General features: G+C 41.9%; 3 protein-coding genes and 1 long non-coding RNA gene across 4 annotated transcripts; 2 read left to right on the top strand and 2 right to left on the bottom strand.

The window, feature by feature from the left end:
• The first annotated feature begins 6916 nt into the window (after positions 1-6916).
• Positions 6917-11929, top strand: LOC118564442. Its single transcript, XR_004931850.1, has 3 exons — positions 6917-6970; positions 7443-7444; positions 11767-11929. It is a non-coding gene; the product is annotated as an uncharacterized LOC118564442 (long non-coding RNA).
• A 7422-nt stretch (positions 11930-19351) lies between these two features.
• On the bottom strand, positions 19352-20815 carry LOC118564441 (olfactory receptor 146-like). Its single transcript, XM_036142608.1, has one exon. The coding sequence runs from the start codon at positions 20504-20506 to the stop codon at positions 19565-19567; it is 942 nt and encodes a 313-aa protein (XP_035998501.1). The 5' UTR covers positions 20507-20815; the 3' UTR covers positions 19352-19564.
• Positions 20816-30573: 9758 nt separating this feature from the next.
• On the bottom strand, positions 30574-33512 carry LOC105921140 (olfactory receptor 146-like). Its single transcript, XM_036142607.1, has one exon. It carries the CDS (start codon positions 33194-33196, stop codon positions 32255-32257), a length of 942 nt encoding a protein of 313 aa, XP_035998500.1. The 5' UTR covers positions 33197-33512; the 3' UTR covers positions 30574-32254.
• A 15280-nt stretch (positions 33513-48792) lies between these two features.
• On the top strand, positions 48793-50053 carry LOC105921139 (olfactory receptor 146-like). Its single transcript, XM_012856837.3, has 2 exons — positions 48793-48819; positions 49104-50053. Exon 2 carries the CDS (start codon positions 49105-49107, stop codon positions 50050-50052), a length of 948 nt encoding a protein of 315 aa, XP_012712291.2. The 5' UTR covers positions 48793-48819; position 49104; the 3' UTR covers position 50053.
• The last annotated feature ends 4963 nt before the right edge of the window (positions 50054-55016 follow it).

Below are 55016 nucleotides of genomic sequence, written 5' to 3'. Positions count from 1 at the left end.
CCTGACTCCAGTTTGTACAGCGTCAGGTGACCTTTCTGGGTGACCACATCTCTTTGGAGGGCAGGACTTCCAAAGGTCCAAAACTTCCCAGACCCCGTTACAAAAAAGCTCATGTCTTTTTTGGGAATGACATATTACTGCAGAAACTTAATTCCAAACTATTAATGCATGGAGGTGCTGCCTAGTACTCATTCATGTAAAAGGTCTTCAGTCCACTGATGAGCTCACCTGGACACCTGAAGCTGAGTCTGCTTTTACTCAGCTTAGATTAACTTTACAGCGGACCGCTACTTTAGCGCTTCCTGATCCTAAAAAACCTTTTTTTTCAAGCTATTGATGAAAAACATGGATGTATGACAGAGGTCAGGCATCCATTGTCCATCAGTGATGTGATTTTCCTTCCAGTCCTTCTGTCTCCTACCTGCTCTGGGTCCAGAGGGCGTCCCATGACAGAACCGGTCCTCCTAATGAGTTTATCCAGCCGCTTCTTCTCAGCTGCAGATCAGCTGCTGCTCCAACAGACCATAGAAGATGGCTGATGCCACCACAGAGTTAAAGAAGGCCTTCAGGAGCGCCCCCTGCTGTCCAAAAGACCTTGACCTGTAACATCACCTACTGTGAATAAGGGGTTGGTAACATGGATGGATGAATTATCCATGAAGCGCAGTTACAAGCAGGAGACCTTCAGTTGGAAATGAGAGTAGACGAACTTTACCGTAAACATATATGGTTAATTTACATAGTCAAATGTATATGAAAATAATTTGCATGTAGGAATCTAAAACAGCCTTTTCTAAATTAGTTGAACCCAAAATTGTAGATAAATGCTAAAACTATGATGTGTGATGAAACTGATTTGTGAAGCATCCATGTTGATTATTGTTAAATGTTCCTGCAGGGACCTTTTAAGTGATGAAGAAATTTGTTTGTGGTTATAGATTGGCCACATAGACACGCCCGCCGACAGGGGGAAGACAGACAGGTCAGTTGTCCCGGGCCCAGGACAGAGGGGGGGGGACAAAAATGGTCAGAGGGTCAGTCAGCGACGCCAGCCAATCAGCTCGCAGGCTCAGCCTGGCCCGCCCACTAAGCTCTCACACAAACAACCGCGCTGCGTGCTGCTGCTCAGAGACTTGGACAGGGAGAGACACCACAGCAGAAAAACTTGAAGAGGGAAAGAAGCGCCGTTTGGCTCTATTTTAATACCGTAAATAAAATCAAGCTGTATGTTTTGTAAAACTCCGGTTAAATTAAGTGGAAACACAACAATTTTATATAAGCACCTTGCTCAAAACCTTGAGCAAGAAAACATTGAACCACAGAAATGGAGAGAGGAGACGAAACTTCTCTGATTGCCCCGACAGACCCACAGACTGACGTCTCTGACTGAGGCGTTTCAGTCCTCCAGAGAACATCCAGGTAGATCAGAGAGGTCATCTTCAGCAGCAGTTCATGTTAACTTTCAAAGTAGATATTATCTATCATATGTTACTGGAGCCCACACAGAAAATGTAATTAAGACCTTGAAAGGGGGGGGGGGGGGCAAAAAGACTGTGTTGTCCCGGGCCCTGGCAAAGCTGTCAGCTGGCCTGCACATAGATAAAGTATTATCTTTGTGGCCAAAGGAGTGGAATGTCGAGGAAAATAATTCTTGTCCTAATGCCTTAGGTTCAAAAAGGCCCATCACCTCTGATCCCCTCTGAGCACCTGCAGATGAGAGGGAAAGGAGACCAGGCTCAATATTCCCCTGGTCCACACGGCCATACCAGCTTATTTCCTGGTGTCTGACAATTAATGCTTGGGTTATGTGCTATTATTGGTTTACGGTCTGACATAGCAAGATGTAAGGTGCTGTGGTGAGCAGAACAGAGCTGGGAGGGTCATAGAATCTTCTCTTCTTGTCTAAAATTCTTGAGAAAGTAGTTGCTAATCAACTTTGTGAACATTTACAAAGTAATGACCTACTTGAGGAGTTTCAGTCAGGCTTTAGAGCTCATCATAGCACTTAAACAGCTCTGGTGAAGGTCACTAATGACATTCTCATGGCCTCAGATAATGGACTTGTGTCTATACTTGTCCTGTTAGATCTCAGTGCTGCATTTGATACAGTTGATCACAATATTCTCCTACAAAAACTTGAGCATACTGTAGTGATTAAGTGATTAAACAGATCATATGATAGATAATATCTATCCATATTAAATAGGTTTCCAGAGTTTCCTTTTTTAACCTTAGGAATATCGCCAAAATTAGAAACATTCTGTCCAGGAGTGATGCTGAAAAACTGGTCCATGCATTTGTTACTTCAAGGCTGGACTATTGTAATTCTTTACTATCAGGAAGTCCACAAAATGCAGTTCAAATACTTTAGCTGATCCAAAATGCTGCAGCAAGAGTTCTGATGAAAATCAACAAGAGGGATCATATTTCTCCAATTTTAGCTTCCCTTCATTGGCTTCCTGTTAAATCAAGAATAGAATTTAAAATTCTTCTTCTAACGTATAAAGCCCTTAATAATCAAACTCCATCATATATCAGAGCTCTGATTACCCCGTATGTTCCTAACAGAGCACTTCGCTCTCAGACTGCAGGTCTGCTGGTGGTTCCTAGAGTCTCTAAAAGTAGAATGGGAGGCAGATCCTTTAGCTATCAGGCTCCTCTCCTGTGGAACCAACTCCCAGTTTTGGTCCGTGAGGCAGACACCCTGTCTACTTTTAAGACTAGGCTCATGTTACTTTCAGCTATCTTTATAGTTTTACTGCTATAGGCTTAGGCTACTGAAGTATATCAGGATCTAATTTTCTCACTCTATTGAGTTCTACTGTTCTTCAATTACGCATTATGTGTTGTCATTTCTGCTTTAACTTTCTGTTCTCTCTCTTTTCTTTTCATAGTAGGTAAACCTGGTCTGGCGTTCTGTTAACTGTGACATCATCCAGAGAAGACGGCTCACCCGCTACTACCATCTAATGTAGAACAGATTACTAGATCAATGTGTGCTTCTGTGCTTTTTTGTCTCTCTTGTTGTGTCTCTGTTCTGTCTTCTGTAACCCCAGTCGGTCGAGGCAGATGACCGTTCATACTGAGCTCAGTTCTGCTGGAGGTTTTTCCTTCCCGTTAATGGGTGGTTTTTCTTCCCACTGTCGCTTCATGCTTGCTCAGTATGAGGGATTGCAGCAAAGCCATGTACAATGCAGATGACTCTTCCTGTGGCTCTACGGTTCCCCAGGAGTGAATGCTGCTTGTCGGGACTTTGATGCAACCAACTGGTTTCCTTATATAGGACATTTTTGACCAATCTGTATAATCTGACCCAATCTGTATAATATGATTGAACTTGACTTTGTAAAGTGCCTTGAGATGACATGTTTCATGATTTGGCGCTATATAAATAAAATTGAATTGAATTGAAATTGAAATGAAGGGAAAAGCATTAGGCTGGTTTAAATCTTATCTGTCGGACAGATTCCAGTTTGTTCATGTTAATAATAAATCTTCTTCAAACTCTAGGGTCACCTGTGGAGTACCACAGGGTTCAGTCCTTGGACCAATTCTATTTACTATATATATGCTTCCGATTGGCAAAATTATCAGACAGCATGGGATTAATTTCCACTGTTATGCTGATGACACTCGGCTATATTTATCCATAAATCCTGATGAATCCAATCAGTTACTTCGACTGCAGTCATGTCTTGATGACATCAAAAGCTGGATGACTTTAAATTTCCTGCATTTAAATTCTGACAAGACAGAAGTTGTAATCTTTGGGCCAGAGTCTTCAAAAAATAAAGTTCTCAATCAATCACTTAATCTGGGTGGCATTAACTTGGCCTCTGGTAATAAAGTAAAAAACCTTGGTGTTATTTTTGAACAAGACATGTCATTTAAATCCCATATTAAACAGGTTTCCAGAGTTTCCTTTTTTCACCTTAGGAATATCGCCAAAATTAGAAACATTCTGTCCAGGAGTGATGCTGAAAAACTAGTCCATGCATTTGTTACTTCAAGGCTGGACTATTGTAATTCTTTACTATCAGGAAGTCCACAAAATGCAGTTCAAAGCCTTCAGCTGATCCAAAATGCTGCAGCAAGAGTTCTGATGAAAATCAACAAGAGGGATCATATTTCTCCTGTTTTAGCTTCCCTTCATTGGCTTCCTGTTAAATCAAGAATAGAATTTAAAATTCTTCTTCTAACGTATAAAGCCCTTCATAATCAAACTCCATCATATATCAGAGCTCTGATTAACCCGTATGTTCCTAACAGAGCACTTCGCTCTCAGGCTGCAGGTCTGCTGGTGGTTCCTAGAGTCTCTAAAAGTAGAATGAGAGGCAGATCCTTTAGCTATCAGGCTCCTCTCCTGTGGAACCAACTCCCAGTTTTGGTCCGTGAGGCAGACACCCTATCTATTTTTAAGACTAATCTTAAAACTTTCCTTTTTGACAAAGCTTATAGTTAGAGTGGCTCATGTTACCCTGAGCTATCTCTATAGTTGTGCTTTGATAGGCCTAGGCTGCTGGAGGACATCAGGGTCTATTTCTCTCTCTCTGCTGATTTCTACTGTTCTCCGGTTTTGCATTGTATTACATTGAAATGACTGTCGTCATTTCAGCTTTTAACTTTTTGCTCTCTCTCTTTTTCTTCATAGTAGGTACACCTGGTCTGACGTTCTGTTAACTGTGACATCATCCAGAGAAGACGGCTCACCCGCTACTACCATCTAATGTAGAACAGATTACTAGATCAATGTGTGCTTCTGTGCTTTTTTGTTTCTCTTGTTGTGTCTCTGTTCTGTCTTCTGTAACCCCAGTCGGTCGAGGCAGATGACCGTTCATACTGAGCCCGGTTCTGCCGGAGGTTTTCCTTCCCGTTAATGGGGAGTTTTTCTTCCCATTGTCGCTTCATGCTTGCTCAGTATGAGGGATTGCAGCAAAGCCATGTACAATGCAGACGACTTTCCCTGTGGTTCTACGGTTCCCCAGGAGTGAATGCTGCTTGTCGGGACTTTGATGCAATCAACTGGTTTCCTTATATAGGACATTTTTGACCAATCTGTATAATCTGACCCAATCTGTATAATATGATTGAACTTGATTTTGTAAAGTGCCTTGAGATGACATGTTTCATGATTTGGCGCTATATAAATAAAATTGAATTGAATTGAATTGGCTGCAGCTGAAGGTGTGCTTACTGTTGTGACTCCAAAGAAAACCAGCCTAGTCGCTTCAGAGTGAAAGGAAGGGTCCTGTTTGTCTGACACGCTGCCGTCACTTGAGAAAGGAAGCGCACTGAATCCGGGATTATATCTTGGATTACTTACTAAGCAGCGGCTTTCAACATTGATTACATTCAGTTGGAAACATATCTGTATGGTGTTACATGATCTGTTATTTACCGAAGCAAGGCAAAACGGTCAACAAAAATGACAGCTACCCCGCTACCCTCTCTCCTGTCAAAACCCGGTACAGGTAAGCCTCTTTTCGTAGCAGCTAGCCCCCTTCACCAAATATGTCACATGACAAACAATCACCACAGCAACCATACACCGTGTGACAAAGAAACAAAATACATTTATGGCTCCTACATTTACATTTGCCCTGTTTCTCAATAAAGTGCTGGAACGTGATCAAATCACTGATTCCTTTTATTAGTGTGAATACCGTAGGCATTTAGCCATTGTTTTCCTCTTTTTCTGCCGCTCCAGCTTTTTGATTCACTTCTTCTTCTACAATTATTGTGCTATTTTGTAACGCTAATTGAGGCTAGGCGCCTGACTACAGCCAGTTTTGTTAGTATGGCAATCAGAAAGGTTCGGCCGAGGAGCCCGTGTGTGAATAAACACCATGACAAAAAGTAAAGTTGAGTTATTGTATTTTAATGTATATTTATATATATATTTAGGAAAGTATTGAATAATAATAATAATAATAATATTTTCTTATAAATATAAACAATAAACACAACAAGGAACCAACAATAACAGACAAACAAATAAACCCGGATGAGACACAAGAGGTTTTCTTTCTCTCATTCAAGTCCGTGTTTTTCTCTTTTTTTCTTTTAAGGTGATTTATGAGTCACCAACAATAGTCCAACTGGTGTTAGTCCGTGATCCAAGGGGAAAGAAAAAAATAATTAAAGGTCCGGGAAGAAAAAAACAAAGTTGGTTCTAGTACATGCTACCGCAAAGCTGCGGTGATCCGGTGGTAGCTCGCCATCCTGACTTGAAACCGTGGGGGGGAAAAAACCTGACCTAAACGAGGTCATAGATAAAATAACAATTAGCATTTAACCAGGGTTAAACTGCTATTCAAAAACATACATAACTAACCAAATAATATTAGTCAGGAATCATTTAAGTAAGTTTCCAAGTTAATCGCGTTAATATTACAGATCAAATAAAGTCAGACAAGATATCAAAATAATGTCAGACAAGGTATCAAAGTGAAGTCAGATAAGGTATCAAAGTGAAGTCAGACAAGGTATCAAAGTTAAGTCAGACAAGGTATCAAAGTAAAGTCAGATAAGGTATCAAAGTAAAGTGCACTTTTAAATTCTATGCAATTTTAATTGACAATATCAATTAAAATTAATTCACTTAAATACTGCTTCAATAAGCATCTAATTGGTCTCTAGTTTTGTTGCGCAACTTCAGAAACCAACCAGTACAAAGTTCCATTGGCCGTTCACAAATCAAATGAAAAATAACAAAAAGTGTCCCTAAAGGACGAAATCAAAAGGCTTATATAACATTTTAACAGTATATGGTTCAATCGGCCACATAATTAACAAAAGAAAATGTTTTTTTTAGACCACAAAACCATTTAAAACGCCAATACACAACTCATAAGTGGGCGTGTCGCCATGAGGTTTCTACTTTTCCAAAAAAAAAGAAATGACAGGGAATTAGCAACTCACCGTCAAGTAGTGGTCACAACACGCTCAAAGTAATCCTTCGGCTACTTTAGTTTTATTATCTGCCTCTCGGCCTGTTCGGACGCTTTTTTCTCTGCTCTCTGCTTGCTTGCATTTTCCTGCCTTTTACTTTTTATCTCCTTTTTATCTCCTAACCTAAACCACAGAAAGTTGGATTTAGTTTTTATTTATTTATTTTCTTTTTATTTTCTTTTACTTATTTTTTGATTTGGATTTTGAAAAGATGCCCTCCTTCAACACAATGGACTTTGACAAGCTTTTACAGAAGATAGCTGTTATGGAACTGAAAATCTGTCGACTTGAAGTGAATTATGATGTAAACGCCGCGAATGGAAATGATACGACCCTGCCCGTGATTCCGAGCGGTGACCACCAGCCCAGCGACTCAGCGAACAAACAGTTCCCTGAGGAAAATGAGAATCCCTGGACCACTCTGGGTGCAAGACCAAAGGACCAACGAACCCCACGCCTAGACAAAGAAAACTGGCCGAGACTACAGAGAGATGTCCCAGGACAAGTAAAACAACAGCGGGCTGTTCCCACAACAAATGATAGGAGTAAACCTGCTGGAAATGCTGGAATTCCTTTACGAAACAGATTCGCTCTGCTCCAAAATGTGACCCAGGAGGACAAAAACCAGAGGTATGTCAACGATTTTCGTTCTAAGACATCAGAGAAAAGACATGCCACAGGGCCAAGGACCCTGATATTATGCAATGGTTCTGTAAGGGGGATTAAACATTTCTGTAACAAGAAAAATACAGAGGTGTTGATTTATAACGACGGGAACTGTGGCCTGGTGTCTGATTTAACAGACATCCTTCAGACAGACCTTCCAAGGATCTTGAGAAAACGTCCGACCTTGGAAAACCTCATAATACAAGCTGAAGCCCTGACGGACGTCAACAGGATAAGAAAATCAGAAGTATTAAAAGAGGATTACATTCGTTTGTTGAAACTTGTTGATGGCCTGAATGTCAAGGTTCTTCTTAGCGGGCCTCACTCACCCGCTAACTGCGGAGACGAGATTTTTTCCAGAATTCTGATGCTAAACAAATGGCTGGAAAAAACATGCAAAGAAACAACTGTAACCTTCATAGACAACTTTAACATATTTTGGGAAAGAAGACATCTGTTCAACAGAGATTGTTTCTCTCTAAATAGGTCAGGTGCAAAACGGCTGATTTCAAACATCTTCTATTCTGTGAACCATGCGTCATCAGCTTTGTCCCAAAACAAGGAACATCCAGTGCCAAAACAAATGATAAGCCCAGTGCAGCCCGAACAAGCCAAGATAAAGATGGCCAGAAAGATGACGCAGAATGAGGCGTTGTCAGAGCTACAGGACGATTCATCCCAGATCTCAGCAGGACAACGAAAGGACCAAGAACCTCCATCTTCACAAACACCGGTCCAGACTGGACCCGCCTCCCCTTCTTCTCCACAAAGCCCAGAAGTTCCTTTTCTGGAATTTTCTCATAACATGAACAAAGTATTTAAGATTGGCCTACAGATGACATCCTCTCCACATAGCCATTCTGCTGTGAATAAACCAGGATTCTCCAAAGGCCTCAGAGCCTCAGATCCTCCTCCTCCACGTATCACAGAACACTCTGGTACTGAGGAACTCCAAATTACTTCGCTGTGATACAGATTGGGCCCTGGCCACACGTTTATCAGACATGAGAGTTCCCAGCATCAGCCGGGGCCTTTCGCCGGAGATTATGGAATATCTGTGATAATACGTGGCAGAAATAAGAAAAACAAAAGGATAAACAGGAACAAATACTTAAAAATCATAAACTGTCAGATGCAACCTGTCACAGAGACATCATCAACCACCAAGTCATATAAACTGGGTTTATTAAATATTAGATCTCTGTCAGGAAAATCCCTTTTAATTAATGACTTCATTATTGACAATGATCTTGATGTAATGTTTTTAACAGAAACATGGCTGCATGAATTTAGTGAAGCAGCTATACTGATGGAGTCGACTCCTCCAAACTACAGTTTTCTTTGTGAGAGCAGACAGCAAAGGAAAGGTGGAGGAGTAGCAACATTGTTTAATGATTCACTAAAGTGTAAAAAGGTGTTTTTAGGAAAATTTGACTCTTTTGAACATTTGGCTCTCCAGGTAAAGGGCCCGGTACGAACTATGTTTCTGAATGTGTACAGGCCTCCTAAGTCCACATCAAACTTTTTTAATGATTTTAGTGACCTGCTGTCTGTGATATGTGTTGATTATGACTGTTTAATTATTGTTGGAGACTTCAACTTTCACGTTGACAACCCTGAAGACAGAAGTGCAAAAGAACTGTGTGACACACTTAGAAACTTTGGTTTAAGTCAACACGTTAAACAGCCAACACACAAACAGGGACATATTTTAGACTTGATCATCACTAAAGGTCTAAAGATTTCACAGGTCAATGTAACTGATGTTGCCTTATCCGATCACTTTTCTGTTACCTTTGAAAGCATAATTACCAGCGACTCATTTAGCCAAAGGGACATCGTAAGAAAACGCACCTTTAAGGACAATGCCGCGGAAACTTTTATTCAAGCTTACTCTGCTACTTCAACCTTGGGCTGCAACTCAGTAGATGAGCTAGTAGATAACTTTCAGTCTAAAGTCTCAGACATCATTAACTGCATTGCTCCAGTCAAAGTGAAGTTTTTTCCCGGGAAGAAAAAATCTCCTTGGAGAAATGCTCCATCAGTTAGAAGTGAAAAAAGGGAATGTCGAAAAGCTGAACGCAGGTGGAGAAAGAATAGACTCCTAGTTCACTACGACATCTATAAAGAGAGACTTTACAGATATAACTTACAACTGAAAAATGCAAGAGAATCTTTCTTCTCTGAGATCATCAAGAAAAACATTAATAATACTCATGTCTTATTTTCCACAGTTGACAGGCTAACAAATCCTCCTGTGTCCGTGACTTCCGAACTCCACTCCACCAGGGCCTGCAACGAATTTGCTAACTTCTTTACTGAAAAAATCCTAAAAATTAGAGGATCACTTTGTACTACCATATCAACACCAGAACCAATGCTTTATTCAGCTGGAACTATTTCTGACAAAATGTCCCATTTCAGCGAAATAAACCACAAAAGCTTAGAGCAGATCATTCAGCAGTTAAGTTCCTCCTCCAGCTGCCTTGATGTTCTACCCACAGCTTTCTTTAAAAAAGTTTTACCTGTAATAGCGTCTGATTTGACTCAGATAATAAACGCGTCCCTTCTGTCAGGTGTTTTCCCCCAGTCCCTAAAAACAGCAATTATCAAACCACTGCTGAAAAAGAACAATTTAGACAAACTTCTACTCCAGAACTACAGGCCCATCTCAAACCTCCCCTTTATCAGTAAGATTATTGAAAAAGTTGTATTTCAACAATTAAACACCTTCTTAACAACGACCAGCCGCTTTGATGGTTTCCAGTCAGGTTTCCGTGCTCACCACAGTACAGAGACCGCCCTTATCAAGGTTTTTAATGACATCCATATAAATACAGACTGTGGAAGAACCACCGTGCTGGTACTATTGGACCTCAGTGCAGCATTTGATACTGTTGATCACTCCATTCTGTTAGAGCGCCTGGAGAACTGGGTCGGCCTTTCTGGTACAGCTCTCCACTGGTTTAAATCTTACTTAAAGGACAGGGACTTTTTTGTATCAGTAGGTAACTTTACATCGAAGATTACAAAAATCACATGTGGGGTTCCCCAAGGGTCCATCCTGGGTCCCCTCCTCTTCAATATCTACATGCTCCCTCTAGCCCAGATAATAAAAAATAACAACATCAGCTACCATAACTATGCAGACGACACACAGCTCTACATCACCATGTCACCAGGTGACTATGAACCAATTCAAGCACTGAGTAAATGCCTAGAAGAAATCAATGCATGGATGTGTCAAAATTTTCTTCAGTTGAACAAAAACAAAACAGAAGTAATAATATTTGGACCAATAGAGGAGAGATCAAAAGTTAGCACACAGCTTCAGTCGCTTCAGCTAAAAACCACTGATCAGGCCCGAAATCTGGGAGTAGTGATGGACTCAGACCTGAACCTCCAAAAGCATCTAAAGACAATTACAAGGTCAGCTTTCTACCACCTGAAGAACATTTCTAGGATTAAAGGACTGATGTCTCAGCAGGATCTGGAAAAACTAATCCATGCGTTTATTTTTAGTAGAATTGATTACTGCAACGGTGTTTTTACAGGTCTGCCTAAAAAGTGGATCAGACAGCTGCAGCTGATCCAGAACGCTGCTGCCCGCGTTCTCACTAAGACTAAGAAAGTAGAGCACATAACCCCCGTTCTAAAGTCCTTACACTGGCTCCCTGTATCTCAGAGAATAGACTTTAAAATACTTCTGTTAGTCTATAAATCTCTAAATGGCTTAGCACCTAAATACATCACAGACTTGTTATCAGCGTATAAACCCTCCAGACCACTCAGGTCTTCTGGCTCCAGCCTACTCTGCATACCTAGAACCAGAACTAAACAAGGAGAAGCAGCATTTAGTTCCTATGCTCCACTTATCTGGAACAAACTTCCAGAAAACTGTAAAAGTGCAGAAAGCCTGAGTTCCTTTAAATCAAGATTAAAAACACATTTGTTTAGAATTGCCTTTGAATGTTCAAGTTAAAATGTTTTACTGTTTTCAAATGTTCTTTTTTTTGTTTCTACACTATCCCTACTTGCTTTTATTCTGTTTTATTTTCCAATATTTTAATCATGTAAAGCACTTTGCATTGTCTCTGTACTGAATTGTGCTATATAAATAAATTTGCCTTGCCTTGCCTTGCCTTTAAGTTGAGTTGATGCTGCAATATGATTCAGCGATTTAGGGAAACGCCAACAGAAGCAGCTAGCCACAGTAACAGCAGCAACAGCAATGGAGGGACCAGAGCTCACCTTCAACCCAGAACTTAAAGGGTGGCTTCCCCTTTGACCCGCCAAAATAAAATACGGGTAATTATTTTATGCGGGTTACACTTTCAACCGTTTAACATTTCACAGCTTACTACTTCCACATACAATCAACTAGAAACGCCATTCAACATTTAAAATATTCACAAAGTCTTCTGCTATTTTACACTTCAGCTATTTCATATCTTGTACCATTTTTATATTGTAGCTCCTTAAAATAATAGTGCTTTTTCATAAAATTCAGCAAAATACATGCATTGTTATGGTTGATAGGGGGTTCTGCTAGAGCAGGGATGTGAATATATCAATAATAATTTAATAATAAAAAAAATGTAATTGTACTTTTTACCGATAGAGGCGCACCATGCCCAAACAATAGCGGGCACGGGCCGCTTTGCAACAGCGAGAAAGAATCAGGAGCCATGGCAACGAGCAGCGGCATCAAGAGAAAACTTGACGAGAAAATCGCATTTTTCAGAGAAAATGGGAAGAAGAGTACCTTTTCACCGAATTCAAAGGAAAGCCAATGTGTCTAGTTTGCTTGGAGACATTATCAGCCCTGAAAGATTACAATTTAGGCCTACATTACAACACCTTGCATAAAGTTAAATTTGAGAAATACACTGGAGCTGCCAGAACCGCTGTAGTAGCTGACCTCAAAGCAAAAGTATGTAAACAGCAGCACTTTTTCACAATAGCTACGACGTGTCAGGAGTCAGCCATCACAGCGTCTTATGATGTGGCACTCGAACTTGCCAGGGCAAAGAAGCCACTGTCGGATGGAGAAGTTGTTAAGAGGTGCGCAATGAAAATGGCCAAAGCATTTGGTGACAACAACATAGCTAAAAAACTTTGAAGCTGTGTCCTTGTCCCGACGCACATTAACACGCAGGATTTTTGACATCCACGATCACGTCGATGTAAAAATGAAACAAGTCATGCAGGACAGCAAATACTTCTTCTCATTAGCTTTAGATGAGAGTACAGATGTGACGGATGTCAGCCAACTGCTGGTTTTTGCGAGAACGATTGACAATTCATTTGATGTGCACGAGGAGTTACTGAAATTTGCATCTCTGCACGACACTACTAAAGGCAGCGATATATTCAACGCCGTTACCAGTGCTGTGGGTGAATACGGTGGCTTCGAAAAGCTGTCAGCTGTTGTTACGGATGGCGCACCTGCGATGCAGGGAAGACACCGAGGTTTCGCCGGGCTACTCAGGCAGAGCGGAGTAAACTGCCCTATACTGCACTGCATCATCCATCAGGTGAGTAGCATCATATTTTTTTCTAATCTTTCCAGGAAGCCCTTTGCGCAAAGACATTAAACTTTGGCCACGTCATGGATTTGGTGACAAAAGTCACTAATATCATCAGAGGAGGAAACAGATCGCTCTGTCACCGGAGGTTCATCACCTTTCTGGATGAAGTGGATGCCGAGTATGGGGGCTTACAACTTCATACGGATATCAGGTGGATGAGTCGAGGAAAGTGTCTGGAGCGTTTTTTGCGCTGCGCTCGGAAATACCAGTGTTCTTGGAGAACAGCATTAGTGGCGATGCAAGTGCTTACTGCGGGAAGTTCAAAGATACAAAGTTTCTTTATGACATGGCCTTTCTGACAGACATCAGCGCGCACCTCAATCACCTCAACACACTCTTACAGGGGAGAGATCAAACAGTGTGTGATCTCATTTCTCACATGACCGCATTTCAGCGCAAGCTCGTGCTCTTCATTGATGGCTTTTCTTCCCCTCCTGCAAATCTGGCACATTTTCCCGCTTGCGCTGAGATTTGCAAAGAGAGCCCTCAGTGCGAAATACAAATCCAGAAATACAGAGCAGACCTCGAAAAATTACAGGAGCAATTCAACAATCGTTTCCAAGATTTTCACGAGATGCAACCACGAATTGCGCTAATCATGGACCCACTTTCTGCTGCGGTCAGCGCACAACCATCGGAGCTGCAGGTCGAACTCTGCGAGCTGCAGGCAGACCCGTTTTTTCAAGCAAAGCGCAACGAGAGGGGGATTTCATTTTGGAGACTTCTTCCTGAGGCCCGTTTTCCACGTCTCCGAGATTTTGCCCTCTCAATGGCCAGTATGTTTGGGAGCACTTACATTTGCGAGAGCAGTTTTTCCACCATGAAGCACATAAAATCCAAAGAGAGAAACAGACTCACAGATGAAACACTGCTTAATTTGATGCGCATTGGGACCACAAAAATTGACATTGACATCCAATCCATTGTGAGCCAGCAGGCAAAACCACAGGTCTCTCATTAGCCTTTATTAATGTTGGGCCTCTGTGGTCTAGTTTTCTGCTATTATTGAATGTGAGCTATTTGCAATCTGTTTTTTTAAACTTTTTTGTTCCTTGTTATTAATGAGTTCAGTTTTGCACTTTTTAAAGAAAATGTTTTGTCTTTGTTTCTTCTGATGGACATGTTAAAATGCATTTATTTTATACACAAACTATTTGTAATCAGTTTTTCAAGCAAACTTTTTTGTTCTTTGTTATAAATGAGTTCAGTTTTGCACTTTTTAAAGCAAATGTTTTGTCTTTGTTTCTTATGGACATGTTAAAATGCATTTATTTTATACACAAACTATTTGTAATCAGTTTTTTAAGCAAACTTTTTGTTCTTTGATATTAAAGAGTTCAAATTCCTTTTTGCACTTTTTTTTAAAGCAAATGGTTTGACTTTTGCTTAAGGACATATTAAAATGCATTTATATGCAGAATATAGTTGTATGTTGGTGCAATAAAAATACTGATATAAATTCGTACAAAATTTGTTCTTATTGAGAATCATTTGTAGTGTCTTTCATATCCAATTATTTGAAGTGCGTGGTCATGTGGCCCTCCAATGGTCATGCTGAAAAAAATTTGGCCCTCTTTATCATGGAAGTTGCCCATGCCTGTGCTAGAGTGTACCTTCTAGCTTTTTTGATAAATTCTTCCATCCATCCATTTTCCGAACCGCTTAATCCCTCATGGGGTCGCGGGGGTTGCTGGTGCCTATCTCCAGCGTTCACTGGGCGAGAGGCGGGGTTCACCCTGAACAGGTCTTCTTCTCGGAAAATACTTGTTCTCATGCGCCCAATTTTTATTCTACCCACATAAAGTTTACAATGTAGGTATTTTTGTCTGCATTCAGAAAATGTAACCCTCGTTGTTGTGAGATTTATAGATTCTTCGCAAATCGCTCCAGAGTGCTGAAAAGTCCACCCGCCCTCAATATAATTACTATGGGGGACCTTCCAAAAGTCAGACTTAAAAATCCAAAAGACACCTAATAAAAAAGTTTTCAAATTATTGCCTCTCCTTAACCGTTGGCTGTACAGACATGAGCCTTGCACCGATTCATCTTCAGACCCATGTGGCAGTCACAAAAAAGGAAAATTTTGGATAACTTTTACCTTTCTGCTGCAGGAACAATTTGTTCGGGAGTAGCAAATCTGCAAATCGCTGAAACAGCTTCAGACTAAAATCCTTCAAAATGACCCACTTTTTTTTACTCCATCACCACGCCTACACAGATTTTTATACAAACATGAAAATAACCATGACTGTTCTCCAAAGCCATGTGATCAGAATCAGAATCAGAAATACTTTAATAATCCCAGAGGGAAATTGTTGTTTCAGTACAATCGCCATAACATAAACAAACATTTTAGGGGAGACGATTTACTGAGGCCTTGCTGCCAAGGAACCACCTTACGCGGTGCCCACATGGTGCTGCCATTACTCTGTGGAAAGATAGAGGCCACAAAAAAAAGGAAGGTGGGAGGGAAAAACATATCTCAAACTGTATCCTATAACAGGATACAGTTTGAGATATCAAAAATCTCTTGCACAAAAAGCACAAATAAGACGAAACAAATATAGCAGAAGGTAAACATGTGAGACTAGTCGCGTGTACGTAAGTTCATCAGTTTATATGAGCATCAGTTATGTGTGTCTGTTTGGGTGAAAGTGTTTATATCTCCGTGAACGCTCTCCAGAGGCCATAGTCCTTGATGTTATCAGCTGGCCAATATTTCAGAAAGCATCCACAGGTGTCAGCGGGGGAGGAGGAGGGAGCGGGGGGAGAGTTCTGAGCATTCTCCGCCATAACAATCCAGGAGTAGAGATAGGGAGGGCATACCAATATGTTATTTGTTATGAACAAGCTGCTATGACTTTCCTGTCAGCTTTAAGTCTTTGCTGGCACCAAATGGTAAATCCAATTTTCCAAATTGTTGGGCTTTTCTGCGCTTCACTTCCAGATTTTATCCCATCTCCCCTTGAGTTCAACCACCAAAGCCAGTCTGCGTTCCAGCACATCCAGCTTTTCGGCTTCGCTCCTCCACCTTCTAGAACTGTCCGTTCACCGCCTTAGTGAGCGCGTCATGCAGCCGGCAGCCTGATCAAGGCCAAATGGCTACCGACATCCGCTGTATTTGCTGATACATCAAAAATCCACCAGATCCAATACGTAGAAATCCCAGTATCCTGAATCCAAACATGCAAACGTTTCAAACAGGAATGACAAAGTCGAAAGACACACCGTTTTCCATCCAAGAATTTAGGGTGTATCCCACAAAATAAGTCAAATCGGGACCGGACGGGTCCCCCTTTCGTTGCCTACCCGTCGAAAAAATTTGATCAATAGCATTGAGAGACCAGCTTACCAGATCCATGATTTTCAGAGTTTGGTTGATATGAAGAAGGTGCTCAGAAAGACAAGACAGCAGCAGAAGCAGGAGAGTAGGAGGGGGGGGTAAAAGCTGCAGAGGAGAGAAAAGACATGACCGACCTCGAAAACAGACAGAACAGAACACTGATACACTGTGATACTCACAGTAAAGGAATTATTTAGCTATCTCTTATACTTTAGAGCAAGTTGTTTGAGACCAAATTTTGGAGATCTTTGCTTTTCCTGAAATTTTCCCCTTTATTTTATGATTTTTTTATGCATTTATTACAATATTTACAACAAAAACAGAGTGAAATTATTGTTCCTCTCTGTTCTGAAAAAACAAAACAAAAAAACGATCCAACAATGATATCGATAGGTCTCCGTTGCAGAGATATTTGTGTTTGTTCGGGGTAAAGTTTCTTCACTGTTTAAAAAGGGAATAGGAGTGCGAGAAAGAGGGGTAGACCCGGCTGCTGCAGCTGCATGTCAATGAGCAACGGTACACCTGTCTAATTTTGAATGAATAAATGGAATAATGGATGGATGTTTATGTTTAACCCAGTCTGTAGCCTATGTATTAGAGTTCCTTTAAATCGAGATTAAAAACACATTTGTTTAAAATTGCCTTTGAATGTTCAAGTTAAAATGTTTTACTGTTTTCAAATGTTCTTTTTTGTTTCTACACTTTTCCTACTTGCTTTTATTTCCTATATTTTAATCATGTAAAGCACTTTGCATTGTCTCTGTACTAAATTGTGCTATATAAATAAATTTGCCTTGCCTTGCCTTGTATTAGACACACACACACACACTCGCTAGCCCCCCCCCCCCTCTCTCCATTTTGAGGGCAATTTCACATATTTTCAAACTTCTTGATCTTGAATTTGTATTGCAGTTTGGGCCCCAACATAACCCAGAAGGATGTCCAGAAGCAACCCATTTGGGCTCCATTGTGCCTCCAACCTATAGGAAATGGCACTACACCACTTTTTGGTCAAATGTTGAATTTTGGCCTCAGATTTGGTGAGACTGTGTTGCTGAAGGACGCCTGTTTCAAAATGACCTTTCTTGACATTGAATATTTTCCCCCTTTTTAGCCACTTCCTAGTGGAGGATATGAACCAATCTAAAAGAGCACCAACTCCTGATAATATTCAACACAACCCTGTTAGTCGCTAATGGCAAGCATATTGCTAACTGGAAGTAGTCCTAGGAAGGTCCTACAGAGTTCTGCTTTTCTCAGGTTTGTACAGTCTTTAAAGACAAAGTGCCACACAAAATATGGGCCAGGTCGTAAAAAGTGTCTCTGAGTTATTAGGTGTCAAAAAAAACAATTTTTCCATCTCTCTCTCTCTCTCTCTCTCTCTCTCTCTCTCTCTCTCTCTCTCTCTCTCTCTCTCTCTCTCTCTCTCTCTCTCTCTCTCTCTCTCTCTCTCTCTCTCTCTCTCTCTCTCTCTCTCTCTCTCTCTCTCTCTCTCCCTCTCTCTCTCTTTCTCTCTCTCTCTCCATTTGAAGGGCTATTTCACACATTTTCTCACTACGTAATCAGCTCTAATTTAAAAACCACACTACAAACCTGGACTTAATTATTCTACATTAACAGCACACAATTTTAAACAGTTTGTGATCTGTGCAACATTTATATAGTATGTGGACATTCTTTGAAGGCTAAAATCAGTACTTTTTTGCATCAGCTGGTCAAGCTCAAACACAAACCCAACTTCTGTTCTGCACCAAGATCTTGTATATTTCAATATAAGGTGACATTTCTGCTTATTTTTGGACGTTTCAGCTGACAGTAAGGGGCTATTTAAGTGATTAGTCTGCTTTTGCAACAACTTCTTTCAACTTTCGCTTCTTCAGTCCTTTTCAGCAAAAAGTACAGCTTCCTCAGCATGTCAGCTTCAGCCTCTGCCTTGCTTTTATACAATTCCTTCTATTTTTAGAAACCTGCAATAGGTTTTGCAGCCTTCAGATCCAGTTCCGCCATTTAAGCTAAGAGTTGTTTTGCTTCTTCAGCCCTTTTCAGCAAAACGTAGTGCTTCCACAGTATTTAAGATGCAAACTAGCTTACAGTTTTTCCTGTTTTCAACTGAATGTTTAATTGTTTATGCTCATTCTTTTCTGATGTTTGTACTAGTTCATCATTTTCTGTTCTTCAGCAATTTTCAGCAGACATTTATGCTCTCACAGTATTTCAACTGTAACTTATGCCTGGCTTTTATGCATTTTGCTCTGTGTCTTTTAACCTTCAGCAGAAGCTTATGAGGTTATGCAAACTTCGACTTTAATGCAATTTAGCAGTTTTTCTGTTTAATCTTGTTCTTTCAGCTATTCTGCTCATTCAGCTTACTGCATTTTTGCAGGAAATGCAATTTTTTTCTAGTTTAATAAGTAAGTCAGTAATCAGTTAAAATTTCCGCCAACAATATGTCGGAGTTAGTCCTCCATATACATGTGCTGTATAACACAAAGTGTTAATTGAATGGAAAATGGTATTGCCAATTAAATGCAGACACTAATAGTTACAAAGATATAAGGCAAACAGGAATAAAATACCAAATGGGAAAAACTGAACTGTGATTGATTATATTTAAAAAAAATAATAATTGATTAAATGAACAAACTTTGTGAAGAAAAAAATATATTTTATTGACTTAACACACTACAGAACTCATCTTTAAATGCTTTTTAATATTTTTAAATAAATCTGGCAGCAAAGCTTGTTACAATTATAAATATATGGACCCTATATAAACCCACCGTACATTTTCAAATTTATACACAGGCAGTCATAGTTATTAAGTGCTTCTAACAAAAAGATTCACACTCATTAAAGTTTTACAAGGTTTATAAGGTTATACATTTAATTATCAGCAGGGATTGCTTTTAAATGAATTTGTCATTTCAGAAATTGAAAAATTATATCAAATATAACAAAGACAATCCAACAAAACTGTTTTTAACACATAAGCATAAGAAAATCTAATATATCGTTATGATGACAGAACCTTTCTGGAGCAGAACAGCTTCGACAGAAACCTTTTCATCTCTTTGGACTGAACTCCATAAATGATGGGGTTCAGGCTGCCAGGAATGATATGAAACAGAACCACACACATTTTTCTGTAGTCTGAGTACTCAGGGAAGCGGTGCAACACAATGTTCACTTTCCCAAAAACAAACATGATCATGTAGACAAAGAGGTGGGTGCTGCAGGTCTTCAGGGCTTTGCTGTTCAGAGACTTGTTCCTGCTGGTTAGACAGACAACAGTGATCTTAGTGTAGGTGAGGACGATGCTTCCTATAGAGGCTGTTAACAGAACCACGGTGAAGGTCAGGCCGTAGATGTTATTAATGACCACGCTCTCACAGGACAGCTTGAACAGTGAGGCGTTGTCACAGAAAGGATTCGTGATCAGACTCCTACATCTATTCAGCCGTACGGTCAGACCCAGCAGAATCCCGACCAGAACAAAGGCCACCCCCCAGGCAGAGACGGTCAGCTTCAGCACCATTCTGTTGGTCATTATTGCAGAATAACGCAGAGGATTACAGATGGCCACGTATCGGTCAAAGGCCATGATCATGAGCACGGTGTGGGAAGCGGTGCCAAAAATGTGTGAAAAGAAAGCCTGAACAACGCATTCATAGTAACTGATGAGACGCTCAGAGGGAAGCTGAAGAATATCCATCAGCACACGAGGCAACATGACACAGTTTCCAAGAATATCATTAAAAGGCAGGTTGCAAAACAGCAAATACATGGGCTGATGGAGGCTTCTATCGATGATGATGAGAACCACAATCCCAATGTTGGCTATCATAATATACAGATAGGAGAAAAGTAATAAGAAGAATACAGGGAACACAGAAGTCTCTTCAACATTTAACCCTTCAATCTGCAGCATGAAGCTGTTCAAACTGTAGTTCTCCATCAAGCTGTAAAATAACGTTAAAAGAGCCCTTTTACAAAACAGTGATAGGCAGCAATAAATGCTCCTGTTTAAAAAATGTATGAATGGATCTTCACCAGAAAACTGCACACCTGCTCAAAGTTAATGAGAAACGTAATATTTCAATGTCTTCAGAAAATATCTGTCTATAATTCCTAACTTGTTACATTTCAGCTGTCTGACATTGTTGTGATTTGCTATATCTTTCTTGTTTTTATAGAGGCATGGGTTCAAGTGATGGGGCAAAGGGGAGGTCCTAACATCGAGGTGTCCATGGACCTGCCCAGAACATTAAAACTCCACCATTAGACCAACAATTATTACAAGTTCTGATGACTATGAGATCCCACCTATTCTATCTATTATTGATATTATTATTGGTTGTTTTAGTTAAATTTCACTTCCCCAGTAGAGACGATTTGCTGATTGAAATATATTGTTAATTCACGTAAACAACATTATATAACGGTGTTCATTGAATGAGCATTTATTTCTATTGATAAGTTCTTATACTTGAAGAGAAGTCAATGATTCCATATATCAAAGCCAAATTGGGTGATATTAACCAGACAATCCCTAACAGACCAAGGGTTATTTATTTAACACATGTTTTTAAGTTATTTTATGTTTATCGAATAACTCTCGGTCTTCAAGTATAAGAATTTATTATCCTCTCTACTAGGCTAGTGAAACTTAACTAAAACTGCTAAGCAAAATCAAAATAAAAGAAACCAAGGAACAATGTGCACACAAAAGAACAAAAGGACAAATAGAGATAGTTTAAAACCCTTATCAGAATGGTTCAGTGAAACTGGTTCACTGAAGATCTTAGTTATAGAAATGAAGTTCATCTTAAAGAATATGAAATGAGGATAAATTGGCTTCACTATTTTGGTCATCATTTGATTTCTGTTCAACCCTTTCACAATGCAACTCTGAGTTAGATAAACCATTATTAGAGAAAATATAATTTTAAATAATTATTTGTATATTATGCCATTGTACATATCTGTAAAACTCTATTTATAGTACTATCCACCTGTATATTATATTCGGTACATATCCAGCTGTAAATTTAGTTCACAATACTAATTTCTCTATACATACATATCTGTACATATCTGTAAAACTCTATTTATAGTAATATCCACCTGTATATTATATTCGGTACATATCCAGCTGTAAATTTAGTTCACAATACTAGTTACCTATATATTATATTCATAGGACAAATCTATCAGTAAAATTTTGTTTATAATAGTATTCATCTCTATATTTATTCAGTACATAGCGATGTCCTGTACTTATGGAACCATTGTTTATCCTGCACTTGCTGCTATTGCACTTCTGGTCAGACCTAAACTGCATTTTGTTGCCTTGTACTTGTGTAATGACAATAAAGTTGAATCTAATCTAATCTAATTTGCTAAATAAAAATCAATAATCTCTTGGACACTTGATTTTATTAATGTAATTTTTTCCAGAAATAATTAAGTTCTGAATTGGTAACTTAATAATGTAGAGGGTGCTGTAAGACGACAATGACCGGGAGCTGTGTTGGGGCACATAGGGGTCATGTGGCCATTAGCTTGATAGCTTGTTGGTGAGTTGCACAAAATGCAATTAAATCGACATTAATATTCCCTATTAATGCTATACAGACGCTTGTAGCACTATAAGATGATGGCAGAGTAAAACGAAAACAAGTGTTATGTTTAAACAAACCGTAACTATGTTTAACTTCTTAGTAGTGTTAAAGATTGGGTTTACCGGGCTGCTGTTACATGTCTATTGAACACCCATCTTATCCCGGTTCCAGATTTGGCCGCAAGTGAGAAAACATTAATCAACAGGTAGAACAGTTTAATATGCATATTCAATTTATAGAAATTAAATATGGAGACAGAGTTTACATTACCAATCAAGATGATTTCACCGCGCGGTTGCAAAGTCTGTCTGAAGTCAGTTTTACCAAGACATTCCTTTTTTATCAACTTTATAACTCCTCCTGCTCGCTCAGGGGAGGATGACTGACCCCCTCTCCTTCTGACCACCCCCCCGGGGGCAATAAAACTCCATGTTTATCTTACGCTGGAGCAGGGAGAGACAGACACCACTATGCTTGACTAAGATATTTTCTTAACAATTTCCCTCTGTTTTGACCTCACAGATCAAACTAATAACTAGGCTAAACTAAGTCCATGTCTAAAAACCCTTAAACAAAGTGCAAATGGTAAGATGCAATATTGTAACCCACTGTACCCTCTGTTGGCGACTTATGAAATCAAATTAAGTTCAAATTTACCCCTTTAATGTAAAATAACCCAAGTATAAGCTAATAAGCTACTAAACCCCAAACCTACTAGAATTAAGAAAAGTAAGCACCTTTATCAGAGAGGTTCAAGGCTAAGATAACTTTGCAACTACCAGAAACTGTTAGATTATCTAAATATGACTTTAAGAGTCCTAACCTAGATTAACAAGATGTCTTTTTAGAAATTAATATAACCTGTGAAAGCACTACACTCAGATCAAACCACAGAATAAAAAAAACAGATTATCATGCAATGCAAAATCAAGATTCTAACAGTACTAGCATTTAACATCTAAGGAATATGTAACTCATATTAGAGAAAAGGGGCCCCCAAAAGCGCATTGCTTTAGGGGCCCCTTTGGGAGTCCGGGGTTACGGGTCCCCTGACTCCTGCCTCTGTGCTCGGGGAAGGTGGGTCTTCGGTTCTCCACAATCACTATCGAACTATTTCCTTCTGGATAATTTTCACCTAAACTAGTGCACTCTCACAAACTCCCACAGGTGCTGGGTCCCAGGTATTAAATGTTCACTTATATATAGAAAGGCTATAATCTATTTATTTTCTTTTACTTTCTTTTTTAGGTATCACATTACACATGTCAGCTTAAATAATAATACGTATGATTTAGCAATGGTATCAAGGTGTTACACGAGTGTATCTGTTGCTTTATGTCTGTTGGTTGTGCTGTTCTTTTTGTGTCTCTTTCCAGGTGATGGAGCAGAGGACGTTTTATCATTCTCTTCCCTTTATCTCTTCTTTCTTTCACCTCTTCTTTCTTTTTTTTTCTCTTCTTGTTTTTCTTTTACTCTCCTACTTTCCCATTGTAGTGTCCATATAATTTGAAATTCTCCCTGCAGGAATCACAATAAAGCTATTTACACGCACAAATCAAGCGGAGCATTATGGCGAAAGCTGTTTGCTCCACTTGTGAAAGTAAAATCTGTCGAGCTCTATTTGGCATTAAGACATCAATTCTTATTGCCACATTGCTAGACAGGACACTGGAGAAAAAAAAGGAATATGTAACCATAAGAGAAATACAATGATTACAAAATTCTTTTGATTTCTTTTTTTTAGTAGGCAACAGTTATTTGTATAATAGAAAAATCTCAATACTCGTGAGCTATTAAGAAATAACCTAACAGATCCGTTTAACCTATGTTGTTTAAATCAGTTACATAGCGAAAGGTTTAATAGATATTAATATATTTTTCAAAACCGCAAACCTGTGCCCTGGGATACGCTCAATTCGGCTGCCTTAAGAAATGTTTTACCAACTCCTGATTCATTTGCATGGTGCTCAAAACATGGAGAGAAAGAAAAATATGAGAACACAGGCCATCCAGATCACATTCCATTAAATTTGTTCAGTGGTATATGACTAGAAATAACTGTCTGTGTTTTACCTTAAAGATGTTTGATACCAGTCCATGGCTCCTGAGATGGACTCGGACCGACATGCAACAGACCAGACAAACATGAGATCGGAGTCATATTCAAGGCTTTCATGTGTGACACTCCACATTTCTTCCCCAGTGTTGCAGGAGCTGATCACTGTAATGTCTCTGCGAGCACCTCAGTGACAAAGTCCCCTTTTCACAACTCAGAGTCTGATGAAACAGGTGGCTCCAATGTGCACAAAAAATTCATAGTCACTTCCCTTGACCCCCTGACAGCTTGAGATCTGCGCTGTTCATGAGCGTTGGCCACTTTTCCAGGGTGCGGAAATATTGTTCATGGGAGCGTTATCCCCTTGCTGGGGTACTGACCTTCTGGAGGTGAGGTCGTATTGGGACTTCATGCCAGGATTTGGTGACTCAATGCCAGGCTGGCTTGCTGATGCGAAACAGTCCCTGGCCCAGTGTCCAGAGTGACCACAGTTAAAGCAGATGTCTGTAGATGTTTGAAAAGTTCTGATATGTCCACCTCGTCTATTCGGTCCTCTGCTCCTTCCCCCATGTCTGCGCTGACCGCTACACTGCCATCCGGGTCCATGCGCAGGAACAACAAATCTGGAATCAAATGAAGAATAAAAAAGTGGAGGAGACGGCCCCCCTCCTTGAATGAAATTAGACTGTGGTGGAACCGTCAGAGTTTGAGCACCATATGATACACTCGCAGAGACATTTCTTTGTGCTATCTCCTGCTTTCTCTTGCTCACTTTAATTTAAGTAATTGAAGTTGCAAGTCCTCCAAGTCTCGCTTCGACTTCCTGTCCTCCCTTTGAGCCACATGCAAATAGTCTATCAAACGGGTTTCCCAGCAAGCATACGAACACCCAGGCATATCAGGATTTTCTGTCATAAGTAGAGACACTAAAGAAGGAACACCATCTAAAACTGCCCCTCTAAATAATTCACCCAGATTGGAGCAATTTGTTTTAGGATCCACACCTGTGTGTTTGATCCATTCCATGCAGCTTGAGTTATGTAATCTTTAGGCCGCTGTTGCAGGTCCCAGGCAAATTCAGGAAGCTCTACTGATGTGGATAATGGAAAGTGCTGTGTAGTTGCATCTTCCAAGGAAGAAATCACTGAAGACAATAAAGTTTGATCAGGCATATGGAACGTTTGAGCAACATTTTCAATGACAGCTATTACAGAGGCAGACACAGAAAGTCTTAAAATGGCTCTAAAATCACCGAGAGCCAGTTTTAAGCCTTTGGTTAAATTTTGTAATTCAACAAACCATGATCGACCACCAGCACTGATGCTGGGGAGTTTATTCACCAGAAGTTGCACATCCCCAAGTGAACAAGTAGAAAATTCCTCTGTTCTTAAATTACTGTGTGACAAGGGCATCGGCATTTTGGTAGGACTTTGAAAACGTGGATGCATATACTGAATAATATGGGGACCGTCCTGTGATTATCCCGCAATATTTTCTGTTTCTACTAGTTTCTGCCGTTCTGTAATATCAGTATCTATAATAAAACAATGCAAACCATTAACATTTGTCATAGATCCCTCAATTGTAGCTGCTGCTTTTGAGGATAACTTCAAAACTGACTCATGACTAAATGCAGGGTTAACAAAATCTGTCAAATCAGCCGCAATATCCTTTTGCCCACACTATTAAGGTACAGTTTAACCTTAACTTATAACTTTTCAGTTCTGCTTACTCGTGTTTTTCCCAGGCCTGCAAATAAGCAAAAGCTGACAGGGTTTACTATTCGCTATTAAACAGCTAGATTGAAGTCTGATGGATTATATCTATTTATTTATCTATTATAACTAGGGCTATCAACGAAAACCTTTTAATCACTATTTAATCGCAAATTATATTTTATTTCTGAAAGTGTATACATTCATTAGGCATTTTAAAATGCTATTTTGCAATAGATAAGGCTAGTTAAAATCACACTCTTACAGAAGGCCTCTTCTCTTTTTTGTTTTTCCCCAATTTATAATGCCTCAAACAGATGTTTGATGTTCTCCCAAATTTTCAACAACTTTTCCAAACTTCTAACCTCTTTTTAACTTTCAGGCTACAGTTTAAAATAAAAATTTTCTCCAAAACTCACCAAGATGCAGCCAGCCGTGCGCTTTCCAATGCAACTCACCCAATCAGCTTCCAGCCAATACCTCAAACGCTTTTCTGCATTGAAACTCCACCTGCACTTCAACAAACATCATTAATGCATCAACCTTTTTTCCAATGATTTCCGAATTCCCCTTAGTTTTTTAGCCATATTTTTACTTAATCAGACACACTCTGCTCCACAGCACTTCTCTTATCTTGGGGCCCACGCACGTGGGGAAATTGACACACACACACACACACACACACACACACACACACACACACACACACACACACACACACACACACACACACACACACACACACACACACAGATACACACAGAGACACCCACACTTTGCAGATCCGCAGGCTCAATCAGTCTGTGTTTCTCATTGACACTCCATGGATCCCATTCACAACCGAGACATTCAAAATGTTGGACAAGACATTAATATTTAGACACAGCAAGCGCATTACGTAGGGACCCTTGCCCCTTCCGTTCGACAGAACTTTTTCACTTATTTTAATACCTCTTTAGTCTAATGAAGCTGAAGGCGCAAGTTCAATTGAAGAAACTCATCGCCTGCCTCCATTCAATCAGAGTCCGATACGCCTCTGATGTGAGCCAATCAGCTACGAACCGCACATCCATGAAGCCAATCAGCATCCCACGCTCATCTTAAAAGCAACTTCAAATCCACGTCTCAGCCTGCTAACCAGCAAGCGCAAACGGATTGCATGTTGGATTTCGAATCAGATGTCCGATTCAACCCTCCCCCAACCCCTTCTCCACCATCGTAGCTGAGTTCATCTAGCTTCCAAGACGTTCCTCCATCCTCAACCCATCAGAGTGTTTTCTCCCTTCAGTCTTCATCACTCCCTATCGCCTGTTATTGGTCCGGCAGAAGGCCACCATGTTGGGCCCGGTTCTGCCAGAGGTTTCTTCCCAAAGGGGAGTTTTTCCTCTCCACAGTCGCTTCAAGCTTGCTCATCATGGACAGTTCATGCAACCTGTGTTTATCAAGTTGGACATCTATCTTAAACAGATCACCATATGGACTGAATAAACTTCTTCTATCTCCACTCCACCACCAGTTTCAGACCTGGGGGGGAACATACCTGTTCTCATACATCTACTTATGCATATTAAAGTATAATTCAGCATTAATGTTCCTGCCGAGGTCTGAGCGCCAAAGACTTAAAATATTGTATCAATAAAATCCTTCTAATTGCCATTTCTTTCTCTGTGAGTTTTTCAGATTGAAACTGTCGTGTTCCAGGGCCTCACATGGAACATCAACACCCTGGAGCTGACAAAAAAGGCCCAGCAAAGACTGTACTTCTTGAGGGTTCTCAGGAAGAATAACATCAAAAAGAAACTGCTGGTGTCCTTCTACAAGTGCTGCATAGAGAGCATATTGACTTATTGTATCTGTGCATGGCATAACAGCAGCACTGCAGCTCAAAAGAAAGTTCTCCAAAGGGTTGTGAATACAGCCCAAAAAATCATTGACTGCCCTCTCCCCTCACTGGAGGACTTGCACAGCGACCGCTGTCTAAAAAATGCATAACCTATCACAAAGGACACTTCTCATCCTGGACATTCTCTGTTTACACTGTTGCCTTCAGGCAGACAATACAGAGAAATCAGAACAAGAACCAACCAATTTGGAAACAGTTTTTACCCGACAGCAATAACAAAACTAAATGCAACCTAAAATAACCATTAATTATCATGGATGATGTGTGTGAGAATGTGCTATTTTTTTAGTTGTTTTTATCAGTTATTTGTTATTTATTTCTTATATTGTGTGTAAATTGAGGGACAGAGATTTATTTATTATTTATTTATTATTGTTTTTTTAAACATATGCACGGATCGATGGCACTTTTTAAATTTCGTTGTTCTTGTGACAATGACAATAAAGTTTTCATTCATTCATTCATTCAAAGGAGGCTAAAAGCGGCGGCTAATGCTACTGGACCCTCGGTGCTTATTTAAAGGAGTTTTTGCTATATTCTGTGTAATAAGCAGACTGGAAAATACAAATGTAAATGTCCCATCACTGTTGAGAAACCCTTATGAAAATAAGGTTTGTCATAACCTTAAAACACAACCCCAAGATTGCTAGAGGGTAGCGTAGCCTGTTAGCTCCAGGCCTTAAACTCCAGCAAACCTTGAAAAACCCATTAGAAGTAAACAATTTTAAATTGTTTCTAACTTTCCCTGTTCTTCTCTGCCAAACCTCTATCTTTGTGTTCCATACTGTCGACTTTTGGTCATCTGATTGCTATGAATTATTCAGGGTGAAAGCTCAAGGTGAAATTCCTCATTTGTGAATCCTGGCCTGGGTGAGTGAGCAGGCTGCATTCTGCCTCTCTGGTGCGTCTGCCCTCAGCACTATGGGACTGCAACATGCCGGACCTTTCCCTAGGCTTTCTGTGAGGGCCTCTGCACAGCTTGCAGAGCTGTAGCTTGGCTCCCAGATTCAGCTTTCACCTGCAACAGCTTGGAAAAAGTCACCGACAGGCGGTTTCTGTGATGGCTGCCGCTTTAGAATTTGATGTTGATTTCATGGAAATCAGACTGTGCTTAGCTTGGTTCCAGCCTGCACACATGTTGGTGGGCCTCCATGGGGGCCCACAGTCGCGTCCTCCCTCAATGCAGACCCTCTTGGCCGGAGTGGCCCGCAGAAAAGCGAGAACACCTCTCCAGCGTGGCTGGTAGGCAGTGGGTTAAAGAGAGCGATGGGAGCATGGTGAGGGGCAGTTCCTTAGGGAGGGGGGTCTACAGTCTCACATTATGGCTGTCATTGATTTTATATTCCTCCTGGCTGAATTCCAACATTTGATTACACATTAAATAACTTAAAAGCATGTAAAAGCATCAGAGTCTTCCCATCTCAGACCCAAAGCCCTCAAATGCAATAATTTTAAGGAGCAGAATGGGCCCAAGCAAAACTGTTCCAGCAAGGTCTGTCATCCCGCACACCCCAAGACCCTATTGTTGTGTAGTGTTGTATATGTCAGGCTGGAGGGTATGGGTGCCAAAGTGGCAGCATGAACCACCTGCCAAGGATCAGGCCTTTAACTGGCCAAAGCATAGTCCCATCACTGCCCACACCACCAAAGTCAAGACCATTGCTAGAGACCCTCAAAGTTGCATGGGAATGACAGAGAAGACCCTGGAAGGTGGAACCTTCCTTGAGTACTCTGGCCAGCAAAATGTATTCTGTTCCGAGGACCATATACCCCCGTACTCACACCCCCCAGAGTAGCAGGCACATCCAGCCCTCAAACCCTTTACCAACTGTTCACCCTGTGGCTGAAGGAAGCCTGAACTCCTCCCACACCATCCACACACCACTTATCATACAAAGTCCCTGCCAGCCCCCTCAGGCCAAGGGTACCTGAAAAGCACGAACCCCCCTGTGAGGGACCAGACTCAAACAAGGACAAAAAATGTTCAAAGTAGGAAAGAATTCAATTTAATTCTTCCAAAAATAGTAAACAAAACAAAAACTTAACGTAAGAATAAATCAAAGGATAAATAACAAATTTGGGCCCAAGTTAACTGAGGTCAACTGAACTCTAACTCAACACAAACAAAACTGACCTTCCAACAAAGAACAAAAGGCTGCTTAAATAGGGATGGAGTAACCCAAGTCTACCACATGAGGGAGGCACAACATTACAAAAAAACAAATAAATACAAAATTAACTAAAACATTCTATGAAACAAATAAAGCTAAACTAACTCTTATTTAGCAGAAACAATAATAGATGAATATTTAAGTGACAAAATTAACTAATTAACAACTTGAAACAAGTCTCCCCTGTCAGTCTTTCAAACAAACAAATGGTATGATCCAGGTTTCCTCCTCCAGCTGGTTTGTATCAGCAGCACCTCAAACAAAAAACAAGTGTAAATAAACCATTCAGACAGTCATTAACCAAAGTGTGCACCCATTAGAAAATACCTGTCTAAATGAAAAAACTCAAACTGTAATATAATATAAAGAAAGAAAGAAAGAATACTAACACGATGTGGTGGTGGGAGGATCATCCACCACACCCCCAAAACACAAAAATTGCATTATCAACCAAATGCATTTTTTCCCCTTTGCATCTAAAGTCTGTTCCTGCACCTAAAGATAAGAGACACGAAGAAACAAAACAGGACACTGTGCAGCTGCATTGACCTGCAATCCCAAAGGAATAGACAAGGCAAGTTTATTTATACACGAGGCAATCCAAAGAGCTTTGTGGGACATAAAAATAAAGACAGAAAGAAAAAAAAACATCAAAGCATTGCATAAAAGAAGCAAAATGTTTCAACCAGTTCATCACAAAAATTCTTCAATCAAAACAGGCAGCAAACAGTCATGTTTTCAGTCCTGATTTAAAGGAACCAATAGTTTCCAAATATCAGGTTTTCACAAAGTTTGTTCTAGATCTGATAAGCATAGAAACTAAAAGCTGCCTTACTTTGTCTGGTTCTGGTTTTGGAAACACCAAGGCCTTGTCTACACAGAGATGAGCATGGTAAATTTTCATTAACAATTAAGAAAGAAATGTGAGTACACACAAGAGGACGTAGCACAACTGAATAGGCTGTAGAAGTTGGCGTTGTGACAGTGCTAAAGAAACATGCTAAAACCACCGGGCATGCACAGACAACTCATGTGAAGTAAACACAGCACTATGGCGGGGGATCAGACATGGGACACGCTGTGTTGAGCGAGCTCGTTAAAAAGGAAGAGTCTGAGGATGCAACTAACAATCATAACAATATGGCAGCACAATCTTTGTTGTTATTTGTGAGAGTCATGCAGTTTACAGAAATAGGTAAAGCTGCAATGTCATTGTTTAACAAAAGATGAAGCCTACATGTACACATGGAAAACTTAAACTGGCATCTTGAAATGTATCCACTCTGGGACTTGGTTTCAGAAATGATCATCTATGGCTTCTCAAAATGCAGCAGCCATTGGGACAAAAAGCCTAAATGTGAATATACAGCTAATGTCTCTGTGTGGACAGGGGTTTAGTCAACAGGTCTCTAAAGTTGTCTTGCACAATTCTTCATATTCTTCTACAAGATAAATATAAAAAGCCTCATTTGTACAAGTTTCCATTAAAATAATGGTTTATATGGGTATCTGCTTTATATACATGACTTTTTATGTTTTTCACAGCTGCTTAGTTTTTTCACATTTGGATTTGGTGTGAAGCATTGGGCCTTCATTTGTCCACTTTGCTGCTGAAACCGTTATAATTCCTAACAGAAGGACAAATGAATGATTATTTCACTCTAATATATTAAATTCTGTTAAAAGAGAATAATATCATTCAGCTTTTTGAATGAAATGATCAAGTCAAAGGTCAGCATTACCAGGTACTCCCTTCGTGCCAGCAATGTCTGCCATCCCACACTAGAGGATGCAATTGTCTTGCTGTGCTGCATATGTTAGTAAGGAGGGGACAGAAACTAAGGAAGCAGCATGAATCCCCTACCAGGCACGTGCTCGCCATCTGGCCCAAGTCCTGTCTTGATGCCGCTCAACACACTCACAACAGAGCAAGGAGCAATAGGGACCCCTACGAGGTTCCCCTGGGATGACAGAGATGAGACCCAGTTAGGTAGCCAGCTTCTCCCAGGGAGGGCCCGGGCCAGCTAGTGCTGTCAGCAAGAACTCCAGCCACCTAGGACTCTAGGAAGCCTCCAGCAGCTGCACCCAGCAATGAAAACAAAGGTGGAGACCAACACCAGAACATTCTTGTATCCCACCCACCCATGCACACACACTTCCAGTCTACCAAGCATGAATAATAAACAGAACTGCTTTGCAATTACACAGTGATTCAAATCTCATTTTATTTTACATTGTTATGATGACAGAACCTTTCTGGAGCAGAACAGCTTCGACAGAAACCTTTTCATCTCTTTGGACTGAACTCCATAAATGATGGGGTTCAGGCTGCCGGGGATAATATGAAAAAGAATCACACACATTTTTCTGTAGTCTGAGTACTCAGGGAACCGATGCAGCACAATGTTCACTTTCCCAAAAACAAACATGATCATGTAGACAAAGAGGTGGGTGCTGCAGGTCTTCAAGGCTTTGCTGTTCAGAGACTTGTTCCTGCTGGTCAGACAGACAACAGTGATCCTGGTGTAGGTGAAGACGATGCTGCCTATAGAGGCTGTTAACAGAACCACGGTGAAGGTCAGGCCGTAGATGTTATTGATGACCACGCTCTCACAGGACAGCTTGAACAGTGAGGCGTTGTCACAATAGGTATTTGCAATGAGACTCCTACATCTATTCAGCCGTACGGTCAGACCCAGCAGAATCCCGACCAGAACAAAGGTTACGCCCCAGGCAGAGACGGTCAGCTTCAGCACCATTCTGTTGGTCATTATTGCAGAGTAACGCAGAGGATTACAGATGGCCACGTATCGGTCAAAGGCCATGATCATGAGCACCGTGTGGGAAGCGGTGCCAAAAATGTGTGAAAAGAAAGCCTGAACAACGCATTCATAGTAACTGATGAGACGCTCAGAGGGAGGCTGAAGAATATCCATCAGCACACGAGGCAACATGACACAGTTTCCAAGAATATCATTAAAAGGCAGGTTGCAAAACAGCAAATACATGGGCTGATGGAGGCTTCTATCGATGATGATGAGAACCACAATCCCAATGTTGGCTATCATAATATACAGATAGGAGAAAAGTAATAAGAAGAATACAGGGAACACAGAAGTCTCTTCAACATTTAACCCTTCGATCTGCAGCATGAAGCTGTTCAAACTGTAGTTCTCCATCAACTGCAGATACAAAGAAGGTATTTTCCAAAAGGAAAACACCAATAAGCAGGAATCACAGTTGAAAGTTAAAAAAAATCTTACAGCAGAAAAGAACTGCAGATAGTTTCCTCAAAGTTCAAGTGAAAAGCTCAGTGATTTAATGACCATTAGTTTTTCCTGAGTGCCTATAATGATGTTTAATTACTATCTGAATGGCACTGCAGTAAATCACCACATCTTTCTTAAATTTATAAAGGCATGGTTTCAAGTGAGATGTGGAAAGGGGAAGTCCTACCACCAAGGTGGTGCCACTAGAGACCGTCAGAAGTTTACAAGCTGTTAACCTTTTCCATTACCTGAGCACTGACCATTAGACTGTCAATTATTACCAGTCTGAATAACTAACTGACGTTTAGTGTGTGGATTAAAATAGATGAGGGTTAAATTGATCTTTTTGAATACATACAGGCTTCCAGCCACCAGTTATGTCCCACACACATTCCTACTCATACTTTACTACAGTATCAAACTCACTCCTCCTTTGTCTCTTTTTCATTTTTAGACTATAGAGTTCTTATAGTACATCTGCAAGCAATGATCCCAAATCAACACTTCTGCTTCTGAGTTTGTACACTGTAAAACAAACCAGAAAAACAATTTTTTTATCAGTCATCAGATGGATATGATGAAAAATGGTCAGATAAGAAAAACTCAAGTAAACATTTTCAATTAGAATGTTTTAGATCTGCCTGTTCTTTCTCTCCTCGGTGATGGTCGCATTTTTAATCCTCTCCAGGTCCTTGCTTCCCTCCTCTCCTGCTTCTGCTTGGCTTTTGTCGTTTTGTGCTCTCTCTTCATAGCAACAGAAGCTCTGGAAATTATAGATTTCGTCTCTCAATGCTATTGACCAAATTTTTGCAACTGGAAGGCAGAGAACGGGGGATCCTGCGTGTCCCAATGGGACTCATTTCGCGGGATACATCTTGGGCAAGTGGGGGAAGTGGTCTATGGTGTGTCTTTCGATTTTGACAGTCGAGGACGTGGAAGACGTATACATGTTTGGATTCATGATACTTGGATTTCTTCTTTTTGGATTGGGAGGATTTCTGATGTATCAGCAACTTCAGAGACTGCTGGTGGCAAATATGGCCATTATCAGGCTGCCGGCAGCTTACAACGCGATCACTAAGGCAGTGAATGAGCAGAACAGTGAGTTGAACGAGCTACGGTGTAAGTCGGATGCAATGGAACTTAGGCTGGCTACGGTGGTTGAACTCAGAGGCGAGAGGGGATAAAATCTGGACATGAAACGCAAAAAAGCCCAACAAATTTGGAATATTGGATCCGTGGAGCCAGCAATGAAAGGACTCTTAAAGCTGACAGAAAAGTTGGTTCAGCTTGTTCTCATAAGAAATAGTGTATTTTGATTAGTCTTTCCCACTATCTAAAACTCCCCTGGATGTGATGGCGAGATGGCCTAGAACTACCCCCCTCCACTCCCTCCTCCCCCGCGGACATCTGTGGATGCGTTAAGCTGAGGCGCGAGTGATAAAAACTTTCCAACATCAAGGACATTGCCTGCTGGACAGCGTTCATGGACATACATAAATCCACACAAGCACACACTACTGACGCACATTTATCTCATGAACTTACACGCCACTAGTCTGCAATGTTAACCTTCTGCTTTTATGTGTCTCGTTATATTTGTGCTTTTCGTGCTGAGGGTTCTGATATCTCAAACTGTATCCTTTAAATAGGATAAAGTGTGATATATGTGTTTTCTGTGTAGGCGGTGTCCTTGGCAGCATGGCCTCAGTAAATCGTCCCCCCCTGAAATGTTTGTGATGTATGTTATGGCGGTTGTACTGAAACAGTAATTTCGCTCTGGGATTATTAAAGTATATCTGATTCTGATTCTGATGACTTGGATGGGAAAAGTGCAAACAACTGGATTTAGCCAGGCAAGACTGTATTCTAGTCTTAGTTGTATTTTAGGAATATTATATTCTCCTTGAACCATCACCTTAAAGTGGTGGTGGGGTTTGAGTGCTCAGATAATCACAGTGACTATGTTGTCCAGGGCTAAATGCCCCTGGTAGGATCCCCAATGGCACACAGGCTCAGGGCGAACGGGTTAAAAAAAAGCAGTTCAGATGTATTAATGATGAATATTTCAACGCATGATGCGATGTAGGTGTTATTGGAATATTATACTAAAGTCACTATGGCCTCACGCCACTCGGACATGTGAGCACTGGAGACACGAGAGTGGCTACTCCACTATTGGCTGATTGCAAGGCCAAATGCTACATGTGTGGGGTGATGATTGCCTAGGATAGACTGTCTTTGTTTTCTCTCACAGCAAGACCGTGAGGGAAAACGTGTTGAGTATTAGGGTCTCAACGGAACCATTGGGTGCAATTACTTTCCATCTGTGTGATCTCTGCTCTGTTTCTCACTAAAAGTGCTGGAACTTCATCACTTCACTGTTTCCTTATTCAATAACTCTAGGGAGTCAGTTATTGTTTAGAATTCCTACCACATTTGGCGTCACAAACAGGATCTACAACCGACAAACCAGGATGTCTGAGGACAGGAGCTGCTTGGCTGGCCTGACGAAGTTTTCCGGCCACTGGTACCCCAAATGGATTCAAGGGATGAGGAAGGGCTCCTGGTCTCGGGACAATTCTGGGGTGTCAGCGTGGGATCAGATTCAAACCATAACATACATAAATGATTGGATTAAACATACAGATTTCCCACAAGGGGGTTAATTTAATATTGCAGTACAAAAATGGGAAAAAAGAAAAAGTTGAAAAAAAATTTAAAAAGCGGAAACGTAAAAGTAAAAGAGGCACAACGTTGCACGGGGGAAGCGTTTTAGGGATTTAGGGTCACACTTCCTGTCAGGATGCAGCGTGAGGGCTGCATGCTGAGCCTCTCTCCCTCTCTCTTGTTACTGCGCAGCCTGATGGGTTTCACCTGGCAGGCTGCAATTAACTCGCAACTGCTTCCACCTGGTTCCACCCTTATTTAAACATACCTCTTTCTGTTCCCGTCGCTGGTCCATAGCGTTCACTCCCGTTCAGTTCCTGTCAGAGGTTTTTCTTTCCAACTGTGTTTTGTTTCAGTCACTGCCCAGCTCCAGCTCAGCTCTCAAGCCCACGCCGCTGCGGTTCTGGTCTCAAGCCCACGCCGCTGCGGTTCTGGTCTCAGTTCCACGCCGCTGATGTTCTGCTTTCAAGCCCACGCCGCTGCGGTTCTGGTCTCAAGCCCACGCCGGTGATGTTCTGGTCTCAGTTCCACGCCGCTGATGTTCTGGTCTCAGTTCCACGCCACTGATGTTCTGGTCTCAGTTCCACGCCGCCGATGTTCTGCTTCCAAGTCCACGCCGCTCAAGTTCTGGTCTCAAGCTCAACGCCTCCGATGTTCCTCCCGGACAGTTACGTTACACGCCTCCTGCCGGCCAGCTTCTGTGCTCTACACCCTCGTCAGCTGTAAGACTCTGGTTCCACGTCATTCACCTGCTACACTCTTCAATAAACTCACCCATAAGAACTGACTCCGTGTGTGCGTGCTGTGTCCGGGTTCATCCCAGAAAAATATCCTGACATTATGGACCGGCCAAGGGATGGACCCGAGCACGCACAGAGCCATGCACAGAAGTTGGCAGGGGCTGTGACGCCCGGTCTCTGGTTGTCTCGCCGGGGTCGCTGTGTTGCGACGCCCGGCCTCTGGTTGTCTCGCTTGGGTCGCCGTGCTGCGACGCCCGGCCTCTGGTTGTCTCGCTTGGGTCGCCGTGCTGCGACGCCCGGCCAATGACTCTGTTCCACGTTACGCTCTCCGTGAGACCCGCCTCTGACGCTGCCCAGCATATACAGACGTTGCTGCCCAGCGCCTTCTAGTTTCGGTTTCGGTTTTGAGTTACGTAAGGTTCCTTAGTTGTAGAATACTTCAGGGTTCTTTTTTTGATTTCTTAGAGTTTTTTTTAGGTTTGTTTTGTTGTGTTCTGGTTCGGCTTAATTTCCTCTCTAGCCCTGTATATTTTTACAGTTTTAGAGGAATGGTTTCTGCCTATCTTTGTTTGGGTTTAACCTTGGTTTAGGTTACTTAGGATTTTTTGGGGTTTTGAGTTTTGAGGGTTTTTTTAGCCTGGTTTTTCCAGCTTGGTCGTAGTGTTGGCTTTAAATCCTCCGAGTTTTGCTTTCAGTTCTTACCTTAGACTTCTGGAATTTCCCTGCGCTCATATTTCTAGCTTTAGTTATCTATTTTTTTTCTCTAGTTTAGCTGTACTTGCCCTTATCTCCCTCTTTGCTTGTCTTATAGTTTTATTTTAGTGTTTTGTTCCCTTCAGGGTCTTCTAGTTTTTCAGGTTTAGACACTGTAGTCCCTGTCTCGTCCCTGTAGTCCCTGTCTCGTCCCTGTAGTCTCTGTCTCGACCCCGTAGTCTCTGTCTGGCCCTGCCGCTCTAGTCTTAGTTCTGTATTTGTTAAGTTAAGTTTTGTTGCTTTACCCTTGAGTGTCTGTGTGTCGTTGCTGGCGCCGCAGGTTACTGCCAGAGCTCTCTGGCACGCCTGGCCGGTTGCTGTCTAGCTCACCCTCTGGTTCCTGGCGTTACGTTTTCCTCGGTTCCCTGGCGTGTTAGGACGCCCTCTGTTCGTGTTCCCTGGCGTGTTAGGACGCCCTCTGTTCGTGTTCCCTGGCGTGTTAGGACGCCTTCGTTCTTGCTTCCCCTGACGTTCCCATACGTCAGTTCTTTCCCCAGGGGTAACCATACACCAGTTGTGCTCCAGCGTTTCTATACGCTGTAGAGCCCTAGTGTCATGGCCCGCCTGTACCTTTCTCTGGCGTTTCCACACGCCCGTCCTCTTCCCTGGCTTTTCTGTATGCTAGTTGTGTTCCACCGTTTCCGTACGTTGTTGAACCCTAGCATAACAGTACGCCTATACTTTCCCCTTGGCGCTGTGTGCGGCCGTTCTGCCTCGGCGTTTACCTCACGCCCCGGAAATCTTACCCTTATGCCCCGGCGTTTCCCACACGCCCCGGCGATCTCTTCCCTAGCGCCCCGGCGTTTCCCTCACGCCCCGGCGAGTTACTTCCCTTGCGCCCCGGCGTTTCCCTCACGCCCCGGCGAGTTACTTCCCTTGCGCCCCGACGGTTCCCTCACGCCCCGGCGATCTCGTCCCTTGGGCCCCAGCGCTCCCCTCACCCTCCGGCGTACCTTCCCCTTGGCGTTCCCATACGCCCGTTCCTTGCTCTTGGCGTTTTCGTACGCCCGTTCCTTACCCCCGGCGTCTCTGTACGTTAGTGGTGCTCCAGCGTTTCCTTGCGCAGTTGAGCTCCGACGTGTCAGTCCGCCTGTCCTTACCCCCTTGGCGTTCCCATACGCCCGTTCCTTGCCCTTGGCGTTCCCATACGCCCGTTCCTTGCCCTTGGCGTTCCCATACGCCCGTTCCTTGCTCTTGGCGTTTTCGCACGCCCGTTCCTTTCCCCCGGTGTCTCTGTACGTTAGTTGTGCTCCAGTGTTTTCTTGCGCTGTTGAGCTCTGACGTGTCAGTCCGCCTGTCCTTTCCCCCTTGGCGTTTCATACGCCTGTTTCCTTCCTTAGCGCTGCCGTTGGCCCGTTCCTCTCCTTTGGCGCTGCCGTGCGCCCGTTCCTACCCTTTGGCGTTGTGTACGCCGGTTCCTTCCCCTTTGGCGTTGTGTACGTCGGTTCCTTCTCCTTTGGCGTTGTGTACGCCGGTTCCTTGGCGTTTCCGTACGCCGGTTCCTTGGCGTTTCCGTACGCCGGTTCCTTGGCGTTTCCGTACGCCGGTTCCTTGGCGTTTCCGTACGCCCGTTCTTTCCCTTTGGCGTTTCCGTACGCCCGTTCTTTCCCCCGGCGCTGTGTTGCGCTCGCTCTTTCCCCCGGCGCTGTGTTGCGTTCGCTCTTTCCCCCGGCGCTGTGTTGCGCTCGCTCTTTCCCCCGACGCTGTCAAGCGCTCGCTCTTTACCCCGACGCTGTCAAGCTCTCGTACCTTTCCCTGATGTGCCGCGCCCTAGTTGTGCTCCAGCACATCAGTGTTCTTTAGCTCCTTGGGTCCCCCCGTGTTCTCTAGCTTCTTGGTTCCCCCCGTGTTCTCTAGCTCCTTGGTTCCCCCCGTGTTCTATAGCTTCTTGGTTCCCCCCGTGTTCTCTAGCTCCTTGGTTCCCCCCGTGTTCTCTAGCTCCTTGGTTCCCCCGTGTTCTCTAGCTCCTTGGTCCCCTAGTGTTCTCTAGCTCCTTGGTCCCCTAGTGTTCTCTAGCTCCTTGGTCCCCTGTATTCTCTAGCTCCTTGGTCCCCTGTATTCTCTAGCTCCTTGGTCCCCCTAGTGTTCTCTGGCCCCTTTGGTTCCCCTAGTGTTCTCTGGCCCCTTTGGTTCCCCTAGTGTTCTCTGGCCCCTTTGGTTCCCCTAGTGTTCTCTGGTCCCTTTGGTGTTTGCTGGCTCTTTGGTCTCTCAGGTTTGACTCTTGCCCGTCTTCCTAGGCCCCCTCCACCCACCCAGCGTGGAGATTCTGGGCCGTCCGGTGTCCGGCCTTGGGGGGGGGGGTACTGTCAGGATGCAGCGTGAGGGCTGCATGCTGAGCCTCTCTCCCTCTCTCTTGTTACTGCGCAGCCTGATGGGTTTCACCTGGCAGGCTGCAATTAACTCGCAACTGCTTCCACCTGGTTCCACCCTTATTTAAACATACCTCTTTCTGTTCCCGTCGCCGGTCCATAGCGTTCACTCCCGTTCAGTTCCTGTCAGAGGTTTTTCTTTCCAACTGTGTTTTGTTTCAGTCACTGCCCAGCTCCAGCTCAGCTCTCAAGCCCATGCCGCTGCGGTTCTGGTCTCAAGCCCACGCCGCTGCGGTTCTGGTCTCAGTTCCACGCCGCTGATGTTCTGCTTTCAAGCCCACGCCGCTGCGGTTCTGGTCTCAAGCCCACGCCGGTGATGTTCTGGTCTCAGTTCCACGCCGCTGATGTTCTGGTCTCAGTTCCACGCCACTGATGTTCTGGTCTCAGTTCCACGCCGCCGATGTTCTGCTTCCAAGTCCACGCCGCTCAAGTTCTGGTCTCAAGCTCAACACCTCCGATGTTCCTCCCGGACAGTTACGTTACACGCCTCCTGCCGGCCAGCTTCTGTGCTCTACACCCTCGTCAGCTGTAAGACTCTGGTTCCACGTCATTCACCTGCTACACTCTTCAATAAACTCACCCATAAGAACTGACTCCGTGTGTGCGTGCTGTGTCCGGGTTCATCCCAGAAAAATATCCTGACACTTCCATCATAGGTAGCTTTTCATGGGTAGCTGGAAAAAGTACGCTAATATCGACATATAATGTTAAAAAGAATCATTCATGTGATGAGGGTACGTGACAGAATGCATGATAGGAAGAACACAGGTCTGCAAATAATATGAATGAGTTTTGAACCACCACCAGTATTTAAGGTTGAATTACCTAAAAGCTGATAGGGCATTGAGCATGAAAGGACCCATGTATGCCCAGAAAGCAGAGAACTTGAATTGATAACAAAACAGGGCCGTTGCCACGAAGACTTACCAAAACAGGGCCGTTGCCACGGAGGCTTACCAAAGTTCTGTGAGATGAATGGAATGTTTATGATAATTTCTTGCGGATGCAAATGATTCTTGCGGATGCAAATGATTCTTGCGGATGCTTTCTTGCGGATGCTTTCTTGCGGATGATGCACATAGATAAATAAGTGATCATGACGAGATGCAAGACAGGTGAAAGGACACATGACAAGATGCATGACAGGATGCATGAGAGAATGCATGAAGGGACACATGACAAGACGTAGGACCAGACGCGATAAATGAGTGATCATGGCGAGATGCAAGACAGGTGACGGGACGCATGACAGGATGCAACGGTATGCATAACAGAATGCATGATGGCATGCATGAGAGAACACGTGACAAGACGCAGGACCAGACACGACAACGAGTGATCATGACGAGATGCAAGACAGGTGACAGGACACATGACGGGATGCAACGGGATGCATAACAGGATGCATGACAGAATGCATGAAAGGACGCATGACATGACGGAAGACCAGACACGACCAGACGCACAAGAAATGCATGACAGAATGCATTACAAATACGAAAAGAATGCATGAAAGGGTACGTGACAGAATGCATGATAGGAAGAACACAGGTCTGCAAATAATATGAATGAGTTTTGAACCACCAACAGTATTTAAGGTTGAATTACCTAAAAGCTGATAGGGCATTGAGCATGAAAGGACCCATGTATGCCCAGAAAGCAGAGAACTTGAATTGATAACAAAACAGGGCCATTGCCATGAAGGCTTACCAAAGTTCTGTGAGATGAATGGAATGTTTATGATGATTTCTTGCGGATGCAAATGATTGTTGCGGATGCAAATGATTGTTGCGGACGCTTTCTTGTGGATGCTTTCTTGCGGATGATGCACATAGATGAACGAGTGGTCATGACGAGATGCAAGACAGGTGACGGGACACATGACAAGATGCATGACAGGATGCATGAGAGAATGCATGAAAAATGCATGAAGGGACGCATGACAAGACGCAGGACCAGACGCGACAAGACGAGTGATCATGATGAGCTGCAAGACAGGTGACAGCACATGACAGAATGCAAAGGTATGCGTAACAGAATGCATGACGGCATGCATATGAGAACACATGACAAGACGCAGGACCAGACGTGACACCGAGTGATCATGATGAGATGCAAGACAAGTGACAGGACACAGGGCAGAATGCAATGGGATGCATAACAGTAAGCATATCGGTATGCATGAAAGGACACAACAGACGCAGGACCAGACGCGACACAGAGTGATCATGACGAGATGCAAGACAAATGACAGGACACATGACAGGATGCAACGGGATGCATAACAGGATGCATGACAGAATGCATGAAAGGACGGATGACATGACGCAAGACCAGACACGACCAGATGCACAAGAATTGCATGACAGAATGCATTACAAATATGAAAAGAATGCATGAAAGGGTACGTGACAGAATGCATGATAGGAAGAACACAGGTCTACAAATAATATGAATGAATTTTGAACCACCACCAGTATTTGTAGTTGTATTACTTAAAATTTAGAGGGCATTGAGCAGCTAAAATTAATGGTTGCTCAGAATGATATGCGAGGCATGATGGTGACCATGGCCAATTTGTTGGAGTGATCAGGAATCTGAGAACCAACAATTATAAAGAACTCCCCCAAAACCTACGGATGGCAGCATCCGTAAAATCTTTAAACATATCTACGACAGAATACATTATAGAAATATATATTTCTGATCCAGACGAGAAGCAGACCAGACTAGAAGTTCAGAACGCAGCTCTCAACCAGAGTATCCTGTTCAAGAAGGAAAGAAACAAAATTAGTTAACTTGAGCTGCCTGGAAATAAAGCGTGCCTCTGGCAATGATGCATCTGCGAGACTGAGCTGAACGAGCAAGGAGGGCAGTTAACGGAAACACTGATATGGAATGAGACTGATATCGTGTGAATTCGAGAGCTTAACTGCAGGCAGGAAGCCATGATGAAACTAGGTTGAGATCCGTACCTAGAACTCAATTTGCAGGCTGACAGGTTTAATTTGAGAAAGGACAACTGGGAATAGAGAAAGAAGATCTATGAGAGGAAAGTGACCATAAGATGAATGGATGAAGACGGGCAACACTTCTTAAGACATAATTTATCAAATAATATTTGCTTAACTCATGAATGCGTAGAATGCCGAACGCATACTAAATGCTGTCATTAATCGATTAAGCTTATTTAGCTCATTCCATGGTGTTTGAAATGAATTTAATACTTTAACTCAGATTCTGCACTACATTCTGACAAAACTGATGATCTTCAATGCTTATTAGCTTAATTATCCTCACCAGCCTGCAGACAAGCTCTGTAATTGAAATACTATCACCAGACAACAGCACCCACAGTGATGCTCTCTGGATGTTCATCTTAAAATAAATTCAATTCAATTAAATTTTATTTATATAGCGCCAAATCATGAAACATGTCATCTCAAGGCACTTTACAAAATCAAGTTCAATCATATTATACAGATTGGGTCAGATTATACAGATTGGTCAAAAAATGTCCTATATAAGGAAACCAGTTGATTGCATCAAAGTCCCGACAAGCAGCATTCGCTCGTGGGGAACCGTAGAGCCGTCTGCATTGTACATGGCTTTGCTGCAATCCCTCATACTGAGCAAGCATGAAGCGACAGTGGGAAGAAAAACTCCCCATTAACGGGAAGGAAAACCTCCGGCAGAACCGGGCTCAGTATGAACGGTCATCTGCCTCGACCGACTGGGGTTACAGAAGACAGATCAGAGACACAACAAGAGAGACAAAAAAGCACAGAAGCACACATTGATCTAGTAATCTGTTCTACATTAGATGGTAGTAGCGGGTGAGCCGTCTTCTCTGGATGATGTCACAGTTAACAGAACGCCAGACCAGGTGTACCTACTATGAAGAAAAAGTGAGAGAGCAAAAAGTTAAAAGCTGAAATGACGACAGTCATTTCAATGTAATACAATGCAAAACTGGAGAACAGTAGACTGAAGAACAGTAGAAATCAGTAGAGTGAGAAAATTAGACCCTGATGTCCTCCAGCAGCCTAGGCCTATCACAGCACAACTATAGAGATAGCTCAGGGTATGAGCCACTCTAACTATAAGCTTTGTCAAAAAGGAAAGTTTTAACATTAGTCTTAAAAATAGATAGGGTGTCTGCCTCACGGACCAAAACTGGGAGTTGGTTCCACAGGAGAGGAGCCTGATAGCTAAAGGATCTGCCTCCCATTCTACTTTTAGAGACTCTAGGAACCACCAGCAGACCTGCAGTCTGAGAGCGAAGTGCTCTGTTAGGAAGTAAAGGTTTAATAACAGCTACTTTAAAAGCCTGTGGTACATATCCATTTACCAAGGACAGATTAATCATGTCTAAAATAGGACCACTGATCAGAGGGAATACCTCCTTAAACAACTTGGTTGGGATTGGGTCTAACATACAGGTAGAAGGTTTAGATGAAGCTAAAATTTTAGATAGCTCAGAAAGCTCTACTGCTTTTAAACAGTTCAGACACTGCGCAGGTTCTAAGGATTCCTCCAATGCTGCCTCACTTACTGAGGACGAGGTAATCATGTTTGGGAGGATGCCAATTATTTTATTTTTAATGGAATCAATTTTATTTATGAAGAATCCCATAAAATCATTACTGCTAAGAGCTAAGGGAATGGATGGATCAACAGAGCTGTGGCTCTGGGTAAGTTTGGCAACTGTACTGAAGAGAAATCTAGGATTATTCTTATTCCCCTCAATTAATGATGAAAAATATGCTGCTCTAACTCTGCGAAGGGTCTTGTTATACAACAATAGACTGTTCTTCCAGATTAGGTAGGATTCCTCTTGGTGTGTAGAGCGCCATTTTCTCTCCAATTTCCTAACATTGTGCTTCAAGGAACGCAGCTCTGAATTAAACCAAGGAGCCAGCTTCCTGTGAATAATCACCTTCTTTTTCAAGGGAGCTACATTGTCTAATGCAGAACGCAATGATGAAGTTATACCGTTTACAAAGACATCTATTTGTGAATTGGAAGAAACAACATTGCTGCCATCTACAGGGCATTTCTGCAATACGGAGGATATTAAAAAGGGGACAGACTCTTTAAGTTTTGATACAGCATTATCCGATAAAGATCTACTATAATGGGACCCTCTTTTGGGGGTGGAGAACTCAGTTAGATTAAACTCAAATGTTATTAAAAAATGATCAGATAGGACAGGGTTGTGAGGAAATACTGTTAATTCTTCACAATCAATGCCATATGTCAGCACAAGGTCTAAAGTATGGAGCCAAGAGTGTGTCGGTTTATGCACATTTTGAGCAAAACAAATTGAATCTAGGATAGTTTTAAAGGCTACACTAAGGTTATCACATTCTGTGTCAACATGAATGTTAAAATCACCCACTATAATAACCTTATCAGTATTTAACACCAAATCAGATAAGAAATCTGACAACTGATCCAGAAACTGAGTGTAAGGGCCTGGTGGACGATACAAAACAACAAACAGAAGAGGTTTTATTGCTTTGCAGTTTGGATGAGGGAAACTGAGGGTTAAATGTTCAAAAGAACTGTAGTTATTAATTGGCCTGGGACTAATTAATAAATCAGACTGAAAGATGGTTGCCACTCCTCCTCCTCTTCCCACAGATCTGGGAATGTGGAAATTTGAATCATTGGAGGGAGTTGACTCATTTATACTAACGTAGTCCTCTTGTAGCCAGGTTTCTGTGAGACAAAACAAATCAATCTGTTTATCAGAAATCAATTCGTTAACTAACAAAGTCTTTGGAGAGAGAGACCTTATATTTAATAGACCACATTTAATTGTTTTATTTTTAGGTTCAAGGTGAACCGTATTGATTTTTATTAGGTTTTTATGATTTGTTCCTTTTAGATAAGTTTTTGATCTGTTAAGTTTTGGCCGTGGGAAAGACACCGTCTCAATAGGATAATGGATGGGTAACAGTACAGAAGCTGCAGAGAGGTGTGTTAAACACCTGCTTCCTCTGCTTCCTGGTCTGGACCCTGGGTTGTCAGCATTTAGGAGGACTAATAAATCCGGCCAGATTTCTAGAAAATTGTCAATCCCTAAAACATGAGCAAATGGCTGTTAAAAGATCGCCAATATTCAAATCATTCCCAACAGCCAACTCGACGTCAGCTCCCAGCTGACGTTCAGACAATACCTGCAAACAAAAGCATTAAATAACTTTAACATGTATAATTTCGCAACACCTGAAGTAATTGATTGGCAAAACATTGAAATGACCACTGAAATGACAAGTGACAAAAAATGGCCTGGTCAGCATAAATATAACGTCTGAATCCAGAGCAAGCATGAAGCGACAGTGGAAAGGAAAAACACCCATTAGCGGGAAGGAAAAACCTCCAGCAGAACCAGAACCAGGCTCAGTATGAACACTCATCTGCCTCGACCCACTGGGGCTTAGAGAAGACAGAGCAGAGACACAGAAAGCACTGAAGCTCACATTGACCCAGTAATCTGTTCTACATTAGATAGTAATAGCGGGTGATCTGTCTTCCCTGGATGATGTCACAGTTAACAGAACGCCAGACCAGGTGTACCTCCTATGAAGATAAAAGAAAGAGAGCAGAAAGTTAAAAGCTGAAATAACAACAAACAATGCAAATTGGAGAGCAGTAGGAGAACTCAGCAGAGTGAGAGAAATAGGCCCTGATGTCCTCCAGCAGCCTAAGCCTATAGCAGCATAACTATAGAGGTAGCTCAGGGTAACATGAGCCACTCTGACTAGAAGCTTTGTCACAAAGGAAAGTTTTAAGATTAGTCCTAAAAGTAGACGGGGTGTCTGCCTCACGGACCAAAACTGGGAGTTGGTTCCACAGGAGAGGACCCTGATAGCTAAAGGATCTGCCTCCCGTTCTACATTTAGAGACTCTAGGAACCACCAGCAGACCTGCAGTCTGAGAGCGAAGTGCTCTGTTAGGAACATACGGGGTAATCAGAGCTCTGATATATGATGGAGCTTGATTATTAAGGGCTTTATACGTTAGAAGAAGAATTTTTAGTTCTATTCTTGAACAGGAAGCCAATGAAGGGAAGCTAAAATTGGAGAAATATGATCCCGCTTGTTGATTTTCATCAGAACTCTTGCTGCAGTATTTTGGATCAGCTGAAGGCTTAGAACTGCATTTTGTGGACTTCCTGATAGTAAAGAATTACAATAGTCCAGCCTTGAAGTAACAAATGCATGGACTAGTTTTTCAGCATCACCCCTGGACAGAATGTTTCTAATTTTGGCGATATTCCGGAGGTGAAAAAAGGAAACTCTGAGCTGTTTCAGTGCTATGATGAGCTCTGAAGCCGGACTGAAACTCCTCAAGTAGGTCATTATGTTGTAAATGTTCACAAAGTTTATTAGCAACTACTTTCTCAAGAATTTTAGATAAGAAAAGAAGATTAGATATAGGTCTGTAATTTATTAAACCATCTTTATCCAGAGATGGTTTCTTAAGTAAAGGTTTAATAACAGCTACTTTAAAAGCCTGTGGTCCATATCCATTTACTAAGGATAGATTAATCATGTCTAAAATAGGACCACTGATCAGAGGGAATACCTCCTTAAACAACTTGGTTGGGATTGGGTCTAACATACAGATAGAAGGTTTAGATGAAGCTAAAACTGATACACGGCACCCATTACACGGCACCTCCTTCAGGATACAATGTTTGAACCTTTGGATGCACATGGTCCTCCAGAATGGTTCGGTAGTCCTTGGCAGTGACGCCCCATCTAGCACAAGTATGGGGCTAAGGGAATGCCATGACATGGCAGCCCAAACCATCACTGATCCACCCCCATGCTTCACTCTGGGCATGCAACAGTCTGGGTGGTACGCTTCTTTGGGGCTTCTCCACACCGTAACTCTCCCGGATGTGGGGAAAACAGTAAAGGTGGACTCATTAGAGAACAAAACATGTTTCAAATTGTCCACAGCCCAAGATTTGCACTCATTGCACCATTGAAACCGACGTTTGGCATTGGCACGAGTGACCAAAGGTTTGGAGCTCACGGCGGACAGTTTTGGTGGAAACAGGAGAGTTGAGGTGCACATTTAATTCTGCCGTGATTTGGGGAGCCGTGGTTTTATGTTTTTTGGATACAATCCGGGTTAGCACCCGAACATCCCTTTCAGACAGCTTCCTCTTGCGTCCACAGTTAATCCTGTTGGATGTGGTTCGTCCTTCTTGGTGGTATGCTGACATTACCCTGGATACCGTGGCTCTTGATACATCACAAAGACTCGCTGTCTTGGTCACAGATGCGCCAGCAAGACGTGCACCAACAATTTGTCCTCTTTTGAACTCTGGTATGTCACCCATAATGTTGTGTGCATTGCAATATTTTGAGCAAAACTGTGCTCTTACCCTGCTAATTGGACCTTCACAATCTGCTCTTATTGGTTCAATGTGCAATTAATGAAGATTGGCCACCAGGCTGGTCCAATTTAGCCATGAAACCTCCCACACTAAAATGAGAGGTGTTTTAGTTTCATTGTCCAACCCCTGTATATATATATATATATATATATATATATATATATATATATATATATATATATATATATATATATATATATATTTGCATTGCGGGGATAAAGCAAAGCGTTTTGTATACAGAAAGTAGGCTATGGCGTTCCAAGTGACAGCCTTAACCACATGCAGTGACATAATACTCCACGTGGTTTTTGCTATTCCTACTTTATTATAAAATGAAAAATGTCTGAATTAAGCTTGGTAAAAGGTTTAATGGAACAATTTTCCCAGCAGTCTAAAATAACTGAATTCATAGTTGATTTGTGTGGCCTGCTGGTTTTAGTCTCTTTGACAACCAGATGTTGTCACATCTTTCCTCTCCTTACAGATCAGCAGACGCATTTCTATAAAAATGAGCCCAGACAGAGCTTTCCTCTCAAAGAGGCAGCTGGTTGATCTTTGCAAGCCTAAGGCCAGAAATACCAGGTAAATGTCCAGGTGATAGGCAAATATTTAGACTTTATGACCCAAATGAACTGTAGCAAACACATCTAGAATGAATATAAAAAATGTCTCTTTTATGGTTCTAAACAGGTCAACTATCTCACCAAAAACTAATTTCACTTTTTCTGAAGAGTCTTTGTGTTTTGATCATTTTATGAAGAACAGCTATGTTATGTGTATTTTCACATCTTTTCTTGAATATTTTGTCATCATTCATGTAGTTTAAGAAGGAGCCTTTATGCACCCTCATTTGATTTTTCTTTCAGGATGATGGGAAATGACACCTTTAACAGTCTAAGCCTTCAGCTGGAGGGTTTGAAGGTCATGGAGACATCTGTGTACCCCGTCTTTTTGTTTTTTCTCTTCTCCTATCTGCTCATTATGATCCTGAACGTGGGGATTATAGTGCTGGTGTGCTTTGATAGAAGCCTCCATCAGCCCATGTATTTGCTGTTCTGTAACCTTCCAATTAATGACATCTTTGGAAATTCAATCATTTTGCCCCGTTTGCTCTCTGACCTCCTGAAGCCTCCCTCAGAATTGCTCATCAGTTACTATGAATGCGTTGTTCAGGCTTTCTCCACACATCTGTTCGGCACCGCTTCTCACACGGTGCTCATGATCATGGCCTTTGACCGATACGTGGCCATCTGTAATCCTCTGCGTTACTCTGCAATAATGAGCAACAGAATGGTGCTGAAGCTGACCGTCTCTGCCTGGGGCGTGGCCTTTGTTCTGGTCGGGATTCTGCTGGGTCTGACCGTACGGCTGAACCGATGCAGGACTCTGATCTCTAACCCGTACTGTGACAACGCCTCACTGTTCAAGCTGTCCTGTGAGAGCGTGGTCATCAATAACATCTACGGCCTGACCTTCACCGTGGTTCTGTTCACAGCCTCTATAGGCAGCATCGTCCTCACCTACACTAAGATCACCGCTGTCTGTCTGAGCAGCAGGAACAAGTCTCTGAACAGCAAGGCCCTGAAGACCTGCAGCACCCACCTGGTGGTGTATCTCATCATGCTTTTCTGTGGCGTTCTCGTCATCGTGTTGCACCGTTTCCCTCAGTACTCGGACCAGAGGAAAATGTCAGCCATCTTGTTTCATATCATCCCTTGCAGCCTGAATCCAATCATTTATGGAGTTCAATTTAAAGAAATAAAAAGATTTCTATCTTATTTCATTCAATCTAGAAAAGTTATACCTTCACTCTGAAAAATGTATTTTTGTGGTTTCAAAATGTCTAAAAAAATTTGGAGAATAGAAATATTTTCTTTAAATACACACAAGTGTTTGTTTTGTTACTAACTGTGACTGATTTTACTGATCTGAAGGTTAGCCTCTGAATTTAAATGCTTGAATTGTTTCCTTTATCTATTACAGTTATTCATGATGTAAATTAGTCATTTTTATGCTGATAATAGAACACCAGAATTATTTTAAAACTTTATATATACAGTCTTTGGTTAAAATGTGTAAATGTAAATTTTCTCTTAGACCTAGGAATCTATAAATAAAGAATAAAGCTATTAGATGCTTGCATTTGTCTTTCAGAGGAACCTAGCACCCAGATATTTCAGTTTAAAACCAAGTAGCTCATAATTTTAAAGTGGTTTCTGATGTTTTTCTCATTGTAACTATGAAGGTTCATGTTTTTGGCCTTGGGTTGAAAACAGCAACCTGTGAAACAGGAGAACTTCTCCGTATTGAAACTAAAACACATTCAGGTTGTGTCCAGAGAGTCAAACTTTGCTTCAGGTGCCGGGCGCTCAGGGGACCACAACAAACCCTACTGAGCAACAGGTTTCATCAGTCTGGGTTCTGGCTGCAAACAGAACCAAGTGTTCATGTTTCCAGAGCTAAGGGGATGATTAATGAATCCCACTGTGAGGAGCTCCATTAAAACACTTATCAACAGTTTCTGATGATAATTAACCCTGTGGGAGGAAACAGCGGCCCAGGAAGAGAGAGGAGGACCCTGATTACAGCAGGTTGATGGAAGTTCTCTGCAGAGATTCTCAGAGGGTTAAAGTCTGACTAACTTATTGTCTCACTGAGTTGGTATAACTCTTTACAATGAACCATTTACCAAACTGTCAGTCACAGCATGAGGAAGAAGTGTTGTAATAAGCTGTATTTAAAAATGAAACAATAAAAAGATCTAAATAATTTCTAGGGCAAAAGACTGAGAGACAACAAGGACAAAGACATGCAGCCCTCTGCATGTCCAAAGAAAGACTGAGTCCCTGTCCCTGCAGCTTTGACGTGATTAGCGTTCAGGTCACTGAGACACCTGAGAGTTTCACAATCAGAGCCAGTTTTATCTGCCAGGTGTGTGTCTCACATACCAGGAATCTGACTCTGGATTGTACAATGCTCATGATGTGCTGACTTATACAATAAACCAATAATAAAGTGATAAATCAAACTCAGTCTGCAGGCTAGAAAACATGAAAGCAGTAGAAACAATCAAACAGATTGAGACAATAAAACAATGGCACAATGAAGAGAGAGCAGAGGATGCAGGAGGAACTATTATTTCATTGATGTTATGATGTTCATGGTGGAGAAGCTGTGTTCACGAGCACAAAATTTCACAATCGGATTAAAATGTATTTGCATTAAATAATCGGATTGTATAGTTTATATGGGCACACAATCAATTAATCCCATCATAATGTGTGTTTATATGCACCCAAGTTTATTCAGAATAGAACCACTCTGACGTGCAGTTATCAAATCCCCCCCCCCAAAGAAAACCCAGAAGAAGTCCCTCCATCTTTGCTAAACTACAAAAATAGTAAACAAAGCAATATTATACAGGTATGTTTGTCTTCTGAGCCTTTATATGCACGTATCAATCAGCATATATCACCCATCTCATTCGTATTACAATTTAATTCTAATTGAGTTTAATCCGCTCATCATATTCGGATTGGCTTGTTTTCAGGACACATTTTTATTTCGATTGGCTGTTTATACTGATTACTTTTGTCCATGTAAACGTAGCTAGCGATGTAAAGGTGCACATACACATACGAACACACATTTTTACAGTGATGGGTGCAAAGATTGCTGGAGAAAATGAGAACTATTTTTGGTGTTATGTAGGTGACGTAGCTGGTAAACAGCAGAGTTCACCAACCTTTTTAAAACTGAGAGCTACTTCATTGATACTGCCAGTACTGACCATTGAACTAGAATAGTCAGAGCTTGCTTTAACTTTAAGTAAAACAAACATCTTTAATGCTTTTTTTTCTTTTTTTAGATATTGTCATTTTCAAATCTATATAGAGTGATTACAAGGTTGAGCAACAGAATAAAATAACATTTTAGATGTAGCTCACGGTAGGGTTGTGTTATTTTTTGAAAGGGCTCGTGGGCCCCATGTGTGGTTCTTGGGGGCTACCTGGTGCTCATGGCACCATGTTGGTGACCCTTGGTATACTGTTTATAGAATATAACAACATGCAGAGCAGGAAGAGCTCTGAAACAGAGAATAATGGATTTAACTGGTAGCTGGTCGTCGTTAAATAGGCTGAATAGAGGCAGAGTTACTGGAGTTGAACCTGACACCATGAGTTAGAGTCAGAGTCATGGATTGTGGGAAGAAACTGTTCCTGAGTCTGTTAGTTTTGGTGTACAGTGCTCTGTAGCGCCTCCCAGAGGGGAGAAGTAGGAATATGTTGTGGTCGAGGTGAGATGGCTCTGCAGTGATGTTTCTGGGCTCTTTCCTGACTTTTGAAATGTAAAGGTCCTGACTGGAGGACAAGTTGGCACCAATAAGCTTTTCCTGTCGTCCTGACTGTCCATTGCTGTCTGGCCCGGTCCTTTTTGGTGCCAGGTCCAAATCAGACAGGGAAGGATGAGCAGAGGACAGACTGGATGATAGCTGTGTAGAAGTGGACCAGCAGCTGCTGTAGTTAGGTTGATCTTCCTGAGCTGGAAGTCCATCCTCTGCTGGACCTTCTTGGTGATGGTGACAGTGTTGGGCTCCTACTTTAGGGCCATAATTAACTTTCAATTAGTTAAAACTTTGTTGAAATACCTTTTTGAATAACTTACAAGAAAAAAGCTATTTTATTTTTAATTTCAAAACTTATTTATTTGAAAACTTGTTTTGCTGGTCCTTGGGGCCCACTGACCCCGACCCCGAGTTACGTTCAACCAGGGCACCACACTTTAGTGATTTCTGATGTTTCGCCAGTAGATCCCTTCATGTTGCTGGACTTAAAGCAACAGGTTTGCATCAAGTGAAGCATTAAAAGTTATTTGAACAGAAGTTGAACTTTAAACATCTTTGTGGTTAAACTAAAACTGATTCACCGTCTAGTTGTGTCCAGGGAACCAAACTGTTTCAGGTGTTTGGGGCTCAGGGGCCCTTTTGGCCCCTGCTGATTTACGGGCTTCATTGCAACAACAAACAGAAACAAATGTTCATGTTTCTGAACAAAGGTGAGCAATAATGAAGTCCCCTGTGAGCAGCGCCATAAACACACGGAGGACTAATCATCAACAGGTTCGGATGATAATTAGTCCTCTGGGCTGGAGATGTGACTGCAGGTGTTCCTGCAGGGATTCACATGTTGTCACATGCAGCTTCTGCTAAAAACTCAAATTAAGTTAGAGTCAAAACTACAATGGAAGTCAAACAAACCATGAATCAATCTCATGAATCTGAAAAAGTTTGTCATTTAAAGGTGAAGAGCATAAAACGCTCTGTGCTAAAAGCGGTTGGAGAACGCTTTAAGACTCAAAGCAAGTAGCTTAATAGATTAATTTAAGACAAGAAAATAAAAAGGAACAAGATGAACCCTTTGACATACCAGAACAGTTGTCAGAAAGTTCTGGTCCACGCCGCCAATAGCACTGAAAATGGGTCATCGTCAGGGAATGATAATCCAAAACAGTTAACCAGATCAACACAGAAACACCTTGCATGGTCATCTCAGTCTCTAGACCCAACTCTGATAGAAAGCCTGCGGTCCGAGTGGAGCAGCAAAGAGGAACTGGAGCGCTGGACCATTCCTAGAGATCAGTCCAATTACATCCTGCCCATGTTTCTCCAGTTAAATGATCACTAATTCATCTGGGAAGCTGAAAACACTCAAGCCCAGGGAGAAGACCTGCTTAATAAGTCCCTGTCCAGCATCCCCTGAACACCTCACATCAGAGCTTAATTAAATTATCGACCAACGAGATTGGACCAATGAGGCCATGGCCATTCCCCAAATTTGGCCTGTATGGAATAGTGGTGAGATTGTTGAACTGTAGAAAGACAGCAGTAAGTCCAGATGCTCTGGTCAAATGCAAGCAAAACATGACACATTGGCCTCATGCAAAAAGTGTGTGGGAAAACTAACACTGCACATCACCCTGAACCCACCATCACCACTGTGAATCATGGTGGTGGCAGCATCATGCTGATGGAGGTAAATCCAGAACCATCCTAGAAAAAAAACTGTTAGAGGCTCCAGGAGACCAGAGACTGGGATGGAGGTTCACCTTCCAGCAGAAGAACCAGCATGAACATACAGCCAGAGATATTAAGGGACGGTTTAGATCAAGGCAGATTCATGGGTTACAATGGCCTAGTCAAAGTCCAGACCTTAATCCACCATTGAATGTGCAACATGACAGAAAAATTCATGTTCACAGATTTTCTCTATCCAGTCTGATTGAGCTGGAGTTGTTTAGCAAAGAAGCAAAAGATTCAGTCAGATTAAAGGGGAAGTCCGGTCAACAAAGAAAAATCAGGGTATCATTAGCTATAACTAAAACTAATACATTGTGGTTATTTAATGAACTTATCTTTAATAAATAAGAAAATAAAAACATAAATTGTCGTCTGGATCACTGTGTATGGGGGCGGCCATTATTGCCCATATTTGGGCAGTAATGGCCGTCTGACATCACATCCTGCGACGACAGCATTTTTCTCCGCTTTCCATGCAAAGTCAATAGGAGCCGTTCTACACAGCTGCGAACATCAACAATTTTTTCGGATTTCCAGAGGACCTCACCACTGACATTCAGAGAGCTATTGCTGAAGCAACAATGCTCACGTGCATGGCCATTGGATGTTCCAACACAACTGGTAAAAGTGGAAAAAACATTTACCATCGTCCATCGCTTATTTCAACTTTCCGATTCATGGGCCACCGGGCTTGTTGCTGGAT

The sequence above is a fragment of the Fundulus heteroclitus genome, chromosome 11, assembly GCF_011125445.2.
Source record: "Fundulus heteroclitus isolate FHET01 chromosome 11, MU-UCD_Fhet_4.1, whole genome shotgun sequence".
Classification (NCBI taxonomy): domain Eukaryota; kingdom Metazoa; phylum Chordata; class Actinopteri; order Cyprinodontiformes; family Fundulidae; genus Fundulus; species Fundulus heteroclitus.
Note: the sequence above shows the minus strand (reverse complement) of the source record. Positions and strands in the feature narration are given on the sequence as shown.

Excerpts from the sequence above, each read along its gene's own strand:
- LOC118564441 (XM_036142608.1), bottom strand. The coding sequence starts at position 20,506 with ATGGAGAACTACAGTTTGAACAGCTTCATGCTGCAGATTGAAGGGTTA.
- LOC105921140 (XM_036142607.1), bottom strand. The coding sequence starts at position 33,196 with ATGGAGAACTACAGTTTGAACAGCTTCATGCTGCAGATCGAAGGGTTA.
- LOC105921139 (XM_012856837.3), top strand. The coding sequence starts at position 49,105 with ATGATGGGAAATGACACCTTTAACAGTCTAAGCCTTCAGCTGGAGGGT.